Genomic DNA, 72,089 nt, shown 5'->3' on the forward strand with positions numbered 1-72,089 from the left:
GGGAGTCAGGGAGCTTTGGATACTCTTTGGTATCCTTAGCCCAGTTCTGTGTACTCTTGTCCAGCTAATGGGGTCAGAACTCAGGTGTGCCCCCTTGAGGCTGCAGGACTTCACACCGTTACCTGACCTGGTTCCACCAGGGTGTGTAGCTGAGTTCTGTGACTGTCACGGCTTAAACCACAAAACTGAGAGACTGTAACCAGAAGCCTCTCTTCCCCGCTGTTGCCTCCGATACCAGAATGCATCTCTCCCCTCTATTGGGTGCTTAGGGCCAGTTCTAGTTGCTTTCCTGGCTAGAGGTGGCACTGAGGCCTGCTGCCTAGGACCTGGGGCTGCAACACACTGCCAAGCCTTTGCTCCCAGCTGTCCCCATTGTCAATCAGAAAAGTAGAAGCAGGGTCTGGCCGCACAACCATCTTGTCTCTCTAAGACCAGGGCAGTTCGCTTCTACCACTGGGCCTTCCATACGGCCTCTCCGCACCTCCTGCCACCTACTCCAAGGAGTTCCATCCTCTTGCAGGGCAAGGCTCACCTATTTCCTGCCTGAGCATCACTCAGATGCAGAGTAGCTGCATTATTGTCTTCTCCTCATGGGTTCCAGGAGACAATCCCCCCACGGAAAATAGTCTGAGCTTGGAATTCTACCAAAGCACAGACTATTCTGCCTGGTGTCTTTAATACATACACAGAGAGTCTTCTAAAGAACCGCATCCACCAGTAGACTGTTACACCAGTAACAGGCTCTGGTCCTCAGGTGGGGATTTTTTTTTTTTGCACAGGCTCCGGACGCGCAGGCTCAGCGGCCATGGCTCACGGGCCCAGCCGCTCTGCGGCATGTGGGATCTTCCCGGACCGGGGCATGAACCCGTGTCCCCTGCATCGGCAGGCAGACTCTCAAGCACTGCGCCACCAGGGAAGCCCCTGAGGTGGGTATTTTGAACATTTGTGACTTTATAGTCGATTGTCTCTTTGTATATTTAAAGTATACATTGACATATGCTAGTATCACATTAATAAATTTTATATAAGGTTGTTTTAAGATACTCTGTTTTTAGGAAAATACCCACACCAAACTGCTAATAATGGGATTAGGGATAAAGGTAAGTGTGAGAATTTTCATTTTCTATACTTAGTATGGTTTGAGGTGGTTTTTATTGACAACAACACATGTTACTTTTGTGATCACAGACAAAACTTAAAAACATGGAAAATATATACTTCACATACTATGCCTAATTAAACACTACACACACACACACACACACACACACACACACACACACACACACACACACACACACACACACACATATATGTATTCTTTATTCCTGAGAATAGTATTTGATGTGGGGAGAGAGAGAGCACGAGCGGGTGCAGGTGAGCGTGGAGTCTGGAGACACCTGAACATGGATGAGGTGACATCATCAACAGGTAAAAAGCTGATGAGGAGGTGAAGTGCTGCCATACAAAGTGGCATTTCTGTCTGGGCAGCTTGAACTCTTCTCAGACCCTTCCTTCCAAGTGATGGCTTCTGCTCTACTTTACCTAAATTACAGGAAGTCCTGGTCCTTTGTCTCAATATTCACTCCATTCAGCCCTCCCCCGCCTTTTGGTCAATTAACATTGAGAGCAGTTTCATTAGATGAGCTATATCACTATAGTCTGGCTTTTGGCAGTGATAAAAGTGCTTCCAGGGGTTTACCGTGCATATCACTTGTCTTCCACCTCCCACCACGCCCCTGCAGAACCGTCTACACACACACACACCACACACACACACAACTTGAAAATGGTCTGAATGTTAAGACAGTTTTGTAACTTATTCAATAAACCATGCAAAAGATTAATTACACATTTATACATGTAATTTGAGTTCAACCTTCTCCTGTGCCTTTCTCTACACATACAAGGAGCTCAGAACTCTGACACTTGACTTTCTGTAGAATGACATCATCTTCTTGGCCGTGTGCCTGTGGCTGTTCTCCTGGCTGAAACTCAAGCAAATGTCAGGCAGGTCAAAATCAGAAGGGGGAAATATGGTTGTGTGAAATCAACTGAATCAACTCACATTTATTACAAAGCAACTCTGGGCAGAATGCATAAAGGCTGAAGAATCAGAGAAAGCTTAAGACATTCCCGAAGGGAGAGTGTTGATTTGAATTCTTAAATTAAGCTACTGATCCAATTTCCATTTTTGCATTTTGTGATCTTGGCTAATTTGATAGGCAAAATTTTATGCCATTGTATTTAGATGAAATTTCTTTGATTACTGGTGAGAGTAAGCACTTTAAAATACATTTTATTATTATTTGCATTTCTTTCTGTGAATTGCCTATTTGTATATTTTGCTCATTATTCTTTCGAGGTACCAGCTTTTTCCTTATTACAAAGTAACAGTACTTCATATACGAAGGATCTTGACCTTTTGTCTGCAATATTTGCCATAAATATTTTTCCTAGTTTGACATTTATCTTTTAGTTTTGTTTATGGTTTTTCTGACTTTCAAATGTTTTAATGTAGAAAAATCTATCCATTGCCTTCGGGGTTCATCTATTACCTTTTTGTTTTTTGCTTAGTAAAGGCTTTACCACTCTGAGATCTCATGAATCTCATAAATTTTTATCAGTGTTTTCATTCAGTTTTTAATTCTTTGAATTCAGCTCTTTAATCCTTCCTTATTGCATTTTGGAATATAGTGTAAAATAAAGATCTAAATTAATGATTTCCCCTAATAGGTGAATCTCCTATTTGTTGTAATCAATTCACCCTTTTCTCATTTATGAAATTTAAAGGATTATACAAATAATATAGCTGCAATAAAAAAAATCAGAAAATACAAATAGTGGAAATGAGGGGGAAAACACTTGTATTTTCTTTCCACTCTGAGTTGAGTGTTAGCAATTTCCTCTGCCCTTCCAGACATTTTCTTTTCTAGATGTTGCATACATTTCGCCTCCAAATGGAATCATATTGCAATATGGTTTTGTAACCTGATGTTTTTCCATTCAGTAATGTATCATGACTATCTTTCCATGTCAGTCAATATACTTTTACAGCACTACGTCCTAATTAACTTTTCACTGAAATATATTGTACATTTAGAAACGTGTACATTTCATAAGTGTACAGCTGGATGAATTTTTACCACCTGAACACATCCATGTAACCAGCTGCTAGATCAAGAAGAAGAATATTACTAACACCCCCAAAACCCTCCCAATGGTTCTTGCCTGTGATCTCTCTTCCCCAAGGGTAACCATTGTCCTTCTGTCCTGACTTCTAACAGCATAGATTGATTTCATAGTCCTATTTTTGATAGCTACATTGTATTCCATCACACATAAATGTATCACAGTATACTTGCTATGGGTTAAATTGTGTCCTCCCCAAAGATATGTTGAAATCCTAACTTCCAGTACCTGCGAATGTAACCTTATTTGGAAATAGGGTCTTTGCAGATATAATCAAGTTAAGATGAAGTCATCAGGGTGAGTCCTAATCCAATATGACTAGTGTCTGTAGAAGAGGAAAATGCCATATAAAGACAGAGACACACAGAGAAGAAGGCTATGTGACCATGGAGGCGGAGATGGGAGTGATGCTGCTGTAAGCAAAGGAACACCAAGGATTGACAGCCACCACCAGAAGCTAGGAAGAGGCAAGGAAGGACTCTACTTAGAGACTCAAAGGGACCATGGCCCTGCCAACACCTTGATTTCAGACTTAACTTCCAGAACTATGAGAGAAGAAATACCTGTTGCTTTAAGCCACCTAGTCTGTGGTACTCTGTCATGGCAGCCCTAGGAAACTGATAACCCAGTTTTGATGACTGTGGGGTTTTTCTTACATTTTATTATTTTATAGTGTTATGAATATTTATTTTTTTCCTTAAAAGAAACTATAAGAATGATCTGAATCAAAGAATACTAGTAGACAATGTGCGTACAAAGTACTTAGTAAGACAATGGCTATGATTCACCAACTCTATCTCTAAGTGTTATACTTGGTGATAGAGGTGATGTGGGCTCCTTCCTTTGTAATGAATTCCTCTGTAACTCCAGTCTCACCAGGATTCCCTAGCCTGTGGGTACAGTGGGCCCACATAAAGATATAACTCACTTCTGCCACCACCTCCATAATCAGAACATTCCAGCCCCTTATCTCTAGGAGTCTCTGGGGTGGGGCATGAGGCAGTGGTGGTTATCATTCCAGTTCTTGAACAATCCTTGCACCTTCTTCTCAACGTCCCAACACATCCTCCATAAAGACTTTTGGGGGCCTGAGTGTGCTGCTCCCTCTGAGAGTTCATTAAGTCAGTGGAAGGACCCATCTCATCTTCAGAAGCTGAGCTGCAAGGTGCCAGGGCACTGTGGCATTCCATGTGGTCCTCATTGCATTAGAGCCAGGCAATGTTTCTTTCTTTTTTTATTTTTCTGCGGTACGCGGGCCTCTCACTGTGTGGCCTCTCCCGTTGCAGAGCACAGGCTCCGGATGCGCAGGCTCAGCGGCCATGGCTCACGGGCCCAGCCGCTCTGCGGCATGTGGGATCTTCCCAGACCGGGGCACGAACCCGTGTCCCCTGCATTGGCAGGCGGACTCTCAACCACTGTGCCACCAGGGAAGCCCCAGGCAATGTTTCTTAAACGAGGAAAAAAGGCCTTTCTTAGCCACTCTGTACCAGAAGCCCCCAAACAGCCCTCCCTGTTTTGTCTTGTCTCCCAGAGTCCTGCTGCCTGTAGCCCTTTCACCTGGGACTTAGCTAGGAAGATTGGAATCTGAGGCAGACACCATGTGTCAGCTGCATTACAGTGCCCATGTAAAATATTCCAGATTGATGATTCCACAGTTAGACTTCATGCCGGGATGTATCCAGATCTTAACAGTGAGCACACTTTCTGCTCAAACTCATTACCTGCTGTCTTCTTGAGCCTTCATGATATTTTGATATTCATAGGTAAAATATCCTCTTCTCTTCTTTTTCCAAAAAAAAAACATTCTTATAAGCCATGACCTGTTTATTTCTCCGGATAAATATATGAATAGTATTGTCGACCATTAAGAAGTTGTCAAGGATGGCATCAAACCAATGAAATTAACAAGAGAGCTGACATCTTTGGCATGTTTGGGTTTCCATCAGGAATGACAGCATGTCTCTGTGCCTCGCTGAATCTCCTTTCACATCTCCTCCAGAGGGATTTGGGGAGCTGGAGAGGAATGGCAGAGAGCAGTCCAAACAACCTGCTGAGTGGGCTTTGGGAAGCCGATCGAGCATTGCTGGCTCGAGTACAGGGGAGGTCATTGAAAAAGGAGGCAGGATGAGTTCTGAGCCAGCTCTGGGTGTCTTCCAGGAATTCTTGATTTTTTTCATGGCACTGGATGAGAGAGTGTGCCCAGGGAACAAATCTGATGAAAGCAGAAAATAAGCTGATTTAGTAAAATTTGTCAGACAGGAGGAATTGTGGCTGAACCCTGGAGCCAAGGATCATGGAAAGAAGGGTAAATTGAAAACAGGTAGCAATGTGCACTGTGGGTGTGGCTGAGCAGAGAGGCGGGGCTGAGCTAAATTTCAGGAGACTTGGATTCCAGTCTGAGCTCTGAAGTCATGCTGCTCTGTTCCTTTGGGCTAAAGGCCTTTCCCCTTGAGCATCTGTTTGCTCTTTTCTCGCTATAAGAGTGCTCACTGAAGGACCTCTAAGGCTCTCCTTGAGCTGGGTTTCTAAGTGGTATTTACTAGAGCAACACAGGAGTTGCATGGCTGAAAAAAGCCCCAAGATGTTAAACCAAAGGACATAATTATAGAATGATGTGATGAAGAAATGAAATTTCAAAGCACCTTTGGGATGATTCCTGCCAGTGGAATAAGAAAGGAAAAAAATCCAAGTTAGCTCAAGAACGTTATTTAGGGGTGAGGGATACCTAAAAGCACTAAAAAAAAGTGCTTTTCAAATGAGTTCTTTCTTTGGGTTTTGTTGGGTGACGGCTCCCTGAGGTGAAATTCTCTCCGATACTGTGACTTGCTTTGTAGGTGGGATGAAGCAAGGAATGTGCCCCTTGCAGCAGGAGACTCTAACCACAGAAAAAATTTCCAGGCCATTTGTGTCTTTGGGGCTACACATTTGAAAAAGAAATTACATCATTGGAGTTCCAGATTATTTTAAACTCATTTCCTTTCCTTCTTCTTCCCTTATTTTTTTTTAAAAAATTTTTATTTACAGATTTTGCCATAAGCCTAGGTTTAACTCTGTCACAGAGATGAATTATTAAAATTGGGCCCCAGATAGATGTCTGCTTCACAGATGGAGGAGGCTCCCCTGAAGCCTTTGGCAGAAACTGACATGTAGGGACTAAGCCCTTCAAAGGAGTCCCCACCAAGAGCTGCAGTGCATAGAACCTGCCAGACTATATCTGCTTCTAATATTTCCATTTCCCCCATGGGGGTCCTGGCCAATAAATTCTTCCAATTATGCCCTCATGACTCCAACTCCACAAGTCACCCAGTACCTCACTGCTCTGAAGGTCAAAAATGTCTTCATTGAGGCTAGCATTATTGTTAGCTTCAAGAACCATTCATTGCTGGGTTTTTGAAGGGGAAATAGGAAAATTCTAAGTTTTGCATTGTACCCAGCCTCCAAGATGGCCTCCAAATCAGTCCCCAATGATCCACCTCTTGGTATTCGCACACTTGTGTGGTCCCCTCCCACACTCTGGCAGGGTGTGCGTGAGTGTGTGAAAAATAGCATATTGCAGAAGAGGGGAGGTCAGCTGCCACGTAGTGAGGTCACTCGGGCAGCCTAGAGAGAACCCCACATGATGAAAAGGAACTGAAGTCTCCAGCAACAGCCAGTGAAAACTAGACAACAACCTTGTGAGTGAACTTGGAGGTGAATCCCCACCCCACCCCAGCTGAGACTTCAGATGAGAGTACAGCCTGGATGACAATTTGACATCAATCTCACGACAGACCTTGAACCTGGAACCACCCAGCTATGCCACTCTCAGATTCCTGACCCTCAGAAACTCAGTGAGGTAATACATGTTTGTTGCTTTCAGCTCTGAAGTTTTGGGGTAATTTGGAATGCAGAAATAGATAACTAATGCACTCTGTGCTTTGTTTTTGGTTTTCTGAGTAAATAGGAAGACATGCTATATGGAATGACAGGTCAACATGTGTCTATCTTATATGTTCCCTGAGTTTGGGGCAGGATCAAGGAATCCATATGTTTAACTAGCACCCCAGATGATTCTTATCATCAGGAAAGTTTGAGAAACAATACAGAACAGGATTCAAAAGTGAATGAGACATACCTCTTCTTCAGGAAACTGTGCAAGATGGAAAGCAAATTGGTACACAGAAATACATTTAAAGAGAGGCACCAAGTGTCAAGGAAAGGTTTGAATAGCCTTGGGGGAATCAAGGAATGCTTCCTGGAAGAAATGACACATGAGTAAGATCTCAAGGGTTGGTTAGGACCTCAGGGAGCGATATATGGAAAGAATCACAGAGTGAGAGTAACTGGTGGCATTTATCAGGGGCCTGCATTGCACCAAGCACTTTACCTGCCTCATCTTATCCAGTCCTCACAACAGTCCTGTGCAGTAGGAGCTACTGTCACCCATTTTACAAGTGGGAAAGCTAGGCTTTGGTTAGCACACTGTCCAAGGTCACACAGCTCCTGTGTGCAGTACTAGGTAGAAAGGAGATAGCTGACTCTATCTGCCATGCTTTTAACTGCTATCATGTTCCATGTCCTAGGGGACATGAGACTCAGAAATGTGAAAGGCTGGGACATTTTTGCAAAAGACAGGAGTTTTGTGGAAATAACAGAAGAAGGTGTCCACGTAGGGATATGGGCCAGGGGAGGATACTGTATGAAGAGCTGGAACATGGCAGTGGTTTCCTAGTGCAAGCTCAACTCATTCATTTAGTGAATGAGGAAAGGGAGTCTCAGAAAAGTTCTGTGACTTGCCTGAAGTTTGATAGTGGCAAAGAGGAGTAAAAGTCCAGACCCCTGGCAGCCCCATTTCCATTGTGGACAACTGGAGGCCAAACTTTGATGCCTTACTAAGGAGATCTGAGCTCTATCATGGCTTTTTTTTTTTTTAATAAATTAATTTAATTTTGGCTACATTGGGTCTTCGTTGCTGCGCATTGTAGTGTGCAGGCTTCTCATTGTGGTGGCTTCTCTTGTTGCGGAGCACAGGCTCTAGGCACGCAGGCTTCAGCAGTTGTGGCTCACGGGCTCTAGAGTACAGGCTCAGTAGTTGTGGCGCACAGGCATCGTTGCTCTGCAGCATGTGGGATCTTCCCAGACCAGGGCTCGAACCCGTGTCCCCTGCATTGGCAGGTGGATTCTTAACCACTGCGCCACCAGGGAAGCCCATGGCTTATGTTTTCTGTTTGTTTTGTTTTGTTTTTAAACAATTTTAAGTGTACACTTCAGTGACATTCAGTGTTTTCACAGTGTTGTGCAACCATTACCACTATCCGTTTCCAGAACTTTGTCATCAACCCAAACAAATTCTGTGTCCATTAAACAATAACTCACCATTCCTCTTCTTCATTCTATTTTCTGACTCTATGAGTCTGCCTAATCTAGGTACCTCATATATGTGGAGTCATACGTATGTTTATCCTGTTGTGTCTGAATTTTTTCACTTAATATGATGTTTTCAAGGTTCACCCGTATTGTAGCATGTATCAAGACTTCATTTCTTTTTCCCCCCATTTTTTCTATTGTGGTAAAATACATATACTATTTACCATCTTAACCATTTTTAAGTGTACAGTTAAGTGAATTAAGTCCATTCACATTGCCGTGCAACCATCACCACGCTCCATCACCCTAACTCTTTTCATCTTGCAAAATTAAAACTCTGTACCCATTAAATAGGAGCTCCCCTTCCCTTATCCCCTCAGCCCTTGGCAAGTGCTCTTCTACTTTTGGTCTCTATGATTTTGATGCATCTAGGTACCTCATATCAGTGGAATTAGGCAGTATTTATCTTTTTGCGACTGGCTTGTTTCACTTAGTATAATGTCCTTAAGGTTCATCCGTATCCCATCATGTGTCAGAATTTCCATCCTTTTAAAGGCTGGAAAATACTCCGTTGTATGTACCTACTACATTTTATTGATCCATTCATTTGTTGATAGACGTTTGGGTTGGTTCTACCTTTTGACTGTTGTGAATAATGCTGCTATGAATATGGGTGTACAAATATCTCTTTCAGACACTGCTTTCAATAATTTTGGGGATGTACCCAGAGGTGAGATAACTGGATCATATGGTAATTCTTTTTTTTTTTTTTTTAACTTTTGAGGACCTGCCATATTGTTTTCCACTGTGACCGCATCACTTTACATTCCCACCAACAGCACAGAAGGGTCCCAATTTCTCCACATCCTCGTCAACACTTTTATACTTCATTCCTTTTTTCAAGGATAAGAAATATTCTAATGTATGCGTACACCACATTTTAAAAACTCCATTTATCAGTCGATGAACATTTGGGTTGTTTCCCCCCTTTGGCCTGTTGTGAACAATGCTGCTATGAACATTGATGTACAAGCATCTGAGTCCCGGCTTTCAGGGTTTTTTGGGAAGTGGAATTGCTGGATCAAAAGCTAATTTGATATTTAAGTTCTTGAGAAATCTGTACTTTTGGAGATCTGTGCTCTGTAAGTTAGCTCTGGTCATCCTAGCCTTTTGAACAGATATCCCTGGGTGGGTGGGAGGCCACCTCTCTCTCCCGCATCCACACCGCTGCCCTCCCCCCGCTTCCTTGCTTTCCGGAAAGCGGTTCTCAGAGCCTCTAACACAGAGGTCAGGCGGCTGAAATGAAGCTGACCCCGGCGTCCAGCTGGGCTTGTCTGAGGGAACTACCTTTGGGTCGCTCCCAGCGTCTCCTGCGAGGGCGGTTTGGGCAGGAGGGGAGGCTCCTCCCGGTTCTCTGAAATCTCGCCAGCTCATCGGGCCCGACCGCCCACTCTGGCGGTGGCTCCGGGGCTGGCCAGGTGAGCGGCCGAGCGGTCCCGAGCCCCGGGGTGGGCGCAGCCCTGCGGGATGGGAGCCTCGGGCGCCGAGTCCGCGCTGAGCCGGGCTCCGAGCTCCACCGCCCTCGTTCCCGCCCCAGGCGGTCGTTCCGGAGCCTGAGCCCAGGGAACGCGCGCTCCCTCCGGCGTGTCCTCGCCTCGAGCTGCCGCTTCTGCGTCCCCGACACTCCGGCCCCGCGGGGACTCCCGGGGTCCCCAGCCGCGCGCGTGCCTGGGCGACCCGACGTGCCCCTGCCTGGAGCCCGGAGCCCCTCCCTCTCGTGTCTCCCGGACCCGGCGGAGCACGCCTCCCCGAGCCGGGCACCCCGGCCCTGGGCGCCCCACGGTCACCCGGGCGGGGACAGCGAGGGGGGCGGGGAGGCGTTGGTGGCCACGCCGAGGAGCCGCGGTCCTCTGATCTGCGGCGGCGAGAGCGCAACTCCCGCAGAGTCCAGCCGGGAAAGATCCCCGAGCAGAGGAGGGAGAGAGGGGACCCGTGCTCTTCCTATGGGCCTCTGGGAGAAGCGGCTCGTGTCCCCGGACCCGGAATAAAGAGCTCAGGACCTTGTCCGCCCGGCGCCGGGATGCCGCAGGTACGGAGCGCGCCCTCCGGGGCGATGCTCCTAGGACTCCACGCGGCAGCGGCCGCCAGGGCGCGGGGGCTTTTGAGTGGGGAGGGGGCTTTTCAAGAGACTCGCACTCGTGCTCATTTCTGCAGGGGACCCGGTCTGTCCCCTCCTTCTGTCCTTAGGCGTAGCCTCTGAGGCTCCGAGGACAAAGTTGGGAGCAGGCTTATCAGCAGAGGCTGCAAAGAGATGCTTCCAGAGATGGGAAGGTCTGGCCAGGGGGCAATCCCTAAACGCAGGGGCTCCAGAGGACACCGGGTGACAATGGGGTTCCTTCTGGGGAGGTGAGAATGAAGGAGAAAAAGAGATCGCTGGACAATTTCTCCCCAAATCCCAAATCTCCTAACACCCGTTCTCCCCAAGAAGTTTTTATGCTCTTTGTTTTTAAAACATGACTTTGAGTCTTCCAGGTAGCGAGCTTGCAGGGTCCCTCTCCAGAGGTGGCGCGCCTCGGAGACCCACAGGGCCTGCGAGGGGTGAGGACTGTCCCACGCGGCGGACTGCATCCTTCCTGCCTGGATGGCAAGCCTGGCCCTCTCTGACCTTTCCGATTTGGGTTCTGCTTCACACACGATAGCAGCAAAGGGCAGGGCCTGAGAGGGGCAGGACCGATGCTCAGAGGAGGAAAAAAATCTGCGAAAAATGGAGGGGAAGTGTTGGGGGAAAGATGGGGGACTGGGGCTGGGCCTCCCTGTGCAGAGGGACTTTAGTTCTACCCCCAAAGGCAGGCTCCAGACATGTCACCTTTAAGGAATGTGAGCAGCATGCTCTCCTGAGGGTCCTAGGAGTCTTTCTTGTGTCCCCCTTTCCCAGGAACCTCAGGCTTCCACACTTCCCCTCCCTCTCTGAATTTCCTGCCCTCTGTGGAGCTCTCCAGACCCCAGCCCTCTTCTTACATCCCAGCAACCTGGCCTGATGTTTGCAGGCTCTGGGAGGGACTGGATCTGCAGGGAGAGGGACGGGGACATGGGGATTCTGGCTCCCTCTTGGTTCTGCATCCCCACCGGTGCAGCTGACAACCCCCTCCTGGTACCCCAGCCCCATCATCTGGGTCACGAGTGCCCTCCTCTTCCTCGAAGCTGACCGAGCAGGCCTGGGTCCTCACTAGTAATTCCTTGCAGTCCTAGGATGTAACACCCTCCCTCTCCAGGGACCTCCATGCTTTACAGACATCACTGATCTCTTGCCTGGAGGATGTTGAAACTCTGAGAGCTCAAGCTATTTATCTCAGGACACACAACCAGCCAAGGAAGGATTTTGTTCCAGAGTCCCCTTTCTAAGCCACTCAGTGATTAGGCTGGGACTTCACTCTTGCAGCCTCTGTGTGGGGACAGGCCTTGGTAAATGCTGTGCCTGGCTTCTAGGCTCACATCAGACTTGGAAGTAGGAACAGGAAACCTAGTGAGGAGAGGGGAAGGTGGCTGCTACATAGGCTCTGATTTTAAAGCAGTGTTTTGCCAGAAGGAAAGAGGCTTGGAGAGCAGTCAGGCCTGTCTCAAAGTCTTGCCTCTTCAGTGGAATTCAGAATTTTTTTTTTTTTTTTCGGTACGTGGGCCCCTCACTGTTGTGGCCTCTCCCGTTGTGGAGCACAGGCTCCGGACACGCAGGCTCTGCGGCCATGGCTCACCGGCCCAGCCGCTCTGCGGCATGTGGGATCCTCCCAGACCGGGGCACGAACCCGTGTCCCCTGCATCGGCAGGTGGACTCTCAACCACTGCGCCACCAGGGAAGCCCCAGAATAATTTTTTAAGCTACAGAATGGGACAATTCCACAAGGACAAAGTTCAGGCTGTCAGGACAAGGAATGGGGTTTGGAGCAGGTCACTTTGGTTCTCTTCAGCCTCCCACACTCCTAACTTTGGTCCCTGAGAAAAAGTGCAACATTCAGAATCTTCAGTGAAACGGAAATAAACTGAGTTAGCGCTTGTTTGTCTCTGTAGCAATCTAACCTTCCCTGAATGAGTGGGTATGTGGTTTTGATTCCTTTGTTTTCTTTCCCTGGTTCCTTTATTTCCACTCCATCACCTGTTCACTCTGGGCAGGTGGCTAATGGGTCAGCTTAGTTTATAGAATGGTTTTAAATTTAGCCAGGTTCACTTACATATGTAGCCAATTGTTTGTATGTCTTTCCAAGGCTTAGGATGGAGCTTGGATACTGGACCCCAAGGACGCCTGCAGGGACAATCTGACTCATTAAGGGAAAGCTGAGTACCAGCAGAAAGGGGAGACCTCAGCCTAACGACATCTCCCCAGAGGAATTCCCAGGAGTGTTGCTCAAGGCTTCACCTGGCCAGATGGAGGTCGACATGGGGGTCATGGATGAGAATGCTACAAACACCTCAACCAACTATTTTTCTCTGCTTGACCCCCACGGAACCCAAGCTGCTTTCTTCCCATTCAACTTCAGCTATGGCGACTATGATATGCCCTTGGACGAAGATGAGGATGTGACCAATTCCCGGACCTTCTTTGCTGCCAAAATTGTCATTGGCATGGCGCTGGTGGGCATCATGCTGGTTTGTGGTATTGGCAACTTCATCTTCATTGCGGCCCTGGCCCGCTACAAGAAGCTGCGCAACCTCACCAATCTGCTCATCGCCAACCTGGCCATCTCTGATTTCTTGGTGGCCGTCGTCTGCTGCCCCTTCGAGATGGATTACTATGTGGTACGCCAGCTCTCCTGGGAGCACGGCCACGTGCTGTGCGCCTCTGTCAACTACCTGCGCACTGTCTCTCTCTACGTCTCCACCAACGCCCTGCTGGCCATCGCCATCGACAGGTGAGTGAGGGGTGGGGACAATGAAGGAAGGGGCAGTTGTGATTGATGAGAGGTATCTGTATTCCCCAGAGCTGTGGATGCATGGGGGCCCAAAGGTGACCCATTTATTGAACAGTGAAAAGAGTTCTAGTTTTCCAGTGGTAAGCAGGCAGGAGGTAGTGGAGCCCCCTAGAGCTGGGCAGCAGGAAGGCTTTTGATCCCTCTGTTATGGACATGCTCCTAGATGTTGTATCTGTCAGAGGTCTAGAGGTAGGCGGCTCCCAGGAGGTGTGGAGGGACAAGTTTAAGTTTCAGGCAGTTACCTCTTGAGTCAACTTGGAAATCTTGAGGGAGGTTTCTATCTCATCAAGACATCCTCTACTGATGCCCCTACAAACACCGGTTGATTTTTTTATTGTTACGATGATTTTTTAAAATTTTATTTTATATTGGGTATAGTTGATTAACAATGTTAACACCGGTTGATTTTAAATAACGTTGAGGGATTTGTTCTAAAAAACAAACAAAACAAAACAAAACAAAAAGGAGACCTATGCTTACTTACTCTGGTTTGGTTGTTGCAGTAATCAGCCGGCTGCTTTTCATACATTAGTGTACAACAGTACAGAAGAGCTGTTTCTAGTGATGAAAAATAAAATCAGTAAGAGCAGCCCATGCAAATCTTTCCTATGTTATCTTTAGGCTTTTCATTTAGTATAATCTCCTGTGCTAATGGGCCAGAGTAGTTTTTGTTCCCTTGGAACAATTTTGCAGGCTTCTGTGCCCAAAGTTGGACTCTTGTTACAAAACACCTTGTTGCAGTCCAGAGACAGTTACCCTGAGGGTCTAATCGGGCCTCTGTGTACTTGGATCTGCACAGCCCGTCTCTCTCTCTTAACCCAGAGAACCTGAAGCACAGATGGTCTCCGTGTCCCATGGCCTCAGGGCTCTGGTGGCGTTCAGCTCCCTCCCCCATCAATCAGGACACCCCAGGACAGTGTTCCCGGGAGGAACACAGCAAATAGAGCCCGATTTCTGAAGCCATCAGTGGGATGACCAGGGGTAGAATACCTAGACATAGACCACTCCCAAGGGCAGAGGGTTGAAAAGGAGCCTGGCCTTAAAACCTAGGAGGATATTGGAATTAGCACATGAAATAGCCCTCGGTTTGTCACCCATAGAAGGTGTCCAGAGGTGTCATCCCTGCGCAAGGCTTGGCCAAGCTCTTCCACATGAGTCACGAAGCCCCCATGGTGTTCTGTCCACCCAGCAGCGGACCCTGGGTGAATCTGTAGAAGGAACAGGAGGGACAGGCAAGCAGAGTATCTGCCCCCCAAGTTCCCTTCACAGCTGTCGAGGAAGATCTCCGAGGACCTTGTCTCTAAACTTTTCTGAAAGTGCCACCATCCCTCTTAGCACATGAACAGGACAAAACATATGGGGTTATTTCCTGAAGTTTCACTCTGGCAAGACAGTTTTTCACAGAAGGTGCTCTCAGCCACTGAAAGTGGGGTAGGTAGGTGCCTGCTGTGGGGTGGGCCCCTGCTCCCTGGGTGAGACCCATTTTACCATGGAGGGGGGCTACTCGTAGAAAGAGGTAACACTGCAGGAAGAAATGGCTTCAAGGGGAATGGGAGCCAGGACAAAATCAGGGCATTGGGCTATTCTGAACATGTAAGAGGTAATATCTATGTCAATCAATCCACCTCCATCCACTGAACTCTTTCAAACTCATATTCGCCTTTCATATGAAACTCAGCTTGTCTGAAATATTGCAGGCATCTCTCTTACGGTGGGTATGTTAATCAGGAACGTGCTTTGCATCGGCTATGGTTAGGGTGGGGCTGTGATTGGAAACTTGACCCCAGACACTGGGTTTGACTTTGTTAGTTTTAGGCAACTAATTTTTGTCTTGATATAAAAAATATGGCCACAGTTATAAAAAATCTTTATTTTTGTTTCATGAAATTTCTGTAGGAAAAGTGTGAGCAGTTAGTCTGCCTGGGTTTAAATTCCTACTGCCCCACTTATTAGCTGCAGGGCCTTGTGTGTGTTAGTTGACCCTTCTCTCCCTCAATTTTCTCATGTATAAAATGGGAATAATTAGAAAACCTAATTTATTGGGTTGCTTTGAGGATGAAATGAAATAATACATGGAATTGTTTAGAACAATGCTTAAAACAGAGTAAGCACTTAATAAACGGCAGATGTTATGCTTTTAAATTAACCCTTAAAGGAACAACAACAACAAAACCAGATAAACTAATGACTATTTCCGATTGGCTAACCTCTTTGCTTTCATGACAGTGATTGTTTTTGTGATGTGATTAAAGAAATAATGATACAAAGTTTCTAAGAAACACAGCTCTCAAGATATAGTAGAACAGAACTATTTATCTCCCACCCGTTCTCTGTTTCTACTATTGGTTCTATGGTTCTCCCAGGCATCTAAGCTCAAAAGTTCCCTCTGTCCTGGCTGCTCTCTCCCTTTCTCCAGCATTCACTTAATTCCCAGGCCCTGACAATCCCCTCCCACACCCGGCCCAACCTCCCCACTGCTCACCCAGAGCTGAATTATCAGTCTCCTCTTGGTCTTCTTGCGGCCAGTGTCTCTCAGCTCCGCCCCTCTGCCAACCCTACTCCCTCACAATCCATCCTAAGCATTCATTCATTCACACAATGCATTTTTTTTTTTTTTTTTTTTTTTCTGTACGCGGGCCTCTCACTGCTGTGGCCTCTCCCATTGTGGAGCACAGGCTCCGGACGCGCAGGCTCAGCGGCCATGGCTCACAGGCCCAGCCGCTCCGCGGCATGTGGGATTTTCCCGGACCAGGGCATGAACCCACATCCCCTGTGTCGGCAGGTGGACTCTCAACCACTGCGCCACCAGGGAAGCCCCAACACACAATACATTTTTATAGAGCGACTACAAAGTTACAAATACTATTTCAAGCACTGGTGATACGATGGTGAATAAGCAAAAAAGCTCCTTGTGCTGATGGAGCTTGATGGAGAGAGAACAGTCAGGCAAGCAACCAAGGAAGGTAATTTCAGAGCATGAGAAATACTCTGAGCAAAAACAAATAAACATAACCTATAATGGAAAAGGATCCGAAAAACAAATACATATATGTATAACTGAATCACTTTGCTGTACACCTGAAACTAACACAGCATTGTAAATTAACTCTTCTTCAATAAAACAAACACACACGCAAGCAAACACGGAGCGTGACCAAGGGTGGGAGACGCTCTAAGTGGGAATCAGGAAAAGTGTCTCTGAGAAGATATTTGAACAGACCTCTGAATGATGGGGGAAAAAAACTGGCCTTGTAAAGACTGGGAAAGAGCATTCCAGACAAAGAGAATTCTAAGTGCAAAGGCTTCGAGACTGGAGCAAACCTGAGGGTTCTAGGAATAGCAAGAAGGGTCCCATGGCCCAGGGGAAGAAAGCAAGACTGCAGCCAAATTAATCTTCTGCCTCATACACACCCCCCTCTCCTGCTCCAAAGACCTCTAACGACGCCACTGTATACAAAATATGGCTGGAATCTTTTCATCTGCTTTTCCACCATTTTATTATCGAGCTCCAGACTGCCTGCCCATCTCATGCTGGGTAAACACATTGATGTCCTGTGTTCCAAAAACGGTTGCAATCTTTTTGAGAACTGTCACCATGGCTTATGACATTTCTGTTCATCCAGTGCTAGGTACTTGCCGAAGGTGAAGTTTTACTAAGATCCTAGGTGCCCAGAATTCACAGACAGCAAAAGGTTATAAAAGAAGTAAGGCATGGGGCTTCCCTGGTGGCACAGTGGTTGAGAGTCCGCCTGCCGATGCAAGCGACATGGGTTCGTGCCCCGGTCTGGGAGGATCCCACATGCTGCGGAGCGGCTGGGCCCGTGAACCATGGCTGCTGAGCCTGCGCGTCCGGAGCCTGTGCTCCGCAACGGGAGAGGCCACAGCAGTGAGAGGCCCACGTACCGCAAAAAAAAAAAAAAAAAAAAAGAAGTAAGGCATGATCCCTGCTCTTGGGAAGCTTACCATCCAGAGTGCGGGGGGAGGGGTGAGAACTAACACAGGAAAGTTAGGGGATAAGTAAAGGGTCAGTTTGAAATGAAATTTAGAGAAGGGGGAGATTGTGGCGTAACAGAATAATCAGAGGAGGCTTCATGCAGGAGACAGACTTTTCACTGGCTTTCAACAAATGACGATCAGCAAGGAGAAGAAAGGATTGCCAAGAGGGTAGGTAGAACTGTGTTTGCAAAAGCCGAGAGGTGAGAGTGCTTGAGGTGAGAGTGAGGTCCGGGGAGCGGGGTCGGGGACGGGGGACAGGGCAAGGAATGTAAAAGAGTAGAGATCAGAAAGAATAGGGTCCTGTTCTAGAACATCACAAAATCTAGGCACAGGGAGTCAGACCTGAGGGTAGCAGGGAACTGCAAAAGATCCTCAGAGGACTCTGTCCCCTCAGGTCTGGGTTTCTTCTTTGATGTGGAGACACCTGCACTGCCCTCGGGGTATATCTTTTGGATCTCAGGCACGTGGGGCACTGGGGTCCCTCCTTTTTTTTATGAGGAATCCAGGGGAAGCTGGCCAGTCTGCCTACCTGTTGCCGGCTCTCTTGTACTGTCTGGACGAGGCAGCTAAGGCATGAAGGACAGCACTCAGCCTTAGGAAGCCCACATGCTTCCTGGTGAGCTTACTGGTTGGGGCTGGTTGGCCCAAAAAGCAGCTTGTACATTTGCTACCCATCCCATGAGCCGCCTAGTAGCTACTGTGACCGCCACTTCCGTGATTAGAACTGGGGCTGAGTCCTGGGGCAGAGAGGGGGCTCAAATGCTCTTTGCTTAATCACCCAGCCCACTGACATCACACAGTGGCTGGACATTTCTTTGTCCAGCAGCCTTCATTCTTTGTTCTCTGGGAAATGCTGACTCTTAAAGTGGATCTGGACCTGAACCACTGTAGTGGTAGACACGCTACAATGCCAAGCGCATACTCCTAAGGAAAGTAGTTGCCAATCGCCTGACTCCTTTTTGGAACGTCAATAGGTTGAAACTGACTATGATGAAAAGAACGGAGGGGCTGCCAGGATGCCAGAAGGGCAGGAGGAAGGGATATTGCTTGCTCTGGTTTGAAAAGGAAGGAACAATTGGCGTATTGGCAAGCCCACTGGATTTGGAGCAAGATCCGGATGGGTCTGCGTCATGGTTCTGTCGATTACTAGCTGCGTGGCTTTTGACACGTTATTTAACTTCTTCAGACCTCAGTTTGCTCTTCTGTAAGGTGGGCATCTTTGCTCCCTTACCTATTCAAATGAGTTGGGGTTATCTAATGAGAATGTGGATTTGAAAACGCTCTGTAAATTCTAAGTTGCTTTACAAAGTCAAGCAACTATTACTAATAATGGAGTTCTGAGCCTAGCATACCCAAGGCTGGTGGCAATCCTTGAAACCGTTTTCTGCAATTTGCCTATTGGTTAATGTATTTGGAAGACCTCTTGCACAGCATCTGGTGCTAACTTTGGGGATGGAGGTGGGGTGATGTCAGGATGAGCTAACTATCTGATGGGCAATCACAGATTAATTTTGATGTGAAGATTAGTAAATCCAATAAAATAGGTCCAATAAAATAGAAAGTAGCATAGAACTTGCAAATGCAGGATTTGCCAGTAATAGGTGAAAGAAAATTGCTTGCTATACAGAATAGCTCTAAAAATACATTTTAGGATACTAAGAGTTTCTTCTTGTACATTAATAACCTATTGTTTATGTGCAGTGTCTCAGTGGAGCTTCACACTATCTCTGTGAGCCTGGTAAGGCACTTGATATTCCCATGTCACAGATGAGGAAATTGAGTCCTCAGGGCTAAGAAATGAAAAATTCGCATAGCAAGTTTGTGGCAAAGCTGGGAGTAGATTCTTGGTCTTCTAGATCAGCATTCTCCCCTACGTGTTCATTGGAAAAACACTCTGAGTTTGAAAATATCATAAAGACTTGGGAAATTACTAGTGGGAAAAGAAGGAACAGAATCATAGAGTGAACGTTCATATAGCAAGCAGTTATGAATACAGAAATATTCTTTGAGAGAGTAATTAACAGAACACGGTGGGGTAGATAGAGAGGGAGAGAGCTGGTGAGAACAAAAGCTCTAAACTCTTAGTTTTCGTTATGGTTCAGAGCAGCTTTGGTGCCCTCCATACAGCAAGAGTGGCATGGTCTTCATGTGCACGGACAAAAGCATTGCCAACACCCTGCAGACATTCCCATTTCACCCTCAGCATCCACCCTGGGAGACTGGCGAGTGCCAGGGATTGTTGCTGGTGGCGGAGCATGAAAAGCAGCCAGATGGGCGACCAGAGGGTGGACCCAACCCATCCAACTTCATCTAACAGCTGGTAGCCACAAGACAGCAGAAGTCTTGTGCCGCTGAACTCTCCATATGACACTCAATGGGGTTGGCTGTCTGTGTTGTGGGAAGGACAGAAACAGCAGGAATATGACAAAAAAAAAAAAAAAAAAGAATGACCCTCCTCTTCCAGTCAAAATCCCAAGTAAGATGACCTCAAAGGGATCAGCTGCAAAGGGAACAGAATTGTTTGGCTTTCCTTCAGGCCTCCGTCACGGTTGCCCTTGGCTTTCCCAGGGATGAGCTGTGGACACGTGAGGATGTGTTTATTTCCAGCGTTGATTAGTCATTCCCTCCCACTTCACTTGCCATCTTTCTCCTTCTCCTGCTTCCACCCCCTGCCACACACAGAACATCTTCCAGGAAACCAGAGCTCTCTGTCTAAGTATGTGCACTCTCTCTGGGAAGGAGGCTTTCATACTGCACGAATGACTCACATCCCCCGGAAAATGCTCTTTCTTGTTTTCTGGACAACTGTGGTAACAGCAGTGTGGTTTTAAGGGAAAGAACAAATGCAATATCTTTTACTGTCTGTTGCTTTGTGGTTCAAAAAACAAGTTCGTGTATATTCTCAATTGATTTTCACATCAACCATGTGAGATAGGGTTAAATGTTTTCTATCGAGAGTCCTGTGGTATTTGACCTTGAGAAAGTCACTCATCTCTCACTAAGCTCCATTTTTCAACCTGAAAAATAAGATAAATGGTCACATGCTTTTCCTCCAACTTTGCATGCAGAGCAATGTTTTTAAAAATGTGGAATGAAGGCAAAGCTTTTCTATCAGAGAGGGCAAATCCTCCCAACAACTCTGGAATTATCAGGTCCTTTTAGCTCTAAGCTGTGGGGTAATTAGGATGAATGGCCCTGAAAACAGGAAGGACCTGGGAACAGTGCCAGGCTAGAAACCGATAGGAGATGTTATTACTACATTTAATAATAATAGTTACCATTTATTGAGTATATACCATGTTTTAAACTGTGCCAGAAATTGTGTCTATATTGGCACATTTAATCTTTAAAAACAAACAAACACAAAAACTTTTGCAGATAAGGAAATTGAGATTCAGAGAGATTAAACATAACTTGCCTGTCCTGGGCATATATCCAGACAAAACTCTAATTCAAAAAGATACATGCACCCCTATGTTCACAGCAGCACTATTCACAATAGCCAAGACATGGAAACAACCTAAATGTCCATTGACAGATGAATGGATAAAGAAGATGTGGTATATATACACAATGGAATATTACTCAGCCATAAAAAAATGAAATAATGCCATTTGCAGCAACATGGATGGACCTAGAGATTATCATAGTAAGTGACTATGTAAGAGAAAGACAAATACCATATGATATCACTTATATGTAGAATCTAAAATATGACACAAATGAGCTTATCTATGAAACAGAAACAGAAGAGACTCACTGATATAGACAACAGACTTGTGTTTGCCAAGGGGTGGGTGGCGGGGTGTGGAAAGGATGGATTGGGAGTTTGGGGTTAGCAGATGGAAGCTTTTACATATAGAATGGATAAACAACAAGGTCCTACTGTATACCATAGGGAGCTATATTCAATATCCTGGAATAAACCATAATGTAAAGAATATGAAAAAGAATATATATATATACATATATATATATAACTGAATCACTTTGCTGTACAGCAGAAATTAATACAACATTGTAAATCAACTATACTTCAATTAAAAAATAAATAAAAACTTGCCTGAGGTTGCACAGCTAGTAAGAGGTGTAGCTGGAGCTGGCATTCAAGTCTGCCTTTCCTGGAAGCCCACATAACACTGCTCTTTCCCTCCACACCTACCATTTGTGACTCAATGTTGCCAAAATAACATCATCCTCCAGCACTTCCTTACCACAGTGGTTGATCCCATTTGTGTCCTTGTCCTAGATATCTGGCCATTGTCCACCCGCTGAGACCCCGCATGAAGTATCAAACAGCCACTGGCTTGATTGCCTTGGTGTGGATGGTGTCCATCCTCATTGCCATACCGTCAGCCTACTTCACCACTGAAACGGTCCTCCTCGTTGTCAAGAGCCAGGAGAAGATCTTCTGCGGCCAGATCTGGCCAGTGGACCAGCAGATCTACTACAAGTCATACTTCCTGTTCATCTTCAGCATTGAGTTCGTGGGCCCGGTGGTCACCATGACCCTGTGCTATGCCAGGATCTCCCGGGAACTCTGGTTCAAGGCTGTCCCTGGTTTCCAGACTGAGCAGATCCGGAAGCGGCTGCGCTGCCGCCGGAAGACGGTCCTGGTGCTCATGTGCATCCTCACCGCCTACGTGCTGTGCTGGGCGCCCTTCTACGGCTTTACCATTGTGCGTGACTTCTTCCCCACCGTGTTTGTGAAGGAGAAGCACTACCTCACGGCCTTCTATGTGGTTGAGTGCATCGCCATGAGCAACAGCATGGTCAACACCGTGTGCTTCGTGACCGTCAAGAACAACACCATCAAGTACTTCAAGAAGATCATGCTGCTCCACTGGAAGGCTTCTTACAGCGGGAGTAAGTCCAGTGGGGACCTTGACCTCAAAACCACAGGGGTGCCTGCCACTGAAGAGGTGGACTGCATCATACTGAAATAACCCCAGGACAGGACCTTTGGGACCCTGAGCAGTGTGCTTAGGTACACGCTATCAACCAAGAACACTTGGTGTGTTGCATAGGGCAAAGCAAATGGACAAATATGTCAACGTTGTGTTCAGGGAGCTCAGAATCTCTAAAACGGGTGTGATTAGACACCATCACCAGTGGCTGACATTCATTGAACATCTAGTTTGTGCAAAGAGTAGGCACTGGTGAAACCTATATATGTTGACGATATTTAATAGGCAAAAAGAAGTAACGATAAAACCAAGAAAAATGTTGGGAGATAGCCTGGAATAATGGGGTTTCCAGAAGGGAGCCTAAGTAGGCATCTAAGACTGTGGTACATGTGTCTGTAGGGTGAGGGTCTCTCTGGACCATCTAAGTTACTCATCAGACACTGATGTAGCCCATCTCTGGGATTGTTCCTAGGCTTGAGTTCACTCCTGACATTTGCAGGGCTGGGGCAAGAATACAAAGCAGGCTTCTGGCTCTTCCTGCAACTTTCTCTTCTCATCCTTGGTCCTGATTCTCACCCTGGGCACCCAGGAAAGAAAAGAACATACAAATGGTTGGTGGGGGGGACCCAACAATGAGATTCAGTGACTCTACAGGCTTACTGAGGGCTCGTCCCTCTTTCTAATCCACCTCCTTTGTTTGGTGTTTTGAATTTTGAATTTGGAAACTTGGGATCAGAATATCTTATCCAGCCTTGGCTCCATCACCTGTGTGGGCCTGGGTAAAGCCTCTTGGTGGGGACAAAGATGATACCTGTGATGGCTACCAATGGGGTGGTTGTGAAGAGCCAATGAGATAATATATGGGAAAACTCTTTCAACCATGCAAGCAATCAAAAGAATGGACTAACAGCTGTGTGTAGAGCCCAGGAGAAGGAAAGACTTGTCACCTTAGCTTATGTATCTAGAAACCTCACCATCTCCCCCTTTCATCATTCTTTGTGTGAATATTCCCTTGCTCCTCTCAGCAGTGCTGTGTATGCATTATGTGCCTAATAGCATGATGGTACAACAAGGTAGTGAAATTTGGTGGCAGAATTATAAAAGGAGATGGTAGCTTGGTCTCCAGGCAGGAGATGAGCTCAGGGTTTTAGAAACTTCAGAATCAGAGCATCTTTGTGATCATGGAAGTGTCAACCATGACTGTTCCTAGCCAGTGTGAATCTGGGCTATGTGATACTTGTTTCATAGTCTGGTTTTATTTTCATGAGTGTGTATAGCTATAGCACAGACTCGTCCTTTACTTCTTAAATAATTCTAGAGCAGTACATCTATAATGCTATTTAAGTGACATGTGTATGGTGTTTCCCCCTCCAAACATAGTCAACTCTTTATTGACAACAAAGTTTATTTTTCTAATAGTTACTGTATTTCCCTGGAAGACACATTTCAAAAACCTATTTATTTATTCTTATTCATCATCCAGCAGACTTACCCTATGGTTTAACCGGAATACTCTCAGAGGATAAAAACTAATTAAAATATTAGCCTAAAGCCAACGTGCTTTGGAAGGTAATTCTTCTTATTTTTTTTTTTAATAAAATCGCAGATTGCATTCTAAAATTAGGAAAGTTAGTTTTTGGACTGAACAATAATAAAATGATATAATTTGTGGTCATGTTCATCTTTTCCATTAGGAATACTAAACATGAGTTGACTGTATTAAATAGGAATTTTTTACATGTGACAACAAAACCTCTTTCTGATTTTCAGCCTAAAATATCAAATTTTCACTTGTTTGCCTGTCTATAATATTTCTAGATATTGTGTCTGTTCGTGATTGCACAGTGAATGAAAGTGTTGTTATCAAGTGAAATAAAACAATCTCTATATATAATCATTGACCATAGTGTTCCTGTAATATCTGCTCTCCCTCATCCTTTTCCAAGTTACAGTGTGATGGTTTTCTGAGTGAGCACTGAATAGATGCTGATTCCATGATCATACGAATTCTGAGAATAATATTTCATGTTCTTCTTGCCTACAAACTTCTCTCCATCCTAAAGAGATTTAAGTGATTTATATTTTCTTCCTATAAGTCTGCTTTGGTAAAACCATAGCATTTGAGTGCCAAGACTGGAAATCTGAGGACCACTTTATGCCTGTTACATTAACTAAAGCTAAACCTTTGAGCAGGCTCAATGTCTGCACGTGGAAAGTGAGCCAGGAGATGAACCTAGGGTACCATGCCTCTTTCAGATTAGTGGCTGATTCATTGAATTGAGCGGTGGACTGGCCAGCCAATGGCTTCCCCCCCAAAGTGGTGGAAAACCCAACAAGGTGGCACTTGTGCTTATGTATTTCTTTTCTGTTCTCTAATGCATGCAAAGGGATATGCACATTGTCCAGTACAGAAGAATAAAAACATTATTTTATAAAATCAAACCATCTCCTGAACTAAAGTAAAAGAGAAGGGCAGGTTTTGAACAAAGCTTTGGGAGGTTTTGCCTAATGAGTGAGCATACGTTTAAAAAATAATTTCTTAAATCAAAGACATTTTGGGAATGGCAATCACCACAGCAAGCCCTCAAGTGTGAAACAAGTTCCATGCTCATTGTGGAAAAGAACGCTGAAGGATTTGTGAGACTGACAGAAAATTATGAACACGCGTCCTGTTTCTTGAAAACTATGATAAATGTTGGAATGTGTCCACGAAAGAATGAGTCCAGCTCTCCTTCCTAGAGTGTGAGAATATCAAATTCCAATCATTCATATTACAGGTAATGAAACTGAAGCCCAGAGAGGGGAAGAGAAGTTCAAGGTCACATATCTGGTCACTGTAAGAGCCAGGGTTATACCCCAAAGCTCAGTCCAGAGTTTTTCTACCACAGCATACATGGGTGCAGGAGCATTAATCTTGGAAAGAGAAGGATCCTTTCCAAGAATCCTTGAGATGACTGTTCATCTCCAGTCTGACCCTTCTCTGGAGACCCTTAAAGAGTTTCAGAAACAGTCCTGGTTCCTTTGCAAGATAAGTTTCACTCATCCTACCACTGGGAACTCGTAGCACAGACATGGAGATCTGGAGGTTTTAGGGAAGAACTCCTAAAAAATGTTTACAGCTGCTCTTTCTTTAAATGCTTAGTTGGGGGTCCCTAGGAATATAAAAGAAAAGATAGCAGGCCCCTGTCCCTGAGGACAGCTGCCCTGCCCTAGAAAAGCAGAGGAGAGAGATAAAGAAAATAGACTTGGCTGGGTGTCCAGATGGAGGGCAGGCGTATGTGTTCAGAGTTCAGTGGCATCAGAAGTGAAGGTGAGAGGTGAGGAGCTTTGTGAACAAGGTCAGACTTGAACAGGACAAGTGGGGTTAGAGAAGCAGAGGGCAAGCACTCCACATGGGAAGAGAAATATTACCTTTATCTGCTTCGGGAAACCAAAATGGATTTTTGCCCGGGGGGAAAAGGCTTCTCACCCAATGATACGATTGTCATCCCTGGAAGAGGTAACCAAACACTGAATAACACTCAGAGATGCAAGTAATATTGCAGCCTTATCTGAGAGTGAGTTCTGATGGAAGGAGGAGGAGGAGAGAAGGAGAGACAGAAAGTAGTCTTGGGAAGCTGGTCTGTATGATGGGGTGAGGAACGCATCTCATCATTAGGGGAAAATATTTAAAAAAAGATGCGGAGGAGGAAGTTGTTGAAAACACATTTGGCTGACTTTAATACCAACAGCGAGGGGCCTCCACAGTATGTAGTGGGCTGAGCTGATCAGGTTACAGGGGTTGTCTTGCACAGTCCTTACAAAAGCCCTACAAGGCAGAGGGAGGGGTGGGGGCTCGTACGACTCATTTTACAGATGAGGAAACCGAGTCTCAGCTCAGAGTGCTGCTCAAAGTCATGCAAGGAATGAACAGTGTGCTGAGATTTGAACTGAAGAAGTTCCACTCTAGGGCTCAAGCTTGGGATCATTCTGCACTGCAGCCTTTCAATGATTTTCCTAGGTCTTCCACGTGCTTGCTAGTAAACCAAATAAATGCCTGCCTCCTTCAGTCCAGTCATTAAGTGATAAATCGTCTCTTGAGTTAATTAGATTTTTCTCAAAACCTGAGAATGGCGCAAGTCCCGCTTTTATTTTTCCTTCTCTGAGAAGTTTTATTCACCCTCAGCAGTTGACCCTGATGCAGAGTCCTTAACCTTTGAGTGTCATGGGCATCTAGTGAAATTCATGTTCATGAAAAACAATGTTTTCAAATGTATTAAATAAAATACATAGGGATGCCAAAGAAATCAATTACATGGACACACACTTATCAAAATATTTTAAAAGTTTATAGTATGATTGTATGAATATTTATATTAAATTTCTTTATGTAAAATCTTTATTTAAGGCCTTAAATTATAAGATTAAGATCAAGGCTAATAACTACCATAATTTTGAAGTAGTAATGAATGTGAATGGCATTTTGAGATCTCTTCCCAAGCTACAATGTAGTATAAAATATCTGTCATTTCTCCTGGGGACAGTTTCAGGGACTGCTAATACTAGACTGGTTTGTCACCTATGTCATAATAGCAGGGAATGCTAAAGTTTAGTTACAGGTTAGTGAGAATAACAATGCATTTTTTTCCATCCGTGTTTATGGCCCCTGAACCGGTTAAGAGCACCTGCCTGGAGGGAGGTCAAGACAAGCACAGCCTGGAGTGGGCACTGGTAGAAATGGAGATGGCAGGAAGGAAGAGTCGCACACATGTGAATGGAATTAAAGCAACAGGTCTTTGTTGGGCACTTTTCTTATAAAGACACCTCTGGAGGCCTCATGGTTCACCCACTCTCTATCCTGTGCCTTCTCAGTGGCCCCAGCCCTCATCCATGTGGCAAAAATTCATCCAAGAAGCCAGAGATTGTCTCTCTCCTTATAACCTGGACACTCAGGACTCTTTCACACAATTATTTAATAATCATATATTGTCTTAGACTGTGATGTTACAAAATGAATAAGACACAATTCCAGGGCTTCTCTGGTGGCACAGTGGTTAAGAATCCCCCTGCCAATGCAGGGGACACGGGTTCGAGCCCTGGTCCGGGAAGATCCCACATGCCGCGGGGCAACTAAGCCCGTGCACCACAACTACTGAGCCCGCACGCCACGACTACTGAAGCCTGCGCAACTGGAGCCCATGCTCTGCAACAAGAGAAGCCACTGCAATGAGAAGTCTGCACACCGCAACGAAGAGTAACTCCCGCTCACCACAGCTAGAGAAAGCCTGCACACAGCAAAGAACACACAATGCAGTCAAAAATTTAAAAAAAAAAAAGATACAATTCCAACTCTTGTCCCTTAATGATTGGTCTCAAGGAGACTGGGCATTTGGTTGCTGGAAATCACAAGGCAAATTTACTTACCAAGTCAAATGCTTTGCTTCTTTTCTTGTTTGTTACTTTCTGTTCTTATATTAATTATTTTGGTTCTGCTCTCCTCATTTTAATATTGTTGGCCCTTTCATATCTTCTTGAGTTGAGTATACATTTCTTTTATTTTTTCTTTTTTGTGTCTTGTAAGTGATTAAGGGAGTGAGTTTTTCTGAGTAGAGCTTTACTCTTGGTTGAAAGTGTAAAATATCTTTAGCTCTGAAATATTTTATTTATTTCATTATGTTTGACAAATGTATTTCTTGGTTCAGGGTTTCCATATTCTCTTTATGTACTTAAGATTTCCAGCATTTGTTGTATTTATTTCCTTTTGTTTACTGTGATATTTATTTCTTCCAGAGTAGACTATTCATCTCTCTTTTGCAGGATCTCTTCCTTTTTCTTCTCTTTTCCTCTTTCTTCCTTTCTTTGGTCCTTTGTTTTTTGCATAAATGTGCACTGTTGTCCTGTTTTTTCTTTTCATTTTACTCACCTTGGGCAGAACCAGCCCTACTGCCCGAATACCATATGGGTGAATTTCCCTTGATTCTATGCCCTCTCTGTTAGTTTCTTCCATCTGAGCTTCAACTAGATCCTTTGTGCTCCATGTTCTGCTTTGCTGAGGATGGAAAGTAAGGACTATTTGTAGCCATGATTGGTGGGCTTGTTCTTTTTTCTATTATTTTATTAATTTATTTATTTTTAAAATAAATTTATTTATTTATTTTTGGCTGTGTTGGGTCTTCATTGCTGTGTGCGGGCTTTCTCTAGTCGTGGCGAGTGGGGGCTACTCTTCGTTGCAGTGCATGGGCTTCTCATTGCAGTGGCTTCTCTTGTTGTGGAGCACGGGCTCCAGGCACATGGGCTTCAGTAGTTGTGGCACTTGGGCTCAGTAGTTGTGGCTTGCAGGCTCTAGAGCGCAGGCTCAGTGGTTGTGGTGCACGGGCTTAGTTGCTCCGCGGCACGTAGGATCTTCCTGGACCAGAGATTGAACCCATGTCCCCTGCGTTGGCAGGTGGATTCTTAACCACTGTGCCATAAGAGAGGTCCTCTATTATTTTATTTAAAGTCTTATCCTGGGATTCACTCTTGCTAGACAGGTGCCCATCCTTCCCTTGGATTTTGGATTGTTCCCTCAACTCAGGGAGAGCTATTGAACTTCACTTTCTTCAGTGATAATCTGCCCTAAATTAATTATTCCCAATTTCATCTGATTTTTTTCCCCATCTACTTCTCTTCCTCCTCTCCCAATCATTCGGTGGGAAAATCAAGAGAACTTGAAGGCTTTCTTGCAGGATATTTCTCCTTTGCTTCTCTGACTCCTCTCTCTAGCCTGTTCTAGAACCCAAGAGACTGACTTTTGGATTAGACCATCGATAAACCATATACTGTGTTTTCCCTAGCTTCTTGTTGGATTGTCAATGGCAGGCACAAACAGACGGTCAGAGGATAAAACAGAGTGAAGACGGGGATTTATTCAGTTGACTCCCAACTTTCCAGATGTCAGGGACCACCTTGATAGCTGTTGGTCCCCTTGGGTACTGCTCCTCCCCTTTTCCTTTAGGCCTAGGGGAGACCCTGGCTGCCTTTGCTGCTGGCCTTAGGGAGCTCACTACCCCTGGTTGGTTCTTCTTAGCCCTGTCTGTACCATTACAAGCCTGTGCTTTATTAAGGACAAGCCCCCCTTCCCAACCCCCTTCTTCCTGATAATTCCCTAGCTGATAGAGCATCAACCACAGCACTATGACTTCTAGTAGAAGAAGGGGATCGTGCATATCTCCTACGGATCACCCACCCCGTAAGAGGCAAAAACAAGTTCTTGTCTGACTTTTAATTTTCTCTTTCCATTTTGCTAAGTCACTTTTTGTTCTTGGATATATTAACCTGGGGTGATCATTCTTCAATCCTCTCCTGACTTCTTCCCAGTTGGTGAAAAACAAAATGGTGAATCCTGGCAGTTTTCCTCATTTCTGCTATGTCATCATACATAGTAGTGGGAAAAGGCTTTTAACCCATAAAGGAATTTTTAGTTTGTTTCTCTAAGATGTCTACCTCCCACACCCAGTATGTGCTTCCTTCACAGTGGGGCATATTTGTATGATTCTTCAAAATTTCATCTACTCACCTTGTTCAGGGTACCACTTTTAAAGGATACACTATATATATATATATATACACACACATATATATATACACACATATATATATACATACATATATATGTATGAGGTTGTGATATATATCATTAGGTTTATGAAGCTATGTCTCCTTTACCATGTTTCCCTAAAAGTCCTTTGTATGTGTCAAAGAGTACTATAGAAAGATTAATATGTTGGAAGGATTTTTTTCAGAAGAACTAGAACAAGATAGATCATTAGAAGGGAGTAAAAATACAAAAGAAGAGATGGATGGAGTGAAGGTTTTAAAGTGTTACTGGAGACAAGGAAGGAGGAGCCGGAAGGGATGATACTGATGTTTTGAGGTTGGGTGCCTGGAAATTCAGGAGCAGGAACTGATTTAAGGGGGCAGATAAGAAGTTAGATATATTGATTTTGAGGTACTGATAAAATATTTAACTATACCCAGCAAGAATTAGATATATTGGTTTTGAGGTACTGATAAAATATTTAGCTATATCCAGGAAGCTGTTAGGAATATTGGGGAGGAATTTAGGAGATAATCGGAAGTTAGATAGATGTGGCTACCATTCACACTGAACTATCACAAAGGATCGGTTTGTCAAATTAGACTCACAAATTAGAGCTCTTTTTCAGTATCAAGGTTTACTAACAATCTCAAGTCTCAAGAAATCCAGAGGCTTAGGTAAAGGAGGGATTTTCTAGGACAATCTGGTGGCTACCTAAGTCCTTTCTTCCCATATCAGACCTAGTCTTTGCCCCCAAATAAAATATGAGGTCTCTAAATGAGATTTGTGGGTCACCTCACTGGGTGGGGGATATTTAAATTCTGAAATAACTCTTTTTTTTTTAAACACAGATCATCACAGAGATTTTCTGACTTTTTTAGAGGTCATGACTCATAAATACACAGACTCTAGTTTTATTTAACATAAGTAATCCTGAAACAGCGATAACCTGCTAAGAGAATTTTACTGATAAGGACTCTTTTCACATAAAATCACTAATTGATTCCAGAAGATCCAGTGATCAACAGGTTTACAAGGAGATTAGACTGGGCCACCTGCCTTTGCACCTTGGGAGCATCCTTCTGATAACAGGGAGAGAAATGGACCACAGACCAGCTGGCTTAACACCTTCCTAGCCTCACACAAACTTGCAGTTGAAGTCTTTGAAATGGATGAAGTTGAAAGTACAGAATACAGAGAGAAAAGTAGAATGAATGTTGAGAAATAAAAAAAAAGGAAAAAACCAGGAATGAAATAGGAGAGAGATAGAGAATATTCAGAGAAGAAGAATGAATTTAGTGTGACTGGAAATTTTAGCTTCCTTCAACTCACCAATATCTTCTTTTTCCTTAGTAAGGGAACCAAATTTTTGTTTCAGAGTAAAGACTCTATTTCCCAGACTCCCTCACTGTTAAGGATGAGTGGGTGACCAGTAAAACCTAGAAGGAAAGATATGAAAGTATAGAACTTATTTCCCTACAAAGGGGGAAAATGTCTTTCTCTTTCCCTTTCAAAATTCTACTGTTTAGAATGAGATGTGATGGCTCCAGCAGCCATCTTGGGCAATGAAAGTAAGGCTTGCACTATAGGCATGGTGGACCAGAGAGCTGAAAAGGTAATGGGCCCATAGTAACTCTGTGGTGTCCATTCCGACACTGGACTATCTCTACACTTCTCCTAAGTGAGGTAAACGTAAACTGCCCTCTGATTTAAGTCACTGTTTAAGGAGGTCTATTCCTACTTAACTTTGCCTCCAGACGGGCTCAGTATCAGCTAGCTCTGATTACATTTTGTCTTCCAATGCCCGTCTTCTCAATGGAGGTTACATTGTCAAACTACATGAACAGGATTTCAACATTCTCCAGCGTATTAGTACCTTAATAAAAACAGAATCTGAACAATTCTAATGTAATCTGAACCACACATACGAGGAAAAATTTTCACCTGACCTCAAGGTGCATCCTCTTTACCATAGGCAAGCTTTTCTTTTTAAGAATAAGAATTGCTTAAATGTTCTTTTTGGCTACTGTGATATGGAATATAGTAGTAGTAGTAGTAATTATAATATACTATACTATTAGTTCTAGCCAATCAATGTCTCTGTGACTCTATTAAGCACTTTACAAGCATGATTTTATTTAACCCACATAACCCAATGAGATGGGTGGTAATATTGTAGCTGAGGGTCATTTGTCCTGTGGTCAGACTACGGTTCAAAACCAAGCTGATTTGGTTTCAGCATATGAAGTCACTAGGATGCATTATCTTGTAAACTTGTAAGGTCTCTTCCACCTTTGTATTTAAAACTACAAGGCCAAGGATTGGAAGGGATACCTCTGAATAATATTGAGATGACACTACCCTATCTGGTCTTCCCTTTTTTCCCCTCTATGTCTACCTTTGTATGGAGGAGTGTCTGAGGACAAGGACTCCACCTTTTAGCTGCATTGTAATGAGAATTCTATCTAAACGCACAAAGTTTTTGAGTTTTTGTCCTCGACTCTAAAGCCAAAAGACAACAGACAGGGCAGGTGGATCCAATGTCCGATGGAGCTGTCAGCTTCTCTACACTGCTCATTAGAAAAGATCTCAAACTGGCCACCAAGATGGGATCTCTGAGGCTGTGGATAGAAAAGAATTGAGCACCCATGATTCTGTTTCAAACTTGGGCTCTCTGAATTATTTATACCAGAAAGCTAAAATTAAGAGCTATTTGTTTTTATTGGAAATTAAACTTGCAGAAACCCAGGTTTAGAACAGTTCTCAGCATGAGGCATTAAAATGTATGTCTCTAGGACTTCCCTGGTGATGCAATGGTCAAGAATCTGCCTGCCAATGCAGGGAACACGGGTTTGAGTCCTGGTCCAGGAAGATCCCACATGCTGCAGAGCAACTAGGCCTATGTGCCACAACTACTGAGACTGTGCTCTAGAGCTCACGAGCCACAACTACTGAGCCCGTGTGCCACAACTACTGAAGCCTGCGCACCGCAACGAAGAGTAGCCCCCACTCACCATAACTAGAGAAAGCCCATGAGCAGCAACAAAGACCCAGTGCAGCCAAAAATAAAGAAATAAAATTAAACAAACAAACAAACAAAAAATAAAATGTATGCCTCTAGCTCTGACCTTTTTATTTAGGAAGTGGGCCGACCAAAATCTTCTGTGAACTTCAAGGAAGAGCAGTTTGAGCATCAATAAATAATATACAGCCTAATGAGTACATTTTTTTTTCTAATAGCATTGAAAAAATATGGGACAAAGAAGGTCATCTTCATCTGAACATACACAGAAATTTATAGAATCCTTGAATTAGAATAGGTATTTTAATTTCAGTGTGATTATTTTTGGATTCCCCCAAGAAAAAAATGTCTACAGACTCTTAAAATGGCAGTTTGTAAAGCAAGCCATACCTCGTTCTAGGTGTACCTCCGGACATGTAAAAGAACTTTTGGACCCCAAGGGGGAAGTCAGGTTTTCAGATAAAATGTCCTCAAGAGTCAGTCAGTATATGCATGGCAACCTATCGCCAAACCAAATAGGTACACCCCTCCCCCAGTTGTTAGAGTGCTGTGACATCACATTTGCTTAATGTAATTGTCATTACATTGTCACCTGTCCATAACAGCGGGAAGTCCTGATGTGTGACTCCCTTTCTAAGTATTACTGAGGCTCCCCAAGGAAGGTCTAGGTCTCACAAATTTCTTCTTCTTTCTTTCTTTCTTTTTTTTTTTTGCGGTACGCGGGCCTCTCACTGCTGCGGCCCCTCCCGTTTCGGAGCACAGGCTCCGGACGCACAGGCCCAGCGGCCATGGCTCACGGGCCCAGCCGCTCCGCGGCATGTGGAATCCTCCCGGACTGGGGCACGAACCCGCGCCCCCTACATCGGCAGGCGGACTCCCAACCACTGCGCCACCAGGGAAGCCCACAAATTTCTTCTTGATTGTTGCTCATCACTTCAGCCAGGCATCTCACGTCCACAGTCTGCATCAACAGTTGCTCAAGTCTGTAGGCTGTGCCCGTGCACAAGGGGGCTCCAGATGGCCTGTATGTTGCAGTGGCTTGTCTGCCTCTCCCGAAGTCTTTCAACATCAGAGAGAGAGGAACGTCCTCACTCCTCCATGCATTTCCTCCACGCAAGGCTACATGCATTTCCTTTGGCAGAATTTTCTCATCTCTCACCCAGTAGTTTATTAATATTTCTCAAAATCTGAGTTTTTCAGTCTTTAATGCTTGGGAGTTACCGGTAGTCCACCTTGTGACTTGTGCCAGGAAGCCTAATTCCTTTCATCCAGAGGGAGGTAAGGAGCAGTTGGCCCTTATATGTGGTCTTGAAAATGTGATTTTCAGTTAGTAAACCCTTGGGGAAAATATACACACACCTCTACTAAAAATGAACACCTAGTTTTAGGGATTGTTCACAGTCCACACTTGGGGTGTGTCTGTTGTTGCGGGAGAGGATCACTTTTGGTCGTAAGGACACAGTCTTACCAATGATATATCGAATTACATTATGAAAACCAAATTTATCTCAGTCTGAAGCATCAACAATCAGGTAATGGTGTCTTCTCCATGAATAATGAACAAGGAGTGGCTATTCTATATACTATACATATATAGTGCTGCATGGCCGTTAGCAGAACTGATACCATCTTGGGCCCTTACAGATTCTCCTGTCCTTTTGCTCTCTTACCCAGGACTGTACTGTGCAGTAAGTCACAGCCCTGTGGTCGAGGGCTTTGTAGTTGAATGATATTTTTAATCATTAGATCAGGTGGCCTCTCTGCCCTGTTCATGCCCAAACAATGATGAAAACCTTCACTGACATATTCCCAGCACCCACGAGGTTAGCTACCCATTCGCTAATTTTTATTTAGGAATACACCTCCTATTTCCAAGCACCTACCCCCATCTCCTGGGTTAACTATAATATTGTCCCCACGGCCCCTTAGTGGTGCAGAGTGCAGCTGCAAATGCTTCCAGACTGTTGTCCGCTGGATTCCAACCCCACCCTATGTGTAAGTTACTCTATAAGAAATGAATCCATTGATTACGTGGAGGTGCCTTCCTCGTTCTTTGCTCTCAATTTGCCTTCTCAGTTTGATGGGCACTTTTCATTCCTTCCATCCTCTAATAAGTATATATAATTTACTTTATATATTGTGATAGGCTGAATAATGGCCTCAAAGATATCCAGGTCTGAGTACCTGGAGCCTGTGAATACTTTATATAGCAGAAGGGACCTTGCAGAAGTGACTTAGTCAAGGATTGTGAGATAAGGCGGTAATCCTGGATTATTCAGGTGGGCCCTAATGTAACCACAAGTGTCCTTATAAGTGGGAAGCAGAGGGAGAAAAGGTGGTGCTGTGACCATGGAAGCTGAGATTGGAGTCACGTGCTTTGGAGCTGGTGTAGGGGGTCACAAGCCAAGGCCACCAGAAGCTGAAAAATTCGAGGAAATAGATTCTCCTCTAGAGTCAGCCCTGCTGACACCATGACTTTAGCCCAGTGAAGCTGAGTTTTGGATTTCTGACCTCCAGAACTGTTAGATGATACCAAAACTCTCCTTAAGATTGCTGCCCGGAGACTTCACTTTTCTACCCACATTCCCCCCTGCCTACAACCACAGATCTGCTTCTAGAATCAGCTTGTGGGAACTCCAGTGTGGGTCTTGCTGCTTTCTCAATGCCAGGTCCTCAACTCTGGATTCCCTTTGCTGCTGGGGAATTGTAGGCTCCAGTTGTCAACCCTGCATGTCAGGCTGAAGATGGTTGCCAAGGCCTTCCTTGGGGGACATTTTTGGGGAGTGAGATTATTACTGTGGTTAATGAGATATTCTGATTAGCACTGAATTTCTTTCTTGTCCTCTCTCTACCCCTTATGACAATGGAGATATTCCATAGGAGTTGACAGTCTAAATAAGTGCTCTTCTCAGAAAAGCCTCCTTCATGGTTTAAAGAAAATCTGTCCTCCTCCTTGTGATTTGGAGCTGAGAGAAACCTGCCCAGCTGTGAAAAGGCAGATCAACTGGTCTCTTCTTCCTCCAAAGTATTTTCCTTGAGCTGCCAGTTAAGAACCTGGAAAGGGGAACTCTTGTCCACTGTGGGTGGGAATGTCCATTGATACAGCCACTATGGAAAACAGTATGGAGGTTTCTCAAAAAACTAAAAATAGAGCTACCATATGATCCAGCAATTCCACTCCTGGGTTCGAAAAAAGTGAAAAAACTAATTTGAAAACATCCATCCATCCCAATGTTCATAGTTGCCTTATTTACAGTAGCCAAGATATGGAAGCAACTTAAGTGTCTATCAACAGATGAATGGATAAAGAAAATGTGGTATATATATAATATGGAATACTACTCAGCCATAAAAAGAATGAAATTTTGCCGTTTGCAACAACATGGATGGACTTAGGGGGTATTATGCTTAAGTAAAATAATTCAGACAGAGAAAGACAAATACTGTATGATATCACTTATATGTAGAATCTAAAAAATAAAACAAACTAGTGAATACAACAAAAAAGAAGCAGACTCACAGATATAGAGGACAAACTAATGGTTACCAGTGGGGAGAGGGAACGGGGAGGGGCAAGATAGGGGTAGGGGATTAAGAGGTACCAACTACTGTATATAAAATAAATAAGCTACAAGGACATATACTACAACATGGGGAATATAGCCAATATTTTATAATAACTATAAATAGAGTATAACTTTAAAAATTGTGAATCACTGTTGTACACTTGAAACTTGTATAATATTGTACATCAACTATACCTCAATTTAAAAAAAAAAGTCACTTTTCTGGAGAATTTAGCTCATTTGGAACTGAGAATGCTTCTCCCTCTGTGTGTCCCAGTGGAAGCATTTTATTTATTTGCAGATAACAAGCAGAGGGCGCAGCTGGCTTGTTTACATACTTAGCTAACAGAAGTGCTGGGTTGCTCCCCTTTTGTGACTGAGGCTCTGCCAGAAGGGAGATACCTCTGGGGCTGACAGAATAAATGTCAGAGCACACTGTTCAGCCTAAATATGATGTCTGCAGCTACCTCCTCCAGGGCTTGTGGGCATAAAAAAAAAATGAAACCAATTTCCTTTGTTTTGCACAAACTTTTACTTTATTATTTTGCAGATTGAAAATCCAGGGATTCTATAAAAACAGTCACTGCAGTTGCAATCATTGTTTTTACCATCTAACATTTATTCATTATTTAACAAATCTCTATTTAATGCTTACTCTGTACCAGGACCATGTAGGGGTGGGAGATTCAACAGTGAAGAAGGCAAAGTTCTAGCCCTCATGGAGCTTATAGTCTAGATCAACCAATCAAACAAACAAACTAATAAGAGCACATGCATAAACATATAATTTCTGATAGTAGCAAATGTTATTTAAAAAGAAAGTAGAGCAGGGTAAAGGGACAGCAAGTGACAATTCAGGGAATAAGGCAGAAGGGATTTGGAGGTGGTTTAGGTTGGGAGGTCAGGGAAAGCTTGGCTTCTCGGAGACTTGAAATGAAGAAACCAGTTCTGTCAAGATCTGGGAGAAGAGCTTTACAAGCAGAGGAACAAGCAAGTGCAAAGTCCCTGAGGTAGGAGCAAGCTTGGTGAGATGAACAGCAAGAGGCTAGTGTGGCTGGAATGAGTAAGGAGGAAATGGCCAGAGTTGATATTGGCGAGGAGGCCATACACCAGATCATGCAGGACTTCACAGGCCACAGTAATTGTGAATTTTATCCTAACTGTGATGGAAGTTTGCTGGTAAGTTTTAAGCAAGGAATTAATGTGGCTTTAAATTAGGGTTTAAAATTAAGCACTCTGCCCATTGCATTGAGAATAATCTAGAGAGAGTGGGCCATGTTTGGAAGCTGAGAGACCAGCTACAAAGCTATGACTTGCTCTAGTTTCTGGAAGACTTCCATTTAAGGAGTATGTTTCCATAGTTTTAATTTCTAAGAAGATTCTTTTTGTTCTCTTAATATTCCATTTAACAGCATTATTTTCTTGTTTTCTTAGATAAAATTTCTTCTCTTGTATTATAGAGGATATTCTTATTACTTTTTGAAATTCTGTTTTCTCTGAATTGTCTTTATTACTAACAAGTGTGTTTTATTTTATTTATTATTATTATTGGCTTTGTGATTTAACAGCATAGATTTAAGCCAGATTGCCTGGTTGAAATAACAGCTTCCCCACTTACTACCTGTGTGACCTTGGGGAAGTTACTTAATGTTTTTTTTTTTTTTTATTTCAATGGAGATAACAATAGTATTAACTCAAATGCTGGTTAGAAGGGTTCAATGAGTAAATACATATAAAGTGCCTAGAATAGTGCTTAGCTCATATATATGCTCAGTAAGGCTCAACTCTTATTTTTTTCTATTTTCTTTGGTCTAATTGTTATATTAGATGATTTCCTCAATTGTGTGGGGATTCTTTTTTTTGGAATTTTTGAATTTTATTTTATTTATTTTTTTATACAGCAGGTTCTTATTAGTCATCAATTTTATACACATCAGTGTATACATGTCAATCCTAATCACCCAGTTCAGCATCCCACCCCCATCCCCCTGCGGCTTTCTCACCTTGGTGTCCATACGTTTGTTCTCTACATCTGTGTCTCAACTTCTGCCCTGCAAACCGGTTCATCTGCACCATTTTTCTAGGTTCCACATACATGTGTTAATATATGATATTTGTTTTTCTCTTTCTGATTTACTTCACTCTGTATGACAGTCTCTAGATCCATCCACGTCTCAACAAATGACTCAATTTCGTTCCTTTTTATGGCTGAGTAATATTCCATTGTATATATGTACCACAACTTCTTTATCCATTCATCTGTCAATGGGCATTTACGTTGCTTCCATGACCTGGCTATAGTAAATAGTGCTGCAATGAATATTGGGGTGCATGTGTCTTTTGGAATTATGGTTTTCTCTGGGTATGTGCCCAGTAGTGGGATTGCTGGATCATATGGTAATTCTATTTTTAGTTTTTGGAGGAACCTCCATACTGTTCTTCATAGTGGCTGAATCAATTTACATTCCCACCAACCATGCAAGAGGGTTCCCTTTTCTCCACACCCTCTCCAGCATTTGTTGTTTGTAGATTTTTGATGATGGCCATTCTGACCAGTGTGAGGTGATACCTCATTGTAGTTTTGGTTTGCATTTCTCTAATAATTAGTGATGTTGAGCAGCTTTTCATGTGCTTCTTGGCCATCTGTATGTCTTCTTTGGAGAAATGTCTATTTAGGTCTTCTGCCCATTTTTGGATTTGGTTGTTTGTTTCTTTAATATTGAGCCGATGAGCTGTTTATATATTTTGGAGATTAATCCTTTGTCCATTAATTCGTTTGCAAATATTTTCTCCCATTCTGAGGGTTGTCTTTTCGTCTTGTTTATGGTTTCTTTTGCTGTGCAAAAGCTTTTAAGTTTCATTAGGTCCCATTTGTTTATTTTTGTTTTTATTTCCATTACTCTAGGAGGTGGATCAAAAAAGATCTTGCTGTGATTTATGTCAAAGAGTGTTCTTCCTATGTTTTCCTCTAAGAGTTTTATAGTGGCCGGTCTTAAATTTAGGTCTTTAATCCATTTTGAGTTTATTTTTGTGTATGGTGTTAGGGAGTGTTCTAATTTCACTCTTTTACATGTAGCTGTCCAGTTTTCCCAGCACCACTTATTGAAGAGACTTTCTTTTCTCCATTGTATATCCTTGCAACTCTCATACATTGCTAGTAGGAGTGTAAAATGATACAGCCCCTCCCACAAAATGCTGACTTCTCTGGTCCTTCTCTACAGTTTCCCATAGAAATGACCCCCCTAAATACAACCAATGTCCCATTCTGGGCCATCAAGCATGTCTAGGCACATAACTGTGCATGGTGTCCTGCTCCTACCCCTACCACACACACCAGAAAGAATGTTTTAGTTACTTTGTATTTGCTAGAAAAATGGGAAACATAACCAAATTTATGGCAGCAATTTTTTTTTTTTGTGGAAAAATGTTGAATTCATTTTCAAACTGATAGGGAGCTGTGTGATACTGGAGAAATTGCCCATGAAAGCAGTACAGGTAATAAGAATACCCATACTATCCTACCTTCCCCCTCTCCTCTGAGAGGGAGCAACAAACAGTATCCCTCAACACCCATAGGCTCCTCCTGCCTTGTTCCTGACCCTACAGAAGGTAAGAGTGGGGACCTCAGCACTAAGGAGTACTTTTCTATTCTTTTTCTTTGTAGTTTATTACAGGATATTGAAAATAGTTACCTGTGCTATAGAGTAAGACCTTGTTGTTTATCTATTTTATATAGAGTAGTTTGTATCTGCTAATTCCAAACTCCTAATTTATTCCTCTCTTCCTTTCCCCTTCAGTAAACATGAGTTTGTTTTCTATGTCTGAGTCTACTTCTGTTCTATAAATAAGTTCATTCATAACATTTTTTTTTTGATTCCACATATAATGATATCATAGGATATTTGTCTTTCTCTGTCTGACTTACCTCACTTAGTATGATAATCTCTAGGTCCATCCATGTTGCTGCAAATGGTATGATTGCATTCATTTTTATGACCGAGTAATATTCTAGTGTGCGTGTGTGTGTATGTGTGTGTGTGTGTGTGTGTGTGTGTATACCACATCTTCTTTATCCAGCCATCTGTCAATGGATATTTAAGTTGCTTCCATATCTTGGCTATTGTAAATAGTGCTGCTATGAACATTGGGGTGCATGTATCTTTCTGAATTAGAGTTTTCTCTGGATATATGCCCAGGAGTGGGATTGCTGGATCATATGATAACTTTATTTTTAGCTTTCTAAGGAACCTCCATACTGGTTTTTTGTTTTGTTTTGTTTTGTTTTAACATTTTTATTGAAGTATAATTGCTTTCCAATGGTGTGTTAGTTTCTGCTTTATCCATACTGTTTTCCATAGTGGCTGTACCAACGTGCATTCCTACCAACAGTGTAGGAGGGTTCCTTTTTCTCCACACCCTCGCCAGCATTTATTTGTAGACTTTTTGATGGTGGTGTGGAAGCAGTTTAAAGGAAAGCTGACTATGACTGCATTGTTTTTCACCATTTACTCTATTTTCTCCCTTTTCAAACTAGATTGTGATCTCTTCATTTCTGAATCTTCAGAACCTAGTATATATAGTTCCCACGCTATAAGGAGTCATAATAACTATGAGTTTGACCACTTTCATTTGGAGCCCACACAAATGACAGGAAATAGGTTGGTTAGAAAATGTCACTTGTTCATATTATTCCTTTATTCAAAGATAATTATTGAGCTATTATTTTCTGTTTATTAATTTTAAATAAACCTCGGACTGTTGGAGAAAAGACCATATATCCATTGTCTCTTAACTACTGGGCGGAGCAGATATCAGTAATTAGAAGAAATAGATTTTATGTGAAATTTTATACTGAAATCAATCTTGTAACTGTAGCTAAAATTGGCATCACTCTCTAAGTAAGGGACTTGATAATACTTATATGAAATCTAAGTCTGGTATGAAAATTAAGTGCTTATCAATACCACTTCTTGGAAGCTACTTCCTTCCAACTGGCCATTTGGTTTGCATTCTGCATCACTGCTGAATCTAAAGCTTGAGAACTTTGTCATAAAAATTCCTTTATTCCACGTGGCTTGTGTTATTTCTTCAAGTTTCAAAGTTGGAAGGGATCTTTAGAGACCACCTGGCCCGATCCCCTCATTTTTCAGCCGAGGAAACACTCCCAGGAGGTTAATCACTTAGGCAAAGATCACACAGCTAGCTGAGATTTGGGATAAGAATCCGGTTTTGTAACCAGATTGTTCATTGTTGGTTCATTGTTCTTGGTTCATTGTTCTTTCCTTGGTTCATTGTTCATTGTTCTTTCCCCTACTGCAAGTAGGTGAGAAGAGAAACCCTGGGAATGGCTTTTTGTCAGGGGCTGGAGTGGGGTGGAAGGACAGAGTGTCTGCTTTGGGGAGGGTAGGTTAATCACAGAGCTTTCCAGAAGCCATATTCCTCAGAAGCCAAACTATGCATCTCCTGTCCCCCTGCCACAGATCACAGTTTCCTGCGCAGGTTTAGGTCAAGCAGGTGGGAATGGAGCTGGATACTAAGGGATCTAGGGGAAAATGAAGTTCCGCAACTCATTTCACAGGAGGAGAACTGAAACCAGAGCCGTTAGGCCACCTTCCTCATCTGCCTCTGTGTGACAGCTTATTTCTGTGGAAGCTGATTTTGAATATTGCATTTAATCACCAACTGGGCCAGGGGCTTTATCGTCATGAGGCTCTCATTTTACTGATAGACAAAGCAGAAAAACAGAAGTGGTGCACTGTGATGCGAAAGTTCTGGCAGGAAATGAGATGGCCAGTTACCCCCCGTGGCTCTCCTGCTTCTCTCTGCAAGGCTGCTTTTGAATTTTTCTTGCTTTGCCTTCCTATCGAGTAATTGAGCCAGGCTTCATTTAAATTGTGCTCATTTGCATTCACTCTCGTAATGAAGAAGCGTATTCCCACCTGGCCTGGAACAAAGCCTGTGGTTACTTTGTGCCTTCTGCGCTGTGTCCATTCCCTGGGGGCCTGAACGCATTCTGAGTGGAGAGTCATAGTGGGAGCAGAAGGAAGTGACTGGCAGCAGCAGGCCATGCATTAGATGAAATCACATGATATGTGCCTGACACACTGTATGTATTCAACGTTTGTTAGCTCCTGGTATTGTGGCAGTAGAATTATGAAGCACACTACAGCGTATCATTCGTTTCAAAGGTGACATAAGGCCATACAACTATTAACCAATCTGAGTTAACGTTTTAATTTGTATTTTTGTTTTACAATCTGAATATTGCATGTTAATTCCAAACATATGTTTGCTCATTTGCAGGAGTGTTATCGGAGCAGAGTCTGTCTGGAATTGACATCAGCACGTCTTATATGAAAGGCCCTTAGGTTGTGCTTCCCAACACATGGCGATTATAAGATGGTCAATAAGACATGCCTCTCACCCTCAGATAGTGTTTGGCAGGGGCCTATGTGTTTCCCAGCACACCTGGCCTGGGCTCTGCTGTTCAGGAAACAGCAGGCTCTGCTGTTTACTGTACTGAGACACTGCCGCGAGCCCAGGGGTAGAGCATTTGGGGAGTGAAGCAAGTCTGCAGTGTCACTGGGTTTGGGGAGGGTCTCTAGGTGCTCAGCTGAGAACAAAGCTTTCCAGAAAGGTGCTGCTGACTGGGATGATTTTTCTGCCCCTGGCCTGTGAGCCCTTAGGCTTTAACCAGCAGGAGTAAATTAATGAGCCAGCCTCTGTCAATAGCCGGAGCAGGAAAATCTCATTCTTGTCTCTCAGAGGGACCTGGCCTGGAAAATTCTTGTCCTGGTAGGGATGATCATTTTGGACGATCATGTTTGCATAAACATCCTACTGAAATCTGAGGGGCAAACCGTAAAGGACAGGGGAGGCCAGACCTTCCCCAGGTCATTGGTATGGATGAGAGTTGAGCCACTCAAGGCCTTTGGGGCCACTTGCTCAGTGATTTCACATTAGTCCTCACATTTCCAAGGATTCTCATGGTCTAGGTTAAGGCTTTCATCACTGTGGCCACTTCTGGTAGAAAGGGTGTGCTCATAGCTGTAGTGAAGAGGGGCCAAGTAGATCTGTTAGTGCTAGCCTCAGAAAATCCCACTCTTGTGTTTATTTTTTTCAGTAAATCCCCTTATCAGATACAAAAGTAGTGGAGGGATGTTTCCTCTCTATCAAACAAAAGAAAAACCTTGATCCTTTCCCAGAGATCCTATCTTCCTTGTACAATACAGGTGAAAGCAAATAATGCATAAACACTTATAACCTCTGACCCTCCTGTTATCCATAAGGAAAATTCTGGAAATTCTAGGATTCTTGCCTTAGTACTTAGCCTTTGACCATGTTCTCTTCCCCCAGCCTCCCCAACAGACATTTCTATTATGAGGATCTAGTTTATTAGTGAACAGGAGAAGTGTAAGACAGAAAATTTATACTGAAAATGAAAAAAAACCCAATAAATCTAAAAATGGGATAGAATACTAGATATATCTAGTAAGATAGTTTTCGTGGAATTTTAAGTTGGGACTTGAGGATGACAGATAAAATGCTCCCAGGAAGTAACTTCTATCTACATGGAAGTTATTGAGAATGGAAGAGCTAAAGAGACAGGATGCTTAAGATGTTTGATTGTGGGTTAAGAAGTTGGTTCCTCAAGAAATGGAAAAATATTTGAATTACTTTGAATTGTTTTTAATAACTATTTAGTTGTCTGGCTGTTTTTCTTTGAGTTGGGAGGCATTGTTTAAAGTTTGGGCCATGGGGATGGGGACAATTATATTCATATTCTTCAAAAAAGAAAAACATAGTGAACCTATCTTTGCTCTAAATGCAGAAACCCTGCTTTAAGAGAGAAGAAGCACTTTTTCCAATTAACAACCAGAAGTGCAGCCAGTGCCAGTGTGTGCTGACCTCACCTCATTGCCGCAAAGCCTCTCTTCTTTGGGAGGTGGGTAAATCGCCTACTTGAGTTGCTCTCACTGCTGCAGTAACACTATGCTTAATTGCTGCTGACAACACTTTGCTGAGTGTGCAGTGGTACAGCCCTTGCCAAGAACCAACTCCATGCTGTCACCACTTGTGACCCTCCTCACACAACCTCTCTCGATGGCATTCCAAAGTTGTCTTGAAATAAAGTCTTCACTCAACCAAAATTGCCGAAGTTGATTGTCTTCCAGCAGCCTTCCCAACTACTGTCAGAACTTCCTTATATGGAGGCAAAAGGAGAAAACCTGTTCTTTCTAATCCCCACTATCTTCTAAGGAAGGTTGCTCCTGATGAATGGAAGGCTCTAAGTTATGTTGATTATCTTGATGAATTTCCACCTCTAAGTTTCAGAGCAGACTCTGTAGGAGAGAAGAAATGCTCTGCATGATAGGAAGGGAAGAATTTGAGGGTCACAGGGTGTGCTCAGAGGAAACAAGGAAAGAGGAAGGATGGAGCTTCTGAGATGGTAGAGGGACGTGTGCTGTCCATTGTAGCTCCAAATCTTTAGCAAATCCATCTGAACTCAAAAAATGCGCTGACTTCTTGAGTCCAAGTTGATGCATGACAGAGACAGGACACATGAACTCAGGATCCATTGACAGAGAACACCAAGAGAATAAATAACTCTTGGGAATTCACAAAAATCATAAAAAATGGCTGTGGAATTGGAGATTTTCAATTAAGTTTGCCTGGATCTCTTGGACGGCTGATACTGGATTTTCATTTAAAAGGTTCGTTAGTATACAGTGAAGATAAAGATTTAGAATACAAGTATCCCTGACATAAATGCACACTGAGGTATAAAGAACTAATGTCTTATTCAAAAGACTTACTCAAAAGTACATATGGAAGGGTAGTAGGAAACTGAAGTAGAAAAAGAGGGAAAGAGAAGAGATGATACTGGTCGGGAAAGGAAGGTAGAGAGAAGGAAAGCTTATCTGTGCCTGGGCTAATTAAAATTTGCAACATATGTGGGAGGAAGGAGTAAGCATCAAATGGATAACAAGAATTAATTTTTCTGTATTAATGTATAAATTAAATGAAAAAAATTGAAAAGGTGTCAAATGCTATTCCTAAATCTCAGTGATATAAAATAATATATATTCTCCTACATCTTTTTTAAATGACCTAAAAACATCAAGTGTGAGAACTTGAGATTTTGTAGTTTATACATTCTGAAGTTTATGCTCTTTGTGTGTCTTTATCCTTCATTTAAAATATTATATACATAAAAAGAACATATTTTTGTTATAAAATGTTTTTTGCTGTCCTTAGTTTCACTAAATCACTTCTAAGAAATGATTTCTTGGTTAAGATTATTTGACTTAATTCTGAATTTGACACTGTACACATATGTTATTTCGCCATCTCACCACTCCCTAGGATAAAATCTATAAATGTCAAAAGGTAGCATTAAAATGCAACAATTCTGATTGTATTATGAAAATTTGAAGATGATTTGCATTTTTCTAGATTCCTTTGGGGAAAAGCACCTTTACTAATGAAAAACATATTTTCATTATGGAAATTACAACTGGAGACACAGCCTGCTGTGAAGAGTTCAGACCTATTTGGTTAATTGCTGAGCAGACATGACAGATGGCTACTTGCATTTGGGCCTAAGGAGTCTGATTGGTGTGTGTTTGTGTGTGGGATTCAAACCACATATATTGTTGGGGTTTAGACATAAGTGGGTATGTCTGGTGAATTTGTGCAGTGATCTGAAAGAGGCTTGCTGTGCTATGCTGCTCAGGGAAGAAGGGGCAAAGCATGAAGAGTTTGAACCAGTAAAAAGATGTACTTCTCAGAGGTGACAGGGATCTGGAAGACATAATTGCTATTACTTAAATCTGCCCTTAGCATAGATGCCCACATGTCTACCTTGTTATAGAGGGAAGAAAAGATGGAAGAAAAAATCTGTTGTGTGATACATCAGGCTCAAGCAATCCTGCCTTGAGATCTCTCATATAGAACATAAGAGAGGGATCCTCATAACACAAAAATGAGGAATGCTCTCTCCTTCCTCTCTAGAACATTGCATGACTCTAGTGCTCCATGGCTCATGGTTTGTAGCATGTAGCCCAGGGGAATTGTAGTGATGGTCCACTCTGGCAGAGCTGCATTGGAGCAGGATCTGCTTGGTGGAGTAATTGCAAACATAAGTTGGGAAACTGCTGTGCCCAGTGGAGATCTGAAGAGAGACCATGGTGCAGAGATTATGGCGCATGCCTATGGAGCCATGCAGGCACCCTGGGAGAGAGATTTCTCTAGGTACACAACCCATGAAACTATCAGAAATAACTTGAGCTAGAGTAACTGTGTGGCCAAGTTAGAGCTAGGATATTTGATTTCTATGTGTAACTTAATTGAAATTAATATTACGATACACTGAAGCTAAAATGTGAAGTAGATATGATATTAGGAGTATACATAGAATTGGAGTATTTTATTTTGAGTTTCATTTTGGGGTAACAAGTCACCTTGATTGACATCTTCAAGGAATTCAGTATCTAATAACAGTAAAACATCAAGATGGCATTTCTGCTTCCATTTAGGGTAGAGAAAGCCGGAAAAGAATGTCACTCCTAAACTAACAATGAGAAAAAGGCAGACTTAGGAGAAAGATTGGGCCAGGGCAGGAGACCTTAAAGAGTCCCCCTTTTTTATTGTGGTAAAATACACATAATATACAATTTAAATTTTTTTAAATGAAGTGTAGTTGATTTACAATATTATATTAGTTTTAGGTGTACAACAGAGCAATTAAAATTTAAAACAAAATCCAAACCAAGCTCAACTATTGACTAAATCAACCCATTCCTTCAGACACACACACACACACACACACACACACACACACACACACAGACACACACACCACAGAAAAATGGTCTGAAAAAGAAGTGTACCGATTTCCCAGCATAGTATTATTTACTTACTCTCCACTGTTCTTTTACATTCACATGCTGGCATTCAATAGAATAACACAGAGGAAAAAACAAGAAAAATATCCACTATCAAAAGATAAAAAGAACAGAATAAGCCCCAGAAATGGCAAAGATGTTGAAACTATCGGCCAAAAGTTTTAAAATAACTACGATTAATATCATGAAGAATCTAATAGAAAAGATGGATAGCTGGCATGAACAGATGGGAAATTTCAGCAGAGAGAAAAAAACTATAAAAATATCACATTACATGTTGTAAATAAAAAACTACCATGATGTCAAAGAAAAACAATTCTCTTGATGAGATTATCAGCAGTAAGCCTGAAGATAAGTCATGAGAAATTGTTCAAATTGAAACATAAAGAGAAAAACAACAACACAAAAATAAACAAACAAATTTAAAGATCCTAGAGTGCTGGACACTATAAAAAAAACTAACAAATACAATTAGCATTTGATCAGGAGAAGAGAAAGATAACAGAACAAAATAAATATTGGAAGAGATAGTGGCAAAGAATTTTCTATAATTAAGGAAATATAACAAGCCACAGATCCAGAAAGTACAGAAAACAATACAATGGAAAATACAATAAAATAAAAAATTAAATGGCTGAAAACCAAATACAAAGAGAAGACAATCAGAGGGAGGGAAAGCCCATCATATACAGAGAAACAAAGATAAGAATGACAGCAGAGTTCTCATGGGAAACTATGCAAGCCAGAGACAATGGTATAACACCTTTAAAGCACTGGAACACTCTCAACCTAGAATTATATACTCAGTGAAAATCTATCTTTCAAAAATAAAAGTGAAAAGATTTTTTTCAGGTGGACGAATGCTGAGAAAACTCATAGCTGGCATACTTGCACTATGGGAAAGATTAAAGAAATTTCTTCAGGCAGAGAAATGTAATACTAGTGGAAACTTGGTTATTCACAAAGGATAGAAGAATGCTGGAAATGGAAAAAATGTGGGAAACTTAAAAAGACTTAGTCTTCTAAATTTTAAAAATGTAAATTGACAGCTTACAGTAAAATTTTTGACATTGTATTTTTAGGTTTATAACATATGTAAAATAAAATGTATGATAATGATAGCGCAAAGGCAGATGTGGGAAAATGAAAGTATTTTTAAAATAGATCTTTATTGGAGTTTAATTGCTTCACAATACTGTGTTAGTTTCTGTTATACAACAAAGTGAAACAGTCATATGCATACATATATCCCCATATCCCCTCCCTCTTGAGCCTCCCTCCCACCCTCCCTGTCCCACGTCTCTAGGTCATCACAAAGCACTGAGCCAATCTCCCTGTGCTATGCTGCTGCTTCCTACTAGGTAACTATTTTACATTCAACAGTGTATATATGTCGATGCTACTCTCACTTTGCCCCAGCTTCTAACTCCCCCCTGTGTCCTCAAGTCCATTCTCTATGTCTACGTCTTTATTTCTGCCCTGCCAGTAGGTTCATCAGTACCATTTTTTTTTTAGATTCCATATATATGTGTTAGCATATGGTATTTGTTTTTCTCTTTCTGACTTACTTCATTCTGTATGATAGACTCTAGGTCCATTCACTTCACTACAAATAACTCAATTCCTTTTCTTTTTATGGCTGAGTAATATTCCATTGTATATATGTGTCACATCTTCTTTATCCATTCTTCTGTTGATGGATATTTAGGTTGCTTCCATGTCCTGACTATTGTAAATAGTGCTGCCGTGAACACTGTGGTACATGTCTCTTTTTGAATTATGGTTTTCTCAGGGTATGTGCCCAGTGGTGGGATTCCTGGGTCATATGGTAGTATTTTGAGTTTTTTAAGGAAACTCCATACTGTGCTCCATAGTGGTTGTATCAATTTACCTTCCCACCAACAGTGCAGGAGGGTTCTTTTTTCACCACACCCTTTCTAACATCTATTTTTTGTAGATTTTTTGATAATGGCCATTCTGACCAGTGCGGGGTGATATCTCATTGTAGTTTTGATTTGCGTTTCTCTTATAATTAGTGATGTTGAGCATCTTTTCATGTGCCTTTTGGCCATCTCTATGTCTTCTTTGGTGAAATGTCTATTTAGGTCTTCTGCCCATTTTTTAAATGAATTGTTTGTTCTTTTGATACTGAGCTCCATGAGCTGCTTGTATATTTTGGAGATTAATCTTTGTCCGTTGTTTCATTTGCAAATATTTTCTCCCATTCTGAGGGTTGTCTTTTTGTCTTGTTTATGGCTTCCTTTGCTGTGCAAAAGCTTTGAAGTTTCATTAGGTCCATTTGTTTATTTTTATTTCCATTACTCTAGGAGGTGGATCAAAAAAGATCTTGCTGTGGTTTATGTCAGAGTGTATTTCCTATGTTTTCCTCTAAGAGTTTTATAGTGTCTGGCCTTACATTTAGGTCTTTAATCCAATTTGAGCTTATTTTTGTGTATGGTGTTAGGTAGTGTTCTAATATCATTCTTTTAGATGTAGTTGTCCAGTTTTCTTAGCACCAATTATTGAAGTGGCTGTCTTTTCTCCATTGTATGTCCTTGCCTCTTTTGTCATAAATTAGATGACCATAGGTGCATGAGTTTATCTCTGGGCTTTCTATCCTGTACTATTGATCTATATTTCTGTTTTTGTGCCAGTACCATACTGTCTTGATTACTGTAGCTTTGTAGTATAGTTTGAAGTTGGGGAGCCTGATTCCTCCAGCTCTGTTTTTCTTTCCCAAGACTGCTTTGGCTACTCAGGGTCTTGTGTGTTTCCATATGAATCTGTAGGTTGCTTTGGGTAGTATAGTCATTTTCACAGTATTGATTCTTCCAATCCAAGAACATGGTAGATTTCTCCATCTGTTTATGTTGTCTTTGATTTCTTTCATCAGTGTTTTATTGTTTTCTGAGTACAAGTCTTTCACCTCCTTGAGTAGGTTTATTCCTAGGTATTTTATTCTTTTTGTTGCAATGGTAAATGGGATTGTTTCCTTAATTTCTCTTCCTGATTTTTTGTTGTTAGTGTATAGGAATGCCAGAGATTTCTGTGCATTAATTTTGTATCCTGCAACCATACCAAATTCATTGATTAGTTCTAGTAGTTTTCTGGTGGCATCTTTAGGTTTTTCTGTGTATAGTATCATGTCATCTGCAAACAGTGACAGTTTTACTTCTTCTTTTCCAATTTGTATTCTGTTTATTTCTTTTTCTTCTCTGATTGCCATGGTCGGGACTTCCAAAACTATGTTGAATAATAGTGGTGAGAGTGGACATCCTTGTCTTGTTCCTGGTCTTAGTGGAAATGCTTTCAGTTTTTTACCACTGAGTATGATGTTTGCTGTGTGTTTGTCATATATGGCCTTTTTATGTTGAGGTAGGTTCCCTCTATGCCCATTTTCTGGAGAGTTTTTGTCATAAATAGGTGTTGAATTTTGTCGAAAACTTTTTCTGCATCTATTGAGATGATCATATGGTTTTTATTCCTTAATTTGTTGATATGGTTTATCACATTGTTTGATTTGCATATATTGAAGAATCCTTGCATTCCTGGGATAAATACCACTTGATCATGGTATATGATCCTTTTAATATGTTGTTGGATTCTGTTCTCTAGTATTTTGTTGAGGATTTTTGCATCTATGTTCATCAGTGATATTGGTCTATAATTTTCTTTTTTTGTGATATCTTTTTCTGGTTTTGGTATCAGGGTGATGATGGCTTCATAGAATGAATTTGGTAGTGTTCCTCCCTCTTCAATTTTTTGGAAGAATTTGTGAAGTATCAGTGTTAGCTCTTCTCTAAATGTTAGATAGAATTCACCTGGTCCTGAACTTTTGTTTGTTGGAAGATTTTTAATTACAGTTTCAATTTATTTACTTGTGATAAGTCTGTTTATATTTTCTAATTCTTCCTGGTTCAGTCTTGGAGAACTGTACCTTTCCAAGAATTTGTCCATTTCTTCGTGGTTGTCCTTTTTATTGGCATACAGTTGTTTGTAGTAGTCTCTTATAATCCTTTGTATTTCTGTGGTGTCAGTTGTGATTTCTCCTTTTTCATTTCTAATTTTATTGATTTGCATCCTCTCCCTTTTTTTCTTCATGAGTCTGGCTAAGGGTTTATCAATTTTGTTTATCTTCTCAAAGAACCAGCTTTTAATTTTATTGATCTTTGCTATTTTCTTCGTTTCTATTTCATTTATTTCTGCTCTGATCTTTATGATTCCTTTCCTTCTACTGATTTGGGTTTTCTTTGTTCTTCTTACTCTAGTTGCTTTAGGTGTAGGGTTAGATTGTTTATTTGAGATTTTTCTTGTTTCTTGAGGTGAGATTGGATTGCTATAAACTTCCCTCCTAGAACTGCTTTTGCTACATTCCATAGGTTTTGGGTCATCATGTTTTTGTTGTCATTTGTTTCTCTGTGTTTTTTAATTCCTTCTTTGATTTCTTCAGTGATCTCTTGGTTATTTAGTAGTGCACTGTTTAGCCTCCATGTATTTGTGTTTTTTACAATTTTTTTCCTGTAATTGATTTCCAGTCTCATAGCGTTGCGGTCAGAAAAGATGCTTGATACGACTTCAATTTTCTTAAATTTACCAAGGCTTGATTTATGACTCAAGATGTAATCTATCCTGGAGAACGTTCCATGTGCACTTTAGAAGAAAGTGTATTCTGCCACTTTCAGGTGGAATGTCCTATAAATATCAAATAAATCTATGTGGTCTATTGTATCATTTAAAGCTTGTATTTCCTTATTTATTTTCTGTTTGAATGATCTGTCCATTGGTGTAAGTGGGGTGTTAAGGTCCCCTACTATTATTGTGTTACTGTCAATTTTCCATTTCATGGTTGTTAGCATTTGCGTTATGTATTGAGGTGCTCCTATGTTGGCTGCATTATCATTTATAATTGTTATATCTTCTTCTTGGATTGTTCCCTTGAACATTATGTAGTGTCCTTCCTTATCTCTTGTGACAGTCTTTATTTTAAAGTCTATTTTATCTGAAACAACTATTGCTACCCCAGCTCTTTTGATTTCCATTTGCATGGAATATCTTTTTCCATCCCTTCACTTTCAGTCTGTATGTGTCCCTAGGTCTGAATTGGGTCTCTTGTAGACAGCATATGTATGGGTTTGTTTTTTTATCCATCCATCCAGTCTGTGTCTTTTGGTTGGGACATTTAAACCATTTACATTCAAGGTTATTATTGATATATATGTTCCTATTACCATTTTCTTAATTGTTTTGGGTTTGTTTTTGTGGGTCTTTTTCTTCTCTTGTGTTTCCCGCTTGGAGAAGTTTCTTTAGCATTTGTTGTAAAGCTGGTTTAGTGGTGCTGAATTCTCTTAGCTTTTGCTTGTCTGAGAAGCTTTTGATTTCTCCATCGAATCTGAATGAGATCCTTGCCGGGTAGAGTAATATTGATTGTAGGTTTTTCTCTTTCATCACTTTAAGTATATCCTGCCACACTCTTCTGGCCTGCAGAGTTTCTGCTAAAAAATCAGCTGATAACCTTATGAGGATTCCTTTGTATGTTGTTTTTTGGTTTTCCCTTGCTGCTTTTAATATTTTTTCTTTGAATTTAATTTTTCTTAGTTTGATTAATATGTGTCTTGGTGTGTTTCTCTTAGGGTTTATCCTGTATGGGACTCTCTTGTGCTTCCTGGACTTGAATGACTATTTCCTTTCCCATGTTAGGGAAGTTTTCCACTATAATCTCTTCAAATATTTTCTCAGACCCTTTCTTTTTCTCTTTTCTTCTGGGACCCTATAATTTGAATGTTGGTTTGTTTAGTGTTGTCCCAGAGGTCTCAGAGATTGTCTTCAATTATTTTCATTCTTTTTTCTTTATTCTGCTCCTCGACAGATATTTCCACCATTTTGTCTTCCAGCTCAGTTATTCATTCTTCTGCTTCAGTTATTCTGTTATTGATTCCTTCTAGTGTATTTTTCATTTCAGTTATTGTGTTGTTCATCTCTGTTTGTTTGTTCTTTAGTTCTTCTAGATCTTTGTTAAACATTTCTTGTATTTTCTCAAATCGGGCCTCCATTCTATTTCAGAGATTCTAGATCATCTCTACTATCATTACTTTGAATTCTTTTTCAGGTAGATTGCCTTTTTCCTCTTCACTTATTGGGTATTTTAGGTTTTTACCGTGCTCCTTCATCTGTTACGTATATTTTTTCTGTCTCTTTTTTTTTTTTTTCCTTTTTTTAATGAGTGGGATTGTGTTCCTGTCTTACTGGTTGTTTGGCCTGAGGCTCCAACACTGCAGTTTGTAGGCTGCTGGGTAGAGCTGGGTCTTGGTGCTGAGATGAAGACTTCTGGGAGACCTCACTCTGATGAATATTCCCTGGGGTCTGAGGTTCTCTGTTAGTCCAGTGGTTCTGACTTGGAGCTCCCACCACAGGAGCTTCAGCGCGACCCCTGTCTCATTAACCAAGATCCTGCAAGTGGCATAGGGTGGCAAAAAAATAAACAGATAAATAAAGGAGAACAATAACAAAGTAAAAAATAAAATTAGTCTAGGAAACTAACAGCTGTATTAGAAAAAAATAAAAATATAGATGAAACAACAATCAGAATGTAAAACAGAACCACAATAGTAAAAAAGAGGAGGAGGAAAAAAAGGTGGAAAAGGCCTTGGTTGTGGAGGGTGGGGGCCTAAGAAGGGCTGAGGTTTGGGTGATGGGCAGGGCCTATTCTTAGTACCCACAGGGTAGGAAAAGGCAGGGTGGGAGGGTGGGAGGTGGGGCTTAGGCTCAACAAAACAGAAGGGACCCAAGCATGCTTCTCTCTCCCACCTCTGGTCTCAGATGGTAGGGGACCCCACCTGGGAGCCCACCAGGCTTCCTGGGCTCAAGTGGGCAGGGCAAACACCCTCTGCTCCTCTCCTGCTCCTCCTGTAATGGAGAGCCCCTCCCACCTGCCTCTCCTGATCTCCCCAGCCTCCCTTCTACACCCCCAGGACAAACCCAGCCCAGAAGGGACCTCTGAGAGCTGGGAAAACTTCCCCAACCGGTTAGGCAGGGGAAGTGCTGTGGCTGCTCCCCCTGATTCAAGCCCTTGAGGGTCCCTCCAGGTGTGGGAAACCCTCCATCCTCTCAGCCACCCCTCAGGGGCACTGGTCCTGTCCAGCCTCCACTTCTCCCCTCCCCTCAGTCCCCCCACATCCTTTCGGTTCCCTTGGGGGTTCTTCCCATCTCCTTGGATGTTGGGGTCCTCCACCAGCATCTGCAGGTGCCCTAGTTGTGAAAGCATTCTGTTGAAACATGTTTATACTCTATGTGAAGTAGTATAATATTATTTGAATTCTTACTACAATAAGAATGAATACTGTAGTCCTAGAATAATTACTAAATACAACACAAATTACAGGTAATAATCCAATAAATAATATAGAATGGAATCATAAAATAGTAAATTAATCTGAAAGAAAAGAGAAAAATCAGAGAACCTAATAACAATTTCAAAACATATTTAAAAAAACCTGATATAACTGAAAAAGGGACACAGTCAAATCCACAATTAGAGTTGAAGATTTCAACACTTCACCCTTAGGAATAATTAGAACAACTAAATAAGGCTATAGAATACCTGAGCAAAGTCATTAGATAATTTTGCCTAAATAATAATTACAGTAAAATCCACTCACAAAAACAGAATCCACATTCAAATCCATATTGATCATTCAACAAGATAGGCAATATTCATAATAAAATTAAAAGGAATCAAATTACATAAAGTATACTCTTTGAACAAATTGAACTTAACTAAAAATAAAAAAATAAAAACCTGTCTGAAACACCCTCAAATAATTGAAAACTAAACAATATAATTTACATGTAATTTTCTTTTTTTGTAGTGATTTTATCCGGTTTTGATGTTAAGGTAATGGTAACTTCATAAAATAAGTCTAGGAGTGTTGCCTCTTCTTTAATTGTTTGGAATAGTTTGAAAAGGATAAATATTAATACTTTTTAAAATGTTTTATAGAAGTGACCTGTGAAGCCATCTGCTTCTGGACTTTTGTTTGCTGGGATTTTTTTTATTTTATTACATATTCAATTTTATCGCTAGTGTTCAGTCTGTTCAGATTGTCTGTTTCTTCCTGATTCAGTCTTGGAAGATTGTATTTTCCTAGAAATTTATCCATTTCTTCTAGTTTGTTCAATTTGTTGGCATATAACTCTTCATAGTATTCTCTTATGATTATTTGTATTTCTATGATATCAGTTGTTGTTTCTCCTCTTTGATTTCTTATTTTACTTATTTGGCTCATCTCTGTTTTCTTCTTGATGAGCCTGGCTAAAGGGTCATCAACTTTGTCTGTCTTTTCAACATACCAGCTCTTGGTTTCATTGGTCTTTTCTATTGTTTTGTTTTTGGTTTTGTGTGGGTTTTGTATTATTATTATTACTTTTGGTCTCTATTTCCTCTCTGTTTTTTAAAAAAATATTTATTTATTTATTTGGCTGCACTGGGTCTTAGTTGCAGCACACGGGACCTTTTAGTTGCAGCATGCAGGATCTAGTTCCCTGACCAGGGATTGAACACAGGCCTCCTGCACTGAGAGCGCACAGTCTTAACCACTGGACCACCAGGGAAGTTCCTCCTCTCTGATCTTTATTCTTCCCTTTTGCTGACTTTGGGCTTTGTTCTTCTTTTTCTAATTTCTTTAGGTTGTTTATTTGAGATTTTTCTTGTTTCTTGAGATAGACCTATATCTCTATAAAACTCCCTCTTAGAACTGCTTTTGCTTTGCCCCATAGGTTTTGGAAAGTTGTGTTTTTATTTTCATTTGTCTTGAGATATTTTCTGATTTCCTCCTTGTTTTCTTCATTGACCCATTGTTTTTTTTTTTTGCGGTACATGGGCCTCACACTGTTGTAGCCTCTCCCGTTGTGGAGCACAGGCTCCGGACACGCAGGCTCAGCGGCCATGGCTCACGGGCCCAGCCGCTCCGCGGCATGTGGGATCTTCCCGGACCGGGGCACAAACCCGTGTCCCTTGCATCGGCAGGCAGACTCTCAAAGAGAGGGAAAGTCATTAGATAATTCCTAATGAGGAGGTCCAGCAGAATCACCTGGGATTCTTTTTCAGAATAAGCATGTCTGAATTCATCTCAGGCTTACCTTTATAGAGGGGGCTGGAGAATCTCCATTTTAGTTTGGACTCACCATTGGGAAGGCCCCTCTCCTATTTTCATCTTTTGGAGCACCGGGCTCCTTGAGAAGATTTTCCCTATTGATGTGGACCTAACTTCCCTATCAGCTCACATTTGGCAAGAAGATGACCCTCTGTGTGTATAAAGCACAGGACCTGGTAATAAGGGGACAAATTGTTTTCTGAAATGCCAGCAGAGGGAGCTGAGATACAAGTTTTCCCCTTGCCAAATATTCCCATGGCTACAGATGAAAAAATACAAACTTTTCCCTACTAGGTTATAATTGGGAACAGATTAAGCGAAGATCCTAATATTCCAGAATTTGGCAAGTGAGTGTGCCTGGTATTTCAGTACCACTTTCCTTCCTGAGCCAGCCATGTGGTCCTTGTCTTTGAGTGATGGGAGAACAGATGTAGCACTGTGTCCCAATGTGGACATTTATGCTGCCTTATGATCCTCTTCTGGTAAAGACAAAGAGAGGAGAATCAAACTGGATTACAAGACAAATGGTTAATACATTTCTCTTCGGCTTTTTTTCTAGTAAGTTAAAGAATGATTTTACTTAAAGTAATAGTGTTATTTATTCTTTGTGAGAGATGACTTATTGAGGAGTCTGATGACAAACGCTTCCATTTGATCCATAAAAAGAACAGCTAATTACTCAGGACAGATAGTATGAGGTTGAGTTTATGCTAGGTCTGTAAATGAGTCAAATAGATAATTTATAAAGGAAAAGGAGAATCAGTCATAGAAAGGGAGGAAAAAATAATAATTCAACCTAACTTTGCAATTGTGAAGAGAAATGGAAATGCTTAAGAGAAAAAAATTACAAATTTTAAATGTTAAAGACATGCACTGATGAACAGAATCCATTAAGTTCTTGAGTAAATGGAATAATGGCAATAATTTTATATTAGTGGCAGAACTTCACATTATTTCCTGGGTATTAGTGGGGCTAATAATCAGGCTAAAAACAGCCGTAGGACTTCTATTTATTTATTTATTTATTTAGCCCCTATGATAAGTCAGGCCTGGCTTTTCTGATTTCTGCATAGATGAACACCAGCCTAGGAGCCCTCAGAGTTATTCCATCTGAAGAACATGCTCAGTTTTTGGAATAAAACTCCCAGTCCAGGTGCGAGCTCTGGACACACCTGGACCATCCCCTCTTCCTGGAAGATGTCTCTGCAGCAGTTGAGTAACAGTTTCTTCTCAGGAGTTCAAAGCCCTCAGTCATCTGGTTGAAATATTATTTCCTTGATATGAACTTGGTGGCTTTTTCTAGTTCTTATATAACTAACTGGTATGTCAATTGGGGGCTGACCTGCCCCTTGAGATGTAGGTAAAATTACCTTCAACTCTCTAATAACTGGGCCTGTGGAAAGTGAAACAAGATTTCTGCTACATTCCCCTAGGGCAGACCAGTCTTACATTGTTCTCTGAGTCTCCTCTGCCTCTCTGGCTTTCCGCTTCCTCCTGGGTTGTCTAGGTCATCCCATGCCAAATGTGAAACATAGTCGCTTTAGCTTCCACCACAAAAACTCACTCAAATAAGCATGTGTAAGACTCTTAACAGAAGAGGGCCCTGAGGAATTGATGAAGGATATCTAGGTGAGAGGTCACAGCTCAAAATGCAATTCCTCCTTCTCAATGGCACACAATTCTCTCTCTCCTCCTCTCTGCTTTCCAGTGGATTTCCTGAGGAGGTCCAATGACTTCTCCTTTTATTTTCAGAGTATTTCAGCCCTTTTCTCTTGAGCCTTGGTTTTGGCCTTCATGGAGGTCCCTGGTGATGGTGACTGAGGAGAAGTGGAAGTGAACTTTTCCCCCAGGTTATTCTCAAATTATTTTTCCAAAGGGGAAGAGTCTTCTTCCTAAGACAAATTTTGGTGCAAACCATAGGTTAATATTTTGTCAACCTCATGATGATGATTTTAACTCAATTACTCAATAGCAATTCCCACCTACATTAAGCTCCATTCACAACATTGATATTGATACATAGAAATGACTGGTTGGAAAAAGGAGGAGCTGAAAATATTCTTTAATAAGAAAAACATGCACTACAAAAGCATTCTTATTAAAGCAATAATACAGATGAAAAGAAAAATCCAATCAGTTCAGATGGGCATGTAATAATAATAAAATATCTCATTACTTCCTTCTGCCCCCTCTGCTCCCACCTGCTCCCCAGAGGCAGCCACTTTTGACAATTTCTGCTTTTAGTTCTTCTGATGGTTACAATCATAACTTCCCTGAATGAGAGAAATGACTAAGCCCTGAGCATGAGTGCAGACCATGTGCACTAGAAGGTTTAACTTGAAACATGTGGGCAGGAAGTTAGGTTAGAACTACTTAAAATGCTGAAAGAGGATAGGCCCTTTCACTGCTGTTTGCCTCCTCAAACCCAGTGATCACGATCAGCATCATCTGGGAACTCTGCAGAAAAGCAATTTCTCTGGCCCCATCCTGGGACTTACTGAACCAGAACCTATGGGGTGGGGCCCAGCAATGGGTGTTTTAGCAAATTCTCAGGGTGATTCTGATGCATGCTCAAGTTTGAGAGGCACTGCTCTAAATCAGCCACAGAAATCCTATTCCTCTTGCCCGTGATTGGCTTAGGGTGGACACGTGACCCTGTTCTGGCTAATGAGATGCCACAGGATGTTTGTTTGAGGAGCTTCTGGGAAAAGAGTTCTTGCTCTTAAAAGAGGTGCATGGAAGATTGGGAGCCATCCTTGGTCCTTCCACCAGATATAGTCACCTCTAGGTGAGAGGATGGAACTGCTGTGGCGTCTATTGGTGGTGGGGTGAAGTGACAGAGTGAAGAGGGCAAAGTTGAGAGGTGGAAAGAATCTGATGCCCTAATGATATCCCAGGGCTCCAAAATTAACGATCTTGGACTCATTCTCCCATGGACTTTTTTTGTTGTATGCATAGGGGAGGAGAGGGGATAGGCTAATGAACCTACTCCAGCATTTATTCCATAGGCATTTGTCCAATCATTTTCACACCTGACATGCCTGAATCCAGGACCCCTCTTCTGCTGCAGCCTTCTCTTGGGCATGTTCTGAGCTGATATCCCTTCTGCCAATGTTTATCCCTCAGTGTAATTCTACCCAAGAATCATGAAAATCCTTGGTCTGCTGATCCTCTCCTATGCTCTCCGCTCTTCCTGGTCCCTCCTTATTGCCATTTAGATGGGATGTGGGGAGAGAAGAGAGAGAAAGGAATATGCTTAGTTTGCTAACTTGAATCAGAAGGCCTAGTTTGTTTGTTTGCTCTTATTGAGACTTGGCACTCATTGTCCCTGGTGACCCATTTCAAAAGGAGAAGGAAAGATGAAGTGCATGGAGAAGGAGGAGAGCTGTTCAGTGTGGTCTCTTCTGGCATATCCATGTAACCCTTGTGGGACATTTCCGTATCTGGAAATTATGCTTAACTCTTTCATGCCCAAAATGTAGATCCTTCAAGAGAAACAGGAATACTGCAGCAAGTCATTGTGGCAATAGAGAAGGCTAGCAGGGCTCCTGAGCTTACCTTATGTGGCTTCTACCCTTTCCTGGAGCTTGGGCCAACATCCTTCCCTCCCAGAAGTTATTGAAACTGAAGTTTCAACTGCTGAGCACAGAAGGATTGAAAATGTGTATATAGTTATATCCAAAACCTCAACCACATGATGTAATCTTTTTTAGCATACCTTAATTTAACATAACTTATTTTTTTATTTTTAATTTTATTGGAGTATCGTTGATTTACAAAGTTTTGTTAGTTTCAGGTGTACAGCAAAGTGATTCAGTTATACTATACATATATTCATTCTTTTTCAGATTCTTTTCCCATATAGGTTATCACATGATACAATCTTGAGTTAGCACTTACACTGGTGAGAAACCACCATGGGGTCTCTAGGGACATCTTGGATAGGCATCTGTATTCTACTTTATAGAATAATTTTCCAGCTTATACTTCCTTCAATCTGATGTGCTTTTGCCACAGCGATTTCAATTTACTCTTTGATCATAATTGAACAATACATGTGATTCTTTTTCTCTCTTTAAATGTCAGAACATGACATTCTGTTGTTTAGAAGAACAACCCTGGGTTGTTGAGGATGGCCCAGGTTGGAGAGGCTTTTACTGCCTCTAGAACTGAGTCAATTCACTCCTTTCTTTTTGAGCTTCCGTTTCTTCCGCTGCAAAAGATGGAGATTATTCACAGCTTCTGACAGGTTTTGGTGCTGAGGCTTGACAGCAGTGGTAGGAAACACTGCAATGTTGTGTAAGAAGAGCCAAAGGTCTGAAGTATAAGTAAGTACACAATCCCCACCATTGAGAGCAGTAATAATCACTTGACCTTTTACATTTTCACTTAAAAAGTAGATGCAAGAGTGCGGTTCTTTCCAGGGAGGTGTCCGCGTGGTACCGGGAGTGTGTCTGATGAGGAGGATGTGCCACATGGCCTTGGCTTCGTAGTGGTCCAGCCTGAAGGCCAGTTCTTCTTCTCCAGATTGCAGGTTCATCTTCCACAGGTTGAGCAGGGCTAGTGGTGCTCACCCATCCCAGGTGAGGGTCCCTGATGCCAGGCCTGGGGTGGGGCTCCTCCCCCACCCAGCCCCCAACCTGGCTGGAGGCTGGGCCACGTGCAGTTCTGAGTCCCCCAGGGCCACAGCCCAGGAGAGTGAGGTGCCCGAGCCCTGGGCAGCTGAGGAGACGTTGAAAGAACAATGGCAATAGAAAATCAATACAACATGAAAACTGGAATCTGCTTCCTGTATGAATTGGAAAATCAGGGACTAGTAGAAGGATAGCATACCACACAGAAACACTCTTCCATTAGTTGTTGCCGTGTGGCTGACAGGGTCTTGGTGCTCCAGCTGGGTGTCAGACCTGAGCTTCTGAGGTGGGAGAGCCGAGTTCAGGACACTGAACCACCAGGTTGGTGAGAACTCTCCCAGAGATTTCCGTCTCAACGCTAAGACCCAGCTCCACACAATGATGAGCAAGCTCCAGTGCTGGACACTCCATGCCAAACAACTAGCAAGACAGGAACACAACCCCATCCATTACCAGAGAGGCTGCCTAAAATAATAAGTTCACAGACACCCCAAAACACACCACTGGATGCGGTCCTGCCCACCAGAAAGACAAGATCTAGACTCATCCAGCAGAACACAAGCACCAGTCCCCTCCACAAGGAAGCTTACACAACCCACTGAACCAACCTTACCCACTGGGGGAAGACACCAAAAACAATGGGAACTATGGACCTGCAGCCTGCGAACAGGAGACCCCAAACACAGTAAGTTAAGCAAAATGAGAAGACAGAGAAATATGCAGCAGATGAAGGAGCAAAGTAAAAACCCAACAGACCAAACAAATGAAGAGGAAATAGACAGTCTACCTGAAAAAGAATTCAGAGTAATGAGAGTAAAGATGATCCAAAATCTTGGAAATGGAATGGAGAAAATACAAGAAACCTTTAACAAGGACCTAGAAGAACTAAAGAGCAAACAAACCATGATGAACAACACAATAAATGAAATTAAAAATTCTCTAGAAGGAATCAATAGCAGAATAACTGAGGCAGAAGAACAGATAAGTGACCTGGAAGATAAAATACTGGAAATAACTACCACAGAGCAGAATAAAGAAAAAATGAAAAGAATTGAGGAGACTCTTAGAGATCTCTGGAACAATATTAAATGCACCATCATTCAAATTATAGGAGTCCCAGAAGAAGAAGAGAGAAAGAAAGGGGCTGAGAAAATATTTGAAGAGATTATAGTTGAAAACTTCCCTAGTATGGTAAAGGAAATAGTCACTCAAGTCCAGGAAGTACAGAGAATCCAATACAGGAGAAATCCAAGGAGAAACATGCCAAGACACATGTTAATCAAACTATCAAAAATTAAATACAAAGGAAAAATATTAGAAACAGCAAGGGAAAAGCAACAAATAACATACAAGGGAATCCGCATAAGGTTAACAGCATATCTGTCAGCAGAAACTCTGCAAGCCAGAAGAGAATGGCAGGACATATTTAAAGTTATGAAAGGGAAAAATCTACAACCAAGATTACCCAGCAAGGATCTCATTCAGATTTGATGGAGAAATTAAAACCTTCATAGACAAGCAAAAGCGGAGAGAGTTCAGCACCACCAAACCAGCTTTACAACAAATGTTAAAGGAACTTTTCTAGGCAGGAAACACAAGAGAAGGAAAGGATTTACAAAAACAAACCCAAAACAGTTAAGAAAATGGTAATAGGAACATACATATCGATAATTACCGTAAATGTAAATGGATTAAATGCTCCAACCAAAAGACATAGACTGTCTGAATGGATACAAAAACAAGGCCCATATATATGCTGTCTACAAGAGACCCAATTCAGACCTAGGGACACGTAGAGACTGAAAGTGAGGGGTTGGAAAAAGACATTCCATGCAAATGGAAATCAAAAGAAAGCTGGAGTAACAATTCTCATATCAGACAAAATAGACTTTAAAATAAAGGCTATTACAAGAGACAAAGAAGGACACTACATAATGATCGAGGGATCAATCCAAGAAGAAGATATAACAATTGTAAATATTTATGTACCCAACATAGGAGCACCTCAGTACATAAGGCAAATGCTAAAAACCATGAAAGGGAAAATTAACAGTAACACAATAATAGTAGAGGACTTTAACACCCCACTTTCACCAATGGACAGATCATCCAAAATGAAAATAAATAAGGAAACACAAGCTTTAAATGACCCATTAAAAAAGATGGACTTAATTGATAGTGATAGGACATTCCATCCAAAAACAGCAGAATACACTTTCTTCTCAAGTGCTCATGGAACATTCTCCAGGATAGATCATATCCTGGGTCACAAATCAAGCATTGGTAAATTTAAGAAAATTGAAATCATATCAAATATCTTTTCTGACCACAATGCTGTAATACTAGATATCAATTACAGGAAAAAATTCTGTAAAAAATACAAAGACATGGAGGCTAAACAACATGTTACTAAATAACCAAGGGATCACTGAAGAAATCAAAGAGGAAATCAAAAATACGTAGAAACAAATGACAATGGAAACAGGATAACCCAAAATCTATGGGATGCAGCAAAAGCAGTTCTAAGAGGGAAGTTGATAGCAATACAATCCTACCTCAAGAAACAAGAAAAATCTCAAATAAACAAACTAACCTTACACCTAAAGGAACTAGAGAAAGAAGAACAAGCAAAACGAAAAGTTAGCAGAAGGAAAGAAATCATAAACATCAGAGCAGAAATAAATGAAATAGAAACAAAGAAAACAATAGCAAAGATCAACAAAACTAAAATCTGTTTCTTTGAGAAGATAAACAAAATTGATACACCATTAGCCAGACTCGTCAAGAAAATGAGGGAGAAAGCTCAAATCCACAGAATTAGAAATGAGAAAGGAGAAGTAACAACTGACACTGCAGAAATGCAAAGAATCATGAGCGATTACTACAAGCAACTATACGCCAATAAAATGGACAACCTGGAAGAAATGGATAAAATCTTAGGAAAGCACAACCTTCCGAGACTGAAACAGGAAGAAACAGAAAATATAAACAGACCAATCATAAGCACTGAAATTGAAACTGTGCTTAAAAATCTTCCAACAAAGAAAAGCCCAGGACCAGATGGCTTCACAGGCGAATTCTATCAAACATTTAGAGAAGAGCTAACACCTATCCTTCTCAAACTCTTCCAAAATATAGCAGAGGGAGGAACACTCCCAAACTCATTCTACAAGACCACCATCCCCCTGATACCAAAACCAGAGAAAGATATCACAAAAATGAATACTAGAGGCCAATATCACTGATGAACATAGATGCAAAAATCCTCAACAAAATACTAGCAAACAGAATCCAACAGCACATTAAAAGGATCATACACCATGATCAAGTGGGGTTTATCCCAGGAATGCAAGGATTCTTCAATATATGCAAATCAATCAATGTGATACACCATATTAAAAAACTGAAGAATAAAAACCATATGATCTTCTCAATAGATGCCAAAAAAGCTTTTGACAAAATTTATGATAAAAACCCTCCAGAAAGTAGGCATAGAGGGAGCTTACCTCATCATAATAGAGGCCATATATGACAAACCCACAGCCAGCATCATTCTCAATGGTGAAAAACCGAAACCATTTCCACTAAGATCAGGAACAAGACAAGGTTGCCCACTCTCACCGCTATTATTCAACATAGTTTGGGAAGTTTTAGCCACAGCAATCAGAAAAGAAAAAGAAATAAAAGGCATCCAAATTGGAAAATCAGAAGTAAAACTGTCACTGTTTGCAGATGACATGACACTATACATAGAGAATCCTAAAGATGCTACCAGAAAACTACTAGAGCTAATCAATGAATTTGGTAAAGTAGCAGGATACAAAATTAATGCACAGAAATCTCTTGCATTCCTATACACTAATGATGAAAAATCTGAAAGAGAAATTAAGGAAACACTCCCATTTACCACTGCAACAAAAAGAATAAAATACCTAGGAATAAACCTACCTAAGGAGGCAAAAGACCTGTATGCAGAAAACTATAAGACACTGATGAAAGAAATTAAAAATGATACAAACAGATGGAGAGATATACCACGTTCTTGGATTGGAAGAATCAACATTGTGAAAATGACCATACTACCCAAAGCAATCTACAGATTCAATGCAATCCCTATCAAACTGCCAATGGCATTTTTCACAGAACTAGAACAGAAAATTTCACAATTTGAATGGAAACACAAAAGACCCCGAAGAGCCAAAGCAATCTTGTGAAAGAAAAATGGAGCTGGAGGAATCAAGCTCCCTGACTTCAGACTGTACTACAAAGCTACAGTAATCAAGACAGTATGGTACTGGCACAAAAACAGAAATATAGATCAATGGAATAGGATAGAAAACCCAGAGGTAAACCCACACACATATGGTCACCTTATCTTTGATAAAGGAGGCAAGAATATACAATGGAGAAAAGACAGCCTCTTCAATAAGTGGTTCTGGGAAAACTGGACACCTAAATGTAAAAGCATGAAATTAGAACACTTCCTAACACCATGCACAAAAATAAACTCAAATTGGATTAAAGACCTAAATCTAAGGCCAGACACTATAAAACTCTTAGAGGAAAACATAGGCAGAACACTCTATGACATAATTCACAGCAAGATCCTTTTTGACCCACCTTCTAGAGAAATGGAAATAAAAACAAAAATAAGCAAATGGGACCTAATGAAACTTAAAAGCTTTTGCACAGCAAAGGAAACCATAAACAAGGTGAAAAGACAACCCTCAGAATGGGAGAAAATATTTGCAAATGAATTAATGGACAAAGGATTAATCTCTAAAATATACAAGCAGCTCATGCAGCTCAATATCAAACAAACAAACAACCCAATCCAAAAATGAGCAGAAGACCTAAATAGACATTTATCCAAAGAAGATATACAGATTGTCAACCAACACATGAAAGGATGCCCAACTTCACTAATCATTAGAGAAATGCAAATCAGAACTACACTGAGGTTTCACCTCATACCAGTCAGAATGGCCATCATCAAAAAATCTACAAACAATAAATGCTGGAGAGAGTGTGGAGAAAAGGGAGCTCTCTTGCACTGTTGATGGGAATGTAAATTGATACAGCCACTATGGAGAACAGTATGGAGGTTCCTTAAAAAACTAAAAATAGAACTACCATATGCCCAACAATCCTACTTCTGGGCATACACCCTGAAAAAACTGTAATTCAAAAAGAGTCATATACCACAATGTTCACTGCAGCACTATTTACAATAGCCAGGACATGGAAGCAACCTAAGTGTCTGTCCATCAACAGATGAATGGATAAAGAAGATGTGGCACATATATGCAATGGAATATTACTCAGCCATAAAAAGAAATGAAATTGAGTTATTTGTAGTGAGGTGGATGGACCTAGTGTCTGTCATGCATAGTGAAGTAGGTTAGAAAGAGAAAAACAAATACCATATGCTAACACATATTATGGAATCTAAAAAAAAAAAAAAAAGGTTCTGAAGAACCTAGGGGCAGGACAGGAATAAAGACGCAAATGTAGAGAGTAGACGTGAGGACACGGGGAGGGGGAAGGGTAAGCTGGGATGAAGTGAGAGAGTGGCATTGACATGTATACACTACCAAATGTAAAATAGATAGCTGGTGGGAAGCAGCCACATAGCACAGGGAAATCAGCTCGGTGCTTTGTGACCACTTAGAGGGATGGAATAGGGAGGGTGGGAGGGAGACAAAAGTAGGATGGGATATGGGGATATATGTATACATATAGCTGATTCACTTTGTTATACAGCAGAAACTAACACAACATTGTAAAGCAATTATACTCCAATAAAGATGTTAAAAAAAAGAAAAAGTAGATGCATATCCCTATAGCTTTGCTTGTCTAAGTCTTATCTGTAATGTACTGGCAGGAAAGTTTTGGTTTCTTTAAAATGGAGTGAAAATTTATAGGCATATTTTAAAGCATTCTAAGTGTAGCCATTTTTGTGATTCTCCCTTGCATTTACCCACCTGTGATTTGACATATTTTATAGTGCTATGCATTTACTCTCTCTTTCCAAAGCTAGTAACTTAATTTTCATAGAAAGAGTTATGCTTTTTTCTTTGCAGAAACTCATATTTCATTAGTTTAGGTAATCAACTTCATCCTATAATTAGAATAGTAAGTACAGCTTGTAATACCTTGGGACACACTCACTTGGGAACAGATCCAACTGAGTTTATATGTACAATATACTTGGTAGGAGTGGAAGTGAATGAGGCGTGACCAGCCCTGGGCACTCAGCGGGCCTTGTCAAGTTTTACAGAGTAGTGGACAGAGTTGGCAAGGTGGTTTAGGGCAGGTCCGTTAATGGAGCCTTTTGTGTGCCAAGCAGATGTGTTCCGTCACCCTCCCACACTGTTGGTAGAAATGTAAATTTGTGTAGCCACTATGGAGAACAGTATGGAGGTTCCTTAAAAAACTAAAAATAGAACTACCATATGACGCAGCAATCCCACTCCTGGGTATATATCTGGAAAAGAAAAAAACTCTAATTTGAAAAGATATGCGCACCCCAATGTTCACAGAGAACTATTTATAATAGCCGAGACATGGAAGCAACCCAAGTGCCCATCAACAGACAATTGGCCTTAGAAGATGTGATATACATATCACATATATATATATATATGTAATGAAATCTTACTTAGCCCTAAAATAGAATGAAATATTGCCATCTGCAGCAACATGGATGGATATACAGATATTATACTTAGTGAAGTAAGTCAGACAGAGAAAGACAAATATTATATGATATCACCTATATGTGGAATCTAAATATAATACAAATGAGTCTATATACAAAACAGGAATAGACTCACAGACATAGAAAACAAATTTATGGTTATCAGAGAGGAAAGTGCGGGTGAGGGATAAATTAGGAGTATGGGATTAACAGATACAGACTACTATGTATAAAATAGGTAAGGAAATACTGTATAGCACAGGGAACTGTATGTTCAACATCTTGTAATAACCTATCAAGCAAAAAAAAATCTGAAAAAAAATATATTACTGAACCACTTTACTGTACACTTGAAACTAGCATAATATTGTAAATCAACTATACTTCAATTTTTAAAAATTTGTGTTCCCTTCGAATTGGTCCTCTAGAGCCTGGCTACTCAAAGTGTGATCGGGGACCAGCAGTGTTGCATCATCTGAAACGTGTTAGGAATGCAGTGTCTCAGGCCTCACCCCAAACCTCCTGAATCAGAATGTTCATTTTAGCATGAACTCTGATAATTCAAAATCATAGGATATTCTGAGAATAACTGCTCCAGTGTCTGCTTTAAGGCCTCTGTTCTTCCCACTCTACACACTGAAATAGGTACGTCATGAATATGTTCTGAAAAAACGGGAGAAACTGTTTTGTTGGAAATTGGCCCCCAGAGCCAGCTTATGAACTGCCCAAGAAAATCAGTTTTAGAGTCTTTGTATGAGTTTTTGCCTGCTATTACAACAAATTACCAGAAGCCCAGGGCCTTAAAGCAGCCCAGATTTATTCTCTGATAATACTGGAGGTCAGAACCCCAAAACTGGTCCTAATGGGCTGAAGTCAAGGCGTCAGCAGGGCTAGTTTGCTCTGAGGGCTCTTAGGGAGGACTTCTCTCCTTACCTTTTCCAGCTTCTAGAGGTCATCTGCATTCCTTGGTCTGTGGCCCGTTTCTCACCTCATTCCAACCTCTGCTTCCGTAATTCACATAACCTCCCCCTGCCTCCTTGTTAAAAGGCCCCTTATGATTACGCTGGGCCCACCTGGATAGTTCAGGATCGTGTTCCCATCTCAAGATCCTTCTGTTAATCACATCTGCAAAGTCCTTCTACACATTCTCAGATTCTGGGGATTAAGATGTGGACATCTCTGGGCTGGCCATTACTCAGCCTTCCACACCCTTGTCAGATATTGTTTTAGGGAAAGTTAGCATCATTATCATTACTATTTAACAATGGTTGCCATGTCCTGGTATTTTACGTACGTGAAACCTAATCCTCACAAGAATAGCCCACAGTAGATATGATCATCTGGTCCTTGTAGATGATAAGCCTGGGCTTCAGACATCACAGTGACACAGAGCAGAGATTGGCACCCAGACCCTCATGAGTCCAGGCAGACTGAGCACCCCTTGACACCTGGCTAATTAACTCAGCATGAGTGACGTCAGACAGTCCAGGGTGGTCCAGTTGCCTGTTACGCCCACTGATCTAAAGCCCATGTTGATTTTGAGAAGGAAATTTGACATGTTATTCAAAGACCAAAGTGATGGTTTTGATGAAAACCCTGAGAGGCTTCCTGTGCGCTATCAGCTGAGTGATCAGGGCCCGTTTCTAGAAATCACACACCTAGACAGGAAAGGTCCCACGGTTAAAATTGCAGGAGTCAGACAGAAATGCTGTCCCTTGGCAGGAGGCAGCTTGTGAGATGCCACTCTAATGAGCTTCCATGGTAAAGTGTGGCTCAAACTTTTATGGGAGCAGAGGAATGAATTTGGGACAGAACAGAGGTGGCAGATGTGGAGACGTTTCAGGGTATATATATATACATGACTGAATCACTTTGAAACTAACACAACTTTGTTAATCAACTATATTTCAATAAAAAATTTAAAAAATAAATAAAATTGAAAAAAAAGAAATGAATTCCTTGCTTTATTTTGAATTTTATACTTTAAGAATTATATTGTATGTTTTTGGACTATTAAGGTTTGCAACAACTCATGGACAAAATATAGATCTCTGACCTGACCCTTAAACAAGTTACCTCTCCAGTACATGCCTCAGTTTTCTTACCTGTAAAATGGGATGAGTCATCCAAGTTTGTGATGAAAAACATGAGGGGAAAATGAGTTTGACTGAAAGTCAAAGTGTTCTCTTTGCCGATGTGTGGAGTTAAAGTGAAGTTACCCGCTCGCGTTAACTCTTCCCTTCCCCCAGCGGGGTCTGTCTGTTCTGTGTGTACTTACTCAACGGGAACCGTGGGTTTCATATCACTGATGAAATCAGCTGCCTTTGTCACTTCCTGTTCTGGCAGCGCCCTGCTGAGCTTCTCGTGATCTCAGGAGACTAGAAGCTGGCTGACGGAGCAGTCCAAGATGGACTTAACAGTACAGCTCCCGGATTGTTGGGTTAGATTTCCTCTCGGTGGCAAAGCTCCAGGTACACGGGAGATTACACGTTTACCTTTCTGCAACTTGGATCCCTTTCTCTTGTCTCCATGTCAGGATTAGAACTCTGCCCCTCCCCACAACACCACTTCCTTCCTCTAACTTGTCCAAGCTGATAAAATTGGGTGTGTCATTGTTTGCCCACGTGCTGGGCTGCTGGGTGGGCAAGGAGGGCTCTTGAAACTACACCACTGGTTTGTGGTCCAGAATTAGTCACCACCCTCAGCATCTCAGCCCTGCAGTGCTATGTGGACAGACAGCGCCCCTCCTCACTCTTGTCCACACCCCTCCCCAGCTGGCCCAGGTTGGCTTTGCAGCCTCATACGCCGTTTAAACAAGGCAGGTCCCTCCTGTTCACCAAGTTAGAGCCGACACCGCACATGTTAATTTGTTAACTATCAGGTTACTTTCTTATTAGATCACATGAAATGGAGCTTTACGGACTCTTCAGGTCACATAATTTCACCAGTGGAAATTAAATTCTTCTCTAAGCTTTATTAAGAACTACATGGCAGACATTATCTTGAGTGTTTTGTTGTTGTTGTTGTTGTTTTTTTTTGGCGGTACTGGACCGGGGCACGAACCCGTTTGCCCTGCATCGGCAGGTGGACTCTCAACCACTGCGCCACCAGGGAAGCCCTATCTTGAGTGTTTTTGATGTATAATCTCATCTGATGGTCTCATCAGCTCTTTGAGATAAGTATAATTACCTTCATTTTGCAAATGGGAGAAGTAAATCTAGGAGAGGTTCCTTGACATGGTCACAGTCACACAGATAGACAGCTGAGCAAGGAGGATTCAAACCCGGGAGTCTGGTTCTAGGGCCCCTGTTCCCCATCGAGCTTCTGACTCCAGCTCAGGCTCCTGACCCCCCGAACTTTCCACAGCACTGATGGGCTCATGAGTCCTCAAGGACAGCTTCGTGAAGCCCTGAGCCAAGGATTCCGGGCAAACAGGAGCCAGTGCCACTAGGTATGGATGCCCTCGGGCAGGAGGTGAAGAGGTGCGCCATTTCCCCACTCTCCAAACTGGGGGGAGTGAACTTGGCCTGGGTTCAGCTGGATGCCTGTGGGCCTGTGCTGCAGCAGAGGGACACCACCTCCTCTCTGCTCTCTCTCCTTACAGGGCAAGTGTGACAGTGGCTGCGTTTGACCCTTGAGCTGGCCATTTCCGTGCTCACTTAGCCCCGTGACTACAGATGGTGAGGAGGGTGGAATAACCGGCAGATTCCATGATGCTGGGCCCACTGGGAGGCAGTGGTCATAAATGGAGCTCCTATAGTCAGAGATTCCCAGCACACAATAAAGGAGGTCATTTATCATCCAACAGTCTGTGGCCATCCATTTGGCAGAGGTGGGCAAAAGTGAAGCCCCCTATTCGGGAGCAGCGAACCTGGGAAATTCATCTGCTAGTTGTGGCCAGACCCCTGGGGATTGAGGCCTGCTCACTTAGCTGACCAGCAGTGCGTTTCTTTGATAGATTCCTAGTTGGCCCTCCTGGTCCTTGGTGGCTGTTACCTCACTGCGCTGGGTGTGAGCAGAGATCCCATAGGCCTCTGGGGTCTGTGGGCTCACTCTAGTGGCTGCTGTACCCAAAGGCTCGTTGGGGTTTTTCATTCCAAGTGTTGTTCTTTTTTTTTTTTTTTCAGAAGTGGACCTCCCAAAAAGCATAACCC

The 72,089-nt window shown here is 42.0% G+C and overlaps 1 protein-coding gene across 1 annotated transcript; it reads left to right on the forward strand.

The window, feature by feature from the left end:
- Positions 1-12,939: 12,939 nt before the first annotated feature.
- On the forward strand, positions 12,940-22,530 carry PROKR1 (prokineticin receptor 1). Its single transcript, XM_082672173.1, has 2 exons — positions 12,940-13,439; positions 21,745-22,530. Exons 1-2 carry the CDS (start codon positions 12,955-12,957, stop codon positions 22,439-22,441), a joined length of 1,182 nt encoding a protein of 393 aa, XP_082528299.1. The 5' UTR covers positions 12,940-12,954; the 3' UTR covers positions 22,442-22,530.
- The last annotated feature ends 49,559 nt before the right edge of the window (positions 22,531-72,089 follow it).

This window comes from Grampus griseus (genome assembly GCF_964374135.1).
Source record: "Grampus griseus genome assembly, chromosome: 15".
NCBI classification, from domain to species: domain Eukaryota; kingdom Metazoa; phylum Chordata; class Mammalia; order Artiodactyla; family Delphinidae; genus Grampus; species Grampus griseus.

Bases quoted from the DNA above. Each gene is read 5' to 3' on its own strand.
- PROKR1 (XM_082672173.1), top strand. From the start codon at position 12,955: ATGGAGGTCGACATGGGGGTCATGGATGAGAATGCTACAAACACCTCA. The intron at 13,440-21,744 runs GTGAGTGAGGGG...TCCTTGTCCTAG, and splicing joins CTGGCCATCGCCATCGACAG to ATATCTGGCCATTGTCCACC.